We start from the raw sequence: 72,089 nt of genomic DNA, 5'->3' as shown, positions 1-72,089 counted from the left end.
TGTGTGTTTGTTTCTGATAATTCTTGTTTGATCGCATCCATGGGCGTTTTGCATTAAAATAGCGACATTAGCTCAAAGTGTAGATAGATCAGGCGTTAAAGATGTATGATCGCATACTTTGATTACTTTATAAATTCTTTAGCAAAAATGTCGCACTTTTAGAACTTTTTCTTATTCTTTTAGATGAGAGTGATAAAATAAGTTGTATTTCTACAAGTTATCACACTCCCAAATTTAAAATAATGCTTGTCCTCAAGCATATACCTAGGATTTCTTAAAGTCTCGATCGCCTTGATTAATCGCCTAGACCCTTGAAAGTGCTTAACCTAGTTTGCTAGACCAGAATCTTGTTGAGTTTTATTCCTTTTCCTTCTAAAATTATTTCTAAACTCGAGAAGCTGCAAGCTTAATCTTAAAAAATCCCCTACTAATTCCCAAAAAAATCTCATATTTCGTTTTTTTTTCTTTTTTCAGAAATTGGGTTTTGAATAATACAAAGTAAAATTTCTCCTTGTTATTTTTGCTGCGATCTTATGCTGATCCAAGTGTCTAGCCTTCGTTTTGGCTTGCCCCCACGGGTGTCATGCGGACATCCAACTACGAGCGAGACACTCTTTTTAGTCATAACTCATGCCTTATGACTTGTTATGGCAGTGGAGTTGCAATCAATTATTTCTTACGTTGATCATGATTCTTATCTTCATTTTAGCTTGCCCCCATGGGTGTCATGCAGACATCCAACTACGAGCAAGTTCTGATATCAACCATTTCTTCTTTTTTTTTTTATCTTTTTTTTTTTTTTAAAAAAAATATGTATTCAAGGAGATTAAAAGATTTTGAAAGCTTCTACGTTCACCCCCCCCCCCTCGCCACCACCCCTAAGTTTAAAGAGCAACAAGGTTCGAATTGTTGAGAAAGTGAATTATGCGATGGAATTAGAAAGTTATTGTTAAAGAGGTTTGAAGTAAAGCTTGCAGACTTGCCAAATCCTAGAAATATTTTCAAAGGCAAAAATCCTAATACTTAACATTGATGCTAGTCTCGACGATTAATGTTAGAACATAGTTTCATCATTGAGGTCATCACTGGCAAGCAACAAAGCAACAGATAATTAAGCAATCAAAAGTATAAGCGTGATCCAAACAAAAGATAGACAGAATCCCATCGAATTTATATTAAATCATTGAAGCAACGATACAAAAGAAGAAAAACGACATCTAACTGAAACAGTACAAGAAAAAGTGAAAACAAGGAACGACACCACCCCCAAATTTAGTTTTCTCTCGCATTGTTGTTGTTGCGTTCTTGTGGTGGATTTCGTTGGGGAATTGCAAGGGATTTTGGAGATGGGATTTTCACTGGGCTGACGTTCACTAGCCTTGCCAATGCTAGAGCCACCACCTATTTCAATCTTAGGCGATGGCAGGTTTGGGTCATCAACTGTGATGCATGAAGGACTTATTTTGGATTTAGGGGAGGGTGGTGAAGTTGGTAGTCTAGAAACAAGGGGAAGGATCAGAAGGGGTTTGTCTTCAGGAGCAGGTGGCGTTGGCTTTTCAAGCGATGGTGGGCGCATGTTAAGATCAACGTTTAGCCTAAAGGATTCAGGATCCGGGTGGGTTGGTGGAGATTTTTCTACTTGGGCTGAAGGTATCGCCCTTTCTTCAACCTCTTATGCAATGGTTACTTTCCTCTTCTTTCGCTATGAGGTTTCTTGGATCATCTGGTTTTGAGATTGTCGCTTTGTTTGTTGCTTTGGTTGGTTCTCGACTTGAGATGACAACCTTATTAGGTGGTGGAGGGAATTGCTCGTGAGCGTGCTTCTTACCACCACATCTTCCTCTTCCTCAAACCATCCTTATGCTGCACAGAGCTCGGTGATGAGCGATGGGAAGAATAACTGCCCCTTTGGCCTTGAGATGAATGACCAAATTTGGTCTGCGATCAAGCGACCAACATTTATAGGGATCAGCCGCATGATCCAGAAAATGGCCATTACTCCCTCTCTCGAGACTGAATGATCATGCATTGTAGGGAGCAGTTTTCTTTTGACAAAGTATCACCACATGTTGGATTCTGGCGTTAGATTGTGCAGAGATAACGTCTTGACCCCTTTGGCTGAGATGCTCCATTTTGTCCAAGGTAATGCTACCACCTTTAGCGTTTCTTTTTGTTCCTCAGATGTTGGGCTTTTGATTATCCTATTTTCTTCAATGTCAAGAATGTCTTCCAGATTTTACAAATGATTGGTTTTGTTGATGCCAAATCCTATGGCTTTCTTTCATAGAACACGGTCACCAAAGATGGTTTGACTGTCCTTGTCCCTTTGGAGAAATCTCTCCACCCCAATGCGTCAATCGTGCTTATGAAGAAAGGTAGAAGAGGCGTACTTTGCGGGAAGAAGCCATCTCAATCAGAGTAGTGGGCCTCTTCTTAGGAACTTTTTTTCCTCCGCTGTAGGTGCCTTGCCCTTATCTTCCTTTTTTACTGCCGCTTGCTTTGGCGCTTTTTCCTTCTTTGAGATGCTATTGAATGCGCCCTTCTTCTCCTCCTTCACCCAAGACTTATCTCCTTTCTTTTTCCTCTAATCTTCTTCCTAAGTAGTTGCTTTTCTTCCCTAATCTTTTACAAGTTGCGCTTGATGCGCTTAGCCCTTTTTTTGTTTGGCTCTTTTCTCTTCATCATTCTCATCGCGCATTTCCTTTTCAAATTCCAGCGTAGCGCACTCCATAATATCTAGAGATTTCTCAAGCTGTGGATGCGTTGGACTTCCTATGCATTCAAAATCTTCATCATGCATCTCATGATGGAGCTCAGTTACCGTAATTAGGGATTAAACTTCCTTTCTTATTTCTCATAGGCCTTTCTTAACCCTCCTAACCTTATTTTGGAATTCTTTTGCCATTGCCTCTGCAGAGAAGGTAGGGATACTGGCACCATCGCTTCTTTTTCTTCCCCCTTCCTATTTTTCCTTGAGAGAGGCTCCTCTTCAACGTCAATCAATTCAACGCCACCTTGTTTCCTCTTTTCCACCGCATGTCTAAACACATACAAAGATACTTCAGCGCCACCCTTCTCACTGCTTGGCTGATTTTCTACTCCATCCAAGAACTCAAGTGGTTTTAGGTTTTTGAGAATTTCCCCATAAACTTCTTGTTCATCTCATCGCCTAGCTTTGCTTGTGGTTGAAGTAGTTGGCTAGGCGATCTTGTGGTGATGAGGACTACGGTAGGGTTTGAACTGATGGGATGAGTGTCAGATTGAACGCAAGTGAAGCCACCGTGGGTGGAGGCGCATAGACTGGCGTAACGTCGCTTATGAAGGAAATAGGCTAAATAGAAATAGTTAGGGATATCACCTCATAGGAATAGGTGGGAGTAGAGGAACGAGTAGAGGAAGGGGTATTTTGGTGAGCCATTTGAAATGCGAATATGGTGGATGTGAAAGGAAGGTAGATCGGGGAGCTTGAAGCTTCCTTGGAGAATTTCCAGAATTCAAAGGGTTTAAGGTTTTGGTAAACTGTAAGAAGCTTGGGTTGTTTGAGAAGAAGGGTTTAAATAGGTGAAGTAAGAATGAGAGAGGAAAAATTGGGTTGCCTCGCAATTCAAGGTAATCATAACGCTTCACGCAATAATGGTGATCTAATGGAATACCAGGCAATGCGTCTTTTCACCGACCTATGGTAAGATGACGTATAGTTCCCTCACCTGTGATGACATATAGAAATGCATGTCATCTTAGGCCTTTTACTTAGAATTATGAAGGATGTTAGGCAAAATATGTGTCGATCATGATAGGAATTCACAAGAATATGAGTTTGTGTTGATCAACATGACGAATCTCAGCTAACCCGTTATTTTGCATTAATTATGCGTTCAATGTTCTATCTTTGTAGCCAATGCACGAAATGAATGCAAACGCGGAAACCGGACCACCGTATAGACAACCGCATGCGGAGAAACACTTCATCGCAAAGGCAAACACATCGATCAATGCATGGATGTTGCGGTAATCAGCCGTATGTGTCCATCACATGGGAGTTGTGCTCGTCAAGCGAATGTGGTCATCGTGTAGAGTTGCGGTATTAAGCGAACGCGGTCATTGAATGATTGCGGCTACGTGACAATGAAACTAATGGGATCAATGCAAGGTAGGTGGAATGAACGCATCAACGCATCTATCTCGAGAAAATCCAAAGATTGTGTTGACATTTCACCTACCACGCCGTTAGTGGCAGAGGTTCAGAAAGGACGAATGCGCCGAATGTCAGACTCAGAGCAGTCCAATTAATGCTGTCGGCAACCCAAGCTCTATAAATAGAAGCCGATGAGCTGAAATTCATTTTATCCAAGGTTTTCGCCTGAGGTTAGCTTATGGTGAATCCTTGCGATCCAGACAAACGCGTGAGAAGATGGCTGAAAGTTCTTCACCTCCTTCATCCATTTCGAGTGACGACCGGAGCCTTCGACCAGAGCTAAATCTCGAGAGGGTCAGTTCCTCCGCCCATCCATGGCACCAGCAGCAACCTTGACGCACATCCACTAGGAGCAAATCTTTGCTTCCAGCCAGTCATTTCTTTTCCTTTCTTTTTCTATATTGTATTGTATGATATTTGGAATTAAGGGATTAATACAATTGTTTTCAATGCACTTCTCTGTTCCTTCAACTCCATCTCCATCTTCTTGCTTAGCATCATTACTTTCATTGCAACACTTAGTGGGATTGTGTGGGTACTGCATACTTAGTCATGTGGATTAGGGATATGAAGCATGTAGGGACACACCGAGAGGTGTGCGTTGCGCAAGTGTGTGAGTAACCTTATTTGCTTAGTGTGAAGCTACTGCAACGCCTATCTATAGGCTAACGCATTGCTTGTCTATGAATAAAGTCAGCAACAATCAACTACCTAGGAGGGTAAGTGGTTGGACTCATTAAGCAAGGTATGCATTGTTCACTAGGGATAATAACAATCTTAGGTCAGCGAAGTTTATGCGGTTGTCTTGTATTTTGTATGCTTCATTCGTCCATTAGGGATGCTCGGGAAGGTAGTCTAAGGATAGGATCTAGGCTTGGGAAGGTCAGGTCAGAATCTAGGCTTGGGAGAGCCAGATTAGAACACATAATACAAGAGATAGGTGCTTAGGAATGAGCACTATTTGTTATTAATGCATCGCATGCATCCTAGAGATAGGATACGATTGTATACGGTCACCTTGCTTTCATGCATTTTGCATCATTGCATAGGACAAGAGTAGAGACTTAGGAATAAGTTCTATGAATACTTTGTGTTCAATACATGTGTCCTAGAATTAGAAGCACCGCATTTCCATTGGAAAATGACTTGCCGTGTATGCATGTAACATGATCGCATAGTCTGACGCTGACTAAGGTTGCCCTTGCGGTCACTCTTAAGGGTTGCAATGAAAACATCTCCGCATTTTATCTATTTTCCCATACATTTATTTCATGTCAAGGTTGTCGTATCTCTACCTTTCAAGCATATTCTCATTGCGTTGTCTGTTAGATAGGAGTAGAAGTATGATTAACTTAGCAATATCCCCTCCATTCTTTTATTCAACCGCCGCATGCATAATCACCACAAACATATAACTACAAGTCCCTGTGTTTGACCTCGGATTACCCGAGAAACTTGCGTCCATGTTATACTTGGCGTGAACGTAAGAAAACTTGTGGCAGGACGCATGGTCATCACATACATTTGTTAACGCATTTTTCTTTCCAACGCATGACCATCAACGCATGACTATCAACGCATATCTTAGGAACATGCATCGTATCCCGCGTCCAAGGGAAGTTGGTTGTCGAGTAAAATTGACTTTCAATTTCCTGCCATCAACCTACGATGAGCTTTTTAGGGATGCGTTGGGCTACAAATTTCCACGTATCGCCATGCTCATCGCATCACTCATTGCCTAAGAACCCCTAATTTCTCTTCCCAAAAATTTGTTCAAATTTGGCTAGTAGCCATTGATCACAAATTAAGAAAGAAAAAAAGCATAAACAAATGAGAAATTAATTAAAAATAAAAAAGAACAGGTAACAAAAGTATAAAAGGATACAATAAAGGATATCATGCACCTCTGAAAGAGATATTGCTTTATGGCGTAGGAACTCCTTCTATCGCATTACTCGAGTTTTCTCAAGTCTATGGAGGTTTTTTCGCGTTTGAAATCACCTCCATAGTAGGGCTTGATCTTTTGTCTGTTCACATTGAATACATTGGTCTCGTCTCCACTGATTAATTCTACCGCTCCATGTGGGTAGACTTCCTTGATAATGAAAGGTCCTGACCAACGTGATTTCAACTTCCTGGAAAAAGACGCGGTCGAGAGTTAAACAATAGTACTTTTTGGCCAATTTCAAAAGCTTTCTCACAAATGCATTGATCATGCCAACGCTTTATTCGTTCCTTGTAGATTTTGGCATTCTCATATGCTTGTAGCCTCAATTCATCTAGTTCCAATAGCTAGAGCTTCCTCGCCTCCCTTACAGCTTTCAAGTCAAAATTGAGTTTTTTTGTAGTCCAAAATGCTTTGTGTTCAAGCTCCAACGACAAGTGGCAAGTTTTACCGAAGACCAGAGCGTGTGGGACATTCCTATAGGAGTTTTATATGCAATGCGATATACCCATGACACTTCATCTAGTCTTTGTGTCGAATCTTTACGCGTTGGATTGACAACCTTCTCCAGTATTGTCTTAATTTCCCTGTTGGATATTTAAGCCTGACCATTTGTCTGGGGGTGGTAAGCTGTGGCTATTTTGTGATGAACGTTTTATTTTATCAGAAATTTTCCAATAATGCGATTGATGAAATGTGAGCCTTCATCGCTTATAATAGCACACGGAGTGCCAAAGCGAGTAAGATGTTTCTCTATAAAAATTTTGTGACAATGATCGCATCGTTTAATTCACATGAGATTGCCTCTACCCAATTAGATACATAGTCAACAACTAACAAGATGTAGTTGTGGCCATTGGATGGCAGAAATGGACCTATAAAATTAATCCCCCAAATATTAAATAATTCCACTTCCAGAATAACATTCATCGACATTTCATTCTTCTCTGAAATGTTCTCGATCTGGTAGCTATCACACTTCATGATATATTTGTATGCATCCTTGAATAAGGTGGGCCAATAATATCCGCTTTGTAGCACCTTTGCAGCTATGCATTGACTTTCGAAATGCCTACCGTAGGGCGATTCATGGCATTGATAGAGGATGCGTTTAAATGTTGTTTTGGGAATGCATGGCCTCAATATTTGGTCAGGTCTTCTTTTATACAGGTTAGGCTCATCCCAATAATAGAATTTGCAGTCATGCATGAGCCTTTTCTTTTTTTGTGATGTATATTCTTCGAGAAATTGTTTGCAAACTAAGAAATTGACAATGTCTGCAAACCAAGGCAAGTACTCATCAATCTTCAATAAGAGTTCATCAGGGAAAGAGGCGTTTACAATGGGTTGGATGCGATCATTTTCATGATTTTCAAATAACGATAGATGATCTGCGACTTTATTCTTTAACCCTTTTCTGTCTATTATTTATGTATCAAACTCTTAAAGCATTAGAACCTATCTGATTAGTCTTGGTTTCGCATCTTCCTTTGTCATCAAGTATTTGATAACTGAATGGTATGTGTGGATAATGACCCTTGATCCCAACAAATAAGGTCTGAAGTTTTCCATGGCAAAGACTACCGCCAGCAACATTTTTTCAGTAGAAGTGTAATTCTCCTAAGCGTTATTAAGAGTTTTACTTGTATATGTGATGGGATGAAGAACCTTTTCTACTCGTTGAGCCAAAACTGCCTGCATCGCATATCTACTGGCGTTGAACATTAGCTCGAATGGGTTTATCCAATGAGTGCAATCAGAACTGGAGCTAAGACTAGCACATTCTTTAATTTTTCGAATGCGTTAAGGCAACTAGCGTCAAAATTGAAACGTCTATCAGCTTCTAGCAATATGTTCGGTGGTCTGCCAATTTTTTAAAAATCTTTGATAGAACCCAGCATGTCCTAGGAAACTTCTCAGTCTTCACATTTGTAGGTGGTGGTGACTTTTCAATGGTCTCAATCTTTGCTCTATAAACTTCTAGGCCGGATTTGGAAACTTTGGGTCTGAGAAAAATTCCCTCAGTTACCATGAAATGCACGTCTCCCAATTAAGAACTAGATCCGTGTCCTCGCACCTCTTTAGGATCTTTTCTAGATTTTCTAGACATACTTTGTATGTCCTTCCATAGACTGAAAAATCATCCATGAATATTTCTACAGAGTCCTCAAGTTAATCTGAAAAGATAGCCATCATGCATTTTTGAAAGGTACTTGGGGCGTTGCATAGTCTGAAAGGCATGCATCGAAAGGCAAACGTCCTATACGGGCATGTGAAAGTTGTTCTTTCTTGATCCTCAGGTGCGATCATTATTTTATTGTACCTCGCGTACCCATCCAAAAAGCCAAAGTAGTCGTTCCTCGCTAGCCTGTCCAACATTTGGTTAATAAAGGGCAAGGGGAAATGATCTTTTTTGGTTGCGGCATTGAGTTTTCGATAATCCATGCAAATCCTCCAACTGGTTGACTGTGCACGTTAGTATTAATTCGCCGTTCTTATTGGGTACAACTGTCATTCCTCCTTTCTTTGGAACACATTGCACTGGGCTAACCCATGTGATATCTGAAATGGGAAAAATAATTCTTGCATCTAACCACCTAATGATTTCCTTTCTAACTACTTCTTTCATCGCAGGGTTCAACCTGCGTTGAGATTCAATAGAGCCTTTATGTCCTTCTTCAAGCCTGATTTTATGCATGCAATAGGATAAACTTATACCTTTAATGTTAGCAAGAATCCACCCTATTGCCTTAATGTATTTCTTCAATACTTCTAATAGGGCTACTTTTTTTTCTTTGGAAAGTGTGGCTGAAATAATAACTGGTAAGGTTTCATTCTGCCCAATGAATGCATACTTCAAATGGACAGACAACACTTTCAATTCCAAAACTGGAGGTTGTTCAAGTGAAGACTTGTTCATGCTTTTTCTCTCCTCTATATTCAATGATTCACATTTTTTTGGATTTTTGTCATTGCATAACATGATTCAACTAATGTGGTGGTTTCTTCCTTCGATCCTATTTCTTCATTAGTTCCCCAATCTAAGTTGCAGGGCCACTCTTCATTTGTATCACATGAACTTACTTCGTTTGGATAGTTCATCGCCTTAACGATGTTGAACTTCAGCTTTTGGCCATTGACATGCACTGCGATTTCTCCCTTATATACATCGATTTAAGCTCTTCCATTTTTATCTGCCTTGTAATCAAGTATAATGAAGTTGTAGGAAGGATAAATTTATCCATTTTAACTAACACATCTTCTAGCTTCCCCTCCAGGTGCACGAGGGATCAATCCGCTAACTAAAGGGTAACTATGGTACGAGTAAGTTTTCCAATCTCCAATCGTTTAAAATTTGACAAGGGCATTAGATTTATGCGTGCTCCAAAGTTGCATAAAGCGTGCCCAATATAAATTCCACCAATTGAACAAGGTATTGTAAAGCTCCCAGGGTCCCGCATCTTTGGAGGAATTATCATATTGCAGTTTATGTTAGGGTCACCATCTCGTATTTATCTATGCTCCTTTTCTTGAACATGATGTCCTTTAGGAACGTAATATAGGTAGGCATTTCTATTGCTTCGATGAAAGGGATGTTAATGTGCAGCTGTTTCAGTATTCCGAGGAAGCGTTGATATTGACTTTCATCATTTTTCTTCTTTTTCAATCTTTATGGAAATGGAGGCACTTGCACCTCTTGTGGTACTGTTGTCGTGGAAGTTGCAGAGTTACTCCTCCTGATCCTTGTACTTCCTTGGGAATATCTTCATTGGACGCACGTTCTTCATCTTTTTGAGTTTCAGATTCTTCATGTGATTTCCTTTTTATCGCCTCTTTTGTGATGCGTCCACTCCGTAAAGTCACTGCCTAACATTGTTCTTTTCCCTTGTCTCCCATGTTGCGAGGAATCTCTGTGGTGCTTAGGAGTATACCTAGTGGTATGTTTTTCAATTCGCCTGCAATCTGTCCCATTTGTACTTAAAGATTGCGAATTGATGTTGCTTGGTTTTGAAGAGCTGTTTCATTCTTTATTATGTATTCCTTCAATAAGTTTTCTAAGGAAGAGGAGGTTGATGGTTGAGGTGAGCTAGTTGTTTGATGGTGCCCATTTGGTCTTTAATGAAATCCTGGTGGTCCGTCTCTTTGGGTATTATGAGAGTTGGCTTGTGTTTGTTGTTAATTACCACCCCAAGAGAAATTGGAATGATTTCTCCAATCGGGATTGTAAGTTTTGGAAAAAGGGTTGTTTTTTTATGAAATAAACAGATTGTGAATTACGCGGGCACTCATCAAAGGAATGAGGTTCTTCACAAAGGACACAACTTCCATTATTCATCTGTGTGACTGTGTTCAATTGCCCACCTTTCACGACAGACTTGGCTATGGTCATCGCCTGTAGAAAATTAGTCATTATGTTCATCTGTGTTCGTAGTGATGTGATAGCATCATTACTCTGGCTTCTATTGTTCGTTCTTGATCCATATTCATTTTCTTGCCAATCTTCATGGTTCTACGAAATTTGATCAAGAATGTTTTTAGCCTCAATATATGTTTTGTCTAATAATCTACTTGTCACAACAGCGTTTGCTGTAGTTTGTGAGGTTGAGTTCAAACAATAATAAAAAAATTTCATCTGCAAACAATCAGGGAGTTCGTTATGTGGGAAATCTCTCATTAGTCTCTTGAATCTCGCTCATGCGTCGCTGGGCGTTTCATTTTCTTCTTGATAAAAGTTAGTGATTAACCTTCTTCTCTTTGCATTCTCTGTTGGTGGGAAGTACTTCTTCATGAACTTCTCTACTACTTGTTCCCAGGATGTTATTTCACTGGGTTCAAATGAATGTACCCATTTTCTAGCTTCGTCGCATAGTGAAAATAGGAATAATGTGAGCTATACTTCCTCTGTGATAATGTTTGGAAATGCAAATTTTAATAAAACTTCTCAGATGGGCATGGGGATCCTCGCCACGCCTTTCTCCAAACTAACCAGCTGTTTGAATCATTTGAAGCATTACAGGCTTCATTTCAAATCTGGTCCCATCCAAGGCTAGTCACATGATTCCTGATGAGAAATCATATAAATCTGGTGATGTGTAATCCCCAATCGGTCTGTTGCGATTGTTTGCCAATAGAATGGGATTGCCAAGTGCGTCGTCTTCATGATTATTCACTATTTGTGGCACTTTCGGATGATTTTGCTATTCTGCCATCCTTCAAGCTCTATTTTGTCGTCTTCTTCTATTAGTTCTCTGTCTTTTGCGAAAGTTCACTCATTTTTTGGGTCGTATGCAAGCCCAGGCGTGGACCCTTCATTCATAGAACATTTGTACCTTTCTTGTAGTCAAGGTACAATACACCAAAACAATCGAGGTCTGCAAAGATTAATAAGAATAGTCTTAGCACACTTAGTTACCGCAATCTCTAGCAACAACGCCAAAAAATTGATGCGTTCATACCATGAGATGAGATGAATAATGATTATGAGGTTATAATGCTTTGTTTTTCCTAGAGAACCTAAGTGTAAATTCAACCAGGGTCCTGGTAAGTCCAAGGTCAAACTCGAGAATTGTTTACAAGTGTGCGATGAAACTAATACTCTGATCTTAATGGAAATGAAATGTTCACTCAAATGTTCAATTTTTGGTATTATTCTAACTCTAAACTTTATGCGACGAAGGTTGTGCTTTAAGTGAAATAGTGTGAGCGGTGGTTGTTGGATACTGATATATGATGATAGAGTTGGGAAGAATTTTCACCAACATTTTCTAAGCAACTATATGAATCATGCGTTCAAGCAATGCATTTGATATTATGACCAACATTTCTTAGTGTATCTAGCCACACTATCCTATCTCTAAGATGCATGCGATGACTACAATATGTAAAAGATGTACTTATTTCTAAGGAGCATCTCCTCTTGTTTTATGAGTTCTAAATTTGAGTTCTTTCAAACCTAGATTCAATTTATTTAGAATAATCTTTCGATTCATTCAAGTGACGACAGTAGACATACATAAAACAAGTTGATCACACAATTTTTTTGTTGCTTAGTTCGTACTGGTTGTATGCTTATCAACCTATAAGGTAATTTAGCTACTCAAGATAATGATGGAGAAAATGAACAAAGGATGGAATAAATATGTATTCATATTGCAGACTTTGAACTTTTCAATGTTAACAATACAACACAAATACACTTTAAGATAAAGAAAGGAATAGAGAATCAAGTCGTGGTGTGTAATGTCTTGCTTCTTCTGGTTATAATGATGACTACTTCACTCAAATATTGAACAATGGAACTTCTCTTCTTTCACAAGAGATCCAAGCTCTCACTATGGTGTTTTTATGGTTGAACGAGAAGGATTTTTGACAGAATTTTTTTCTCAATCCAAACCAAACTAGTAGTTTAGTTTGATTTTTTTTCCATTTTTTTGTTGCATTACAACTATAGGTTGGGTTGAGTTGGTTTGTGGCGTTATTTTAAACCAACCCAAAAATTCGTGTTGGTCAAGTTGACAACACCCAAACATGGTCTCCAACCGAACCCAACCAAACCCTTAAATTTTGGTTTGGGTTGTTGGTTTATTATTATTTTCTTCTTAATTTAAAATACTTTAATTTATCTACATACATATCTAATAAAAAAATCTCATAAAACTAAATTCTTACATATCAAATATTTATAATATCTATTACAAACTTTATACAAAACTAAACATTCTTTAAAAGAAACATAAAGAATTTACAAATGCATCAATTCTAAAAGAAGTATATATATATATACTAATATATATGTAATTTGGGTTGGGTTGACTCAAAATTTTTTTATTCAACATTAGACCCAATCCAATCTAAGAGAAACAGAAAAAATCCAATCCAATTTAATCAAAAAATAAAACTAACCCAATCCATTTTTATAATTTGGGTTGAATACCCCAAATTGCTCGGGGCATTTGAACACTCCAACTACAACCACCTAGTGCTAGAAAATTTTTCTCCATTTCCAATGGCCACACAACGGTTCAATACTCGATCCGTTGGGCCATCTTCCGGTCCATCGGCAAGCCCAGAAGGTCGGATCCCCACGGAAGACGAGCTTCGTTCTCCAGCTCTACGCAATCATATAAATTCGCCGACTTTCGAACCAAAACGGCGGCCGATCACCTCGAGAGGAAAATGACTCCCCCTATGACCGGTGTCAACACTGCGAAAACCCCCGCCATCAAGATCCCTTTTTCCATTTCGTCTTTCACTTCAGCCTCTCTCAGCAAAGGGAAAACGAGGCTGAGGATGCTCTCTGCCGCCTCTTCTTCGTCTCCGGCGAAGGCGAGCCTGACCCACCGTCAAGACTCGCCGCGTAACGTATCCTTGGATGCTTTAATCAAAGGGGATCGCAGAGAGGAGGTTGTCGGCGCCATTGACAAATCTTTGTCCAACTGCCTATCTGAGACGAATCTCCACTTGACCGTTCCTGGGATTAAGTCCAAAACCAGGGGCAAGGTGATCTTTAGCTGAATCGAAATAAGGTTCCCTTTTTCATTTTTGAGTGTGTGATGTCTGTTTCCTTTTTAGTTGCTGGAGAAGAACTGATTAACCAAAAAAAGGCGAGATGGAAGAACTCTTTTGTAGTGACTGAAACATACCGATTTTACTAGTGTTTCCCACTGTGCAGGTGAGAGATATATATGACTATGGGGATTATCTTATTTTGGTTACAACTGATCGACAGAGTGCGTTCGATAGAGTTCTTGCTTCCATACCCTTTAAGTGTCAGGTATGGAGGTTCCTTACTGAATATGAGGCAAAACCATCGTTGGGATTGGGAATTCGTTGTATATGGTTAGATGGGTAACGATTAGTTCTTAGTATTTTAATTTTTGGGCCTCTGTTGTTTTTGGTTCTGCATCTTTCAGGTTCTAAATGAGACCAGCTTATGGTGGTTTGACAGAACACAGCACATCACTTCAAATGCAGTTGTGTCAGTCCCCGATAAAAATGTCACGATTGCAAAAAAGTGTTCAGTTTTTCCCGTTGAATTTGTTGGTGAGTCATTAAGGAATTCTTAGTATCCTTTCCATTGGACTGAATTGAGCATTAACAATTATAGAACTTCTGCAATGTGTATTAAAAGGAAAAAAAAAAAAAAACAGATGAAGAAATATAGGACAGAAAACCTTAAGGGAAGGATGTTTTGTTTGCTGACTATGGAATAAAACAGGGAAGCAACTGACAATGTTGCAACTCTTCCCAGTTACCAGGAGGAAAGATATTATGTGTTGAAGTTGTTTATATAATTAGTGATCTTCCGGGAAGCATATTATAGGATTCGACAATGAGATGTCTAATCTTCATGTTCCTTTTATATATTTGTAAATGGATGCGTTCCCATGGTTCCCTGATGTAATATGGTTAGTCTCAATTGGAAAATGAAGACATTTTGCCCTCTGTTTTGTTGACATCGTTGCCCACATATCCGTAAAAGTAAGCTCCATTTCTGGATTATAGTTAGAGGATTTGTCACTGGAAGCACTGATACATCATTATGGACGGTGTACAAGAACGGGGTGCGAAACTACTGTGGAAATGTTCTTCCAGATGGTATGTTTCTTCCCCTTTGAACTTTTTGCTAATTGATCCATGTAATAGGCTAATAGCCTCTAGACTATAACAGGCTTGGTTAAAAATCAAAAGCTCTCTTCCAATATACTTACTCCAACAACCAAGGCTGCTTCTCATGACGTTCCTGTGACACCAGATGAGGTATACTGTTATGAACTGATGAGCTTTTTTTTTTTAAAAAAAAAAAAAAATATATTTTTTTTAATTAGCTTATTTATATGTTATTTAATATATGGTTCCAGTCGGATTACTTTTGTAGTTTACTGACATGCTAGTTTGGCAGATCATTGACAGGGGGCTGATGAGTCAAGTTGATTATGATGAAGCAAGTAGGAAGGCTTTAAGCTTGTTCGATTATGGGCAGGTAATTTTGTTTTGTTATAGTTTCCATCTTTCTGCTTGAGACAAATTAATTGGAGTTGATGTTTTCGCAAGAATTCTGCCTGATACCTGTTTACAGTTTGGCCTTCATGATTCTGCATTTTGGTGCTCACTATTGTGCAGAAAGTTTGATTGAGCAATCTAATTGGCCCTTGAATTTATTTTTCAATATGCACATTATCTTTCGTAGAATAGGCACTATTTACATGTGGTCCCTCGTGATCTCGGAGATTTTTGTAACTACTCTATAGGCACTATTTTACGAAGCTAGAACCTCTTTCTTTACTTAAGTTCCTTTGTGTGGCCGTGATTTTTATTTTATGCTCTTTATTCTATCATTAAAGTTGTTATGAAAAAATGAAAAAGGAAAAAAATCCATATTGTCCAAAGAAGTAAGTTTAACATTCTTCAATCTGATATTTCAGAAAGTGGCTTTGGAGCATGGTATGATACTGGTTGACACAAAGTATGAGTTTGGAAAGGGAGAGGATGGATCCATTCTTTTAATTGATGAGGTTCAATAGTCTTAATATCATTTTTTAATTCTTTTTTAGACTTCACATATATTGTTAATCTGTGCAAATATTTAAGTTGTTACTACAAGGGATGATTCTTTCCCTACTTGCAATTGAAGGTGCATACACCTGATTCGAGCAGATACTGGATTGCACAGTCCTATGAGGAACGCTTTCAAAATGGCCTTGAACCTGAAAATGTTGACAAGGTGTGTTTTCTTTTGGTATTACTCAGATGTTATGAAACATGTCCTATTAGTGAACTGACCTATATTATCTGTATAGGAATTCTTGAGGCTGTGGTTCAAAGATAATTGCAACCCATATGAAGATGAGGTATAGTCTTGATATTTTCTCTTCTACTATTCAAGTTAAATTATCAATTATTAATAGTTTGCCATTGTGGGGAGTTCAGGTTCTCCCTGATGCTCCTGAAGAGCTTGTCCGTGAACTGTCATGGCGGTATGTATTTTATTCTGCTTGACCTTACTTGATCTTTTCATTTATACAAATATAATTAATAGCAAGGAGAACAAGCTACATTCTGTAATATTCTCAGACTTTGGGGACTGAGTTGCAAAAGACTTCTCTGTTTCTTGGACTTTTATGACTTGTCAACTGTAGTTTGTGATCCATTCCTCACAAATGACTCGACATTATTGTTCATGATGGCAGATATATCTTCTTGTACGAGACGATAACCAAATCCAAATTTGAGGTGCCATTGTCAGAGGTAGATAGATTTCATAATAAAATTGGTCTGTTAGTATTAATTGTATCTCAACTATTTGGTTGATTATATAACTATTTTCCGGTTTTCTGCAGGAACCGGTGCATGATCGGATATCACGAAACGTTAAAACGGCACTGGCAGCACTAAAATGATCATAGAGATTATTGGTACGTAGTCACTAAAGCTAAGTTATCAACATTAATAAACTTGACAAAATTTGGTTACAGTGTGGTGTATGCTGTGTTCCATGTGGCAAGGATGTAACTTTCAGAGATTGAATAATGAAACATGTGAAATATGTGATGTGAATCCTGATTGAGGCAATGCTATATCGACATAATTGTTTCTTATGTTACAGACATTTTAGACCATGAATGGAAGATTTTGAATTTGAGAAATTTCAGGTGCATGTATTCTCAAATTGTTGAGGTTTTTTTTTTTTTTTTTTTTCATTCTTAAATAAATGTTCAAAAAAGAAGATGGCCGCGATGAATTTCAGGTAGTTTTCCGTACAGTAAAATAAGCAGGGACTCTGAAGATACTTGAAATGCCCAGTAAATTAATTCTCAGCTGTTCAACATATTTTGCAGCTGCACTTGGGGTAATGTAAAAACCATAACGAAGAGGCAGGCTTTTCATACCAAACTATGCTTATCAGTAATATAAACTTTACCAACAGATTGACGGCACATGAAGACACTCTACCGGATACATACGTAGTAATTGATTTGTATTCGTATCAATCGCATCCCCGACTGCCGTTTAGCACAGCTATCTAATCTTCATGATATCCATTCTTGTTTCGAAGTTAAACTCAACTTAACATGATGTCGAGCCGGTAGAAATCGGTAATAATAACTCAATTTACAACATTCAACAACCAACTGTGAAAAACAAAATTTCAAAATATACCGAGATTTTCAAAACCAATTGCAACACATGTTATAGGGTGAGTTCCGTGATTCCCATCTCCATGACAAAATGAAAAAGATTGCATAGATCGTCCCATAGAAAGTGCTAGCTCATTAATTGTATCGATAGAGTTTCCAACTTTAGTGAAACCGTAGATTGGTTGATTTGGTCCACAATCCCTTTTGTGTTGGATTCAACCAAGATGGAAAGGAGAATATCACAATTAAGTACAGGAGACTTATGAGGTCTTTATTTGCCCGATTTTCAGCATCTGAGTTGGCAACATTTTTGAAGGATGCTAGAAGCCTCCCCGTTAATGTACAAGCACAAAATCAGAAAGGTCGATGACTCATAATTTTGAGATTCCCACACTAGATGATTCTCAAAATAATGTCGGTCATTATAGAAGTTAAACTTTTTGAGTTGAAGAATTGTAGAACGAGACATCAAACCATCAACATTTAAGATAGTGATTAATGCTTTATCCATGGTGATTGGATGGACAATAAAAGGGAGTGACAGACTTAAACAGTGACAGTTCAACCAAGCAAAATCTTTCTCAAAAAACTAATAGCTCTGTCCACGTTTTGTTGGTTTCTCGCCCACCCCTCCATGAGAATCTCCCATGTCTTATAATTTGGACTACCACCTCTTCCCAGTGTGTGCATATGCAATGACTCGGCCTTCTCTAACAATCCATTTCTCACATATGCACCCAAAAGAACATTGGAAACTCTAATGTCATAGTTACGACAATTCAACTCCCATTCCTTAAATACTTTCTCTGCCTCATCGATGTCTCCTACCTTCACCAAACACAGCAATATACACATGTAATTAGCACAAGTGGGTCTGCCACTTACAGCTTTACTAGCTCTCCAAACTCGAGAAACTCCCTTCTTATCCTTCAAAGAGGCGTATAATGTGATTAAGAAGAAATATCCAAGCCTATTACATGGGGATAGCTTCTTCTCTGCATCTTTTAAGGCTGCAAACGCTTTGTCAACAAGGTCTTCCTGTATATAAACTTTAGCCAGAGTAGACAGAGTGCTCCATCCCACTTGAACATTCTTATCAGTCAGCATTTCTTCAAACACTAACTCCACGGACCCAACCCCATATACCTCACTGCAAGCATTCATCCAAAGGTTGTAAGAGAGAACATTTCTCTGTATTTGATTTTGCTTCATATCCCTTATAACAAGAGGAACTTTCTCATTTTGAGATGTGGCCACATACAGTTTCATCATCTCATTGTAAAGATGATGGTTCACAACCAGTCCCAAGTCCCTTAGCTTCACCATGAAAGCTTCCGCTTTTTCAGTGTTTCTCCCTTTGACATAACCATGAAGAAGAGGCAGAGATGAAGCTTTCTGAGAGGCTATGGTGGGCAATTGATTGAAGTACTCTTCAGCTTTCAGTACACCGTGCACTTTGATTGTCAATTCCAATCTGAGAGCATGTTCAGCCGGGGACATACGCAAATTATCTCGAGTTTCCATCAACATTAGTACCTGAATGTAAGAATATATTGCATAATGCATTTCTACATGTAACAGGAATCTATGAATTAAATAGTGAGATGCAATACTTTTTTTTATCTTGATTCTATTCTTCAAATGGCATACAAAAGGAAGTAAGAAATTTCAATTTCCAAATTGTTAGTTGCCAACCTCTAGCGCACGCTCAAAGCGCTTCGATGTGTAGAGCTTCTTGACAACACGCCGGAGCTTAGTGATTGAGGTCCTTTGAGCTTCACATTTCCCACTCTGAAGCACGGTGCTCACACTACTCCGAGGTAACTTGAGCTTCATAAATTCCTGCTTGGAGTTTCCATCGTCGACACTGTTTTGTAGGGTTTTGGGAGATACAGCAGAAATGTTGCTCAAAGAGTCGACTGGCGAAGTAAGTGACGATATAGGCTTCCATGCTTGGAAAAGGAAGTGAATTCTATATTTATAGAATCAACAATTCTTTGTTTCAGACCAAAAGAGGACAATGAAAGGATGAAACTCGGAGTTCTTGTAATGATAGCAAGGAAAACAGAGAGGTAAAAGTACAAAACATACCGTTCGGTGCCGGAGCGGAGAGGCGCCTTCATCACCGATTCTGTTCGAGCAGCTACCTCCGATGCGCGGAGCCACCGCGTCATTGATTGCTTTGCTTGCGCATTGGCGCGAAGCAATATCATGGTCGTCCCTTTTGTGGGTCCAGAAAAACCGACGGTATAAATTTTGCCCTAAACCAGCGGCTTAACACCTTGTTAATCAGCGCCGTTCGATATTTCTTCTTTATGACTTGAACCCCAAAAACCCGATCCCCATACAATTATTGAGCGAGAAGATGCAAAGGCCCGGTCCGTGGGAGTACTGAGCATCGTGCTTTGCCGGCGACCGGCAACCGGCGAATTAGTTTCATTTCCGTCGTTCGAGTTTATTCAATTAGTCTTCTCTCACATTAGCATCTAATTATTTATACGGTGATGCAGTTCTGATTGCTCAATACATTGAAGTTTTGGTGATTAGTTATTGCATTTCTGCGCGTTTCCTGCGATTTTGCTTCGTTATGAAACGCCTCGGCTGGCTAGGGCTGGTGAGTTTATACGTATTAGTATTTGTGATCAATTGTCTTCATCGGTTCTCTTTATCAACGCTGTCTAATACTATTAAGTATAGTGCCGGCGGCAATTACTTTCATCTGTAGGCGTAGAGTCGTCCATTGATCCACGACTCCCGCTCGGAAAAGTTTCATCGTTACGTCAGCTTTTTTCATGTACCCGAGGTAATTCCTTGGTCTCCATCTTCAGCTGAACGATTGATGAGCTCACTATTTCGCAGTTACTAACACTCTTTGAAGCAACTCATTTTCTTTCTCTTCCATTCCTTTTTGTCCTGAACATCTGAACTTTATTTTCTGTTTTGTTGCTTTGCTTTTTCGGGTTCTAAATGTGAATCAGCGTTGCAAGCATTTCCTTCTGCCGTCGGGAAATCTACTGATTTTGCCACAGCATTACCAGCGAGTAGATGTTTCATACACGCCACAGGTGTTTCCTTCTCTTCCTTCACCTCGAGCCCCGAAAACTGTACAATCCGGATATGTACTGTAATATTGAAGACTTGCTCATTTGGACCTTATCATTGTATACATGTCTCTAGGCTCATGTCACTCTATCGAACGAGATTACTATGAAATTCTGGGGGTTCAACACAATGCCAGTCGAGAAGAGATTAAAAAGGCATACCATGCGGTGAGTGGATTAATGAAATCGGATATGAGGGGGATGTGATTGCAACTTCTTGTAATTTTTCCTTTTTTTTTCTTCCTTACATAAGTTTTCTCCTCTACATATATGTGTGTTTTTGTCAAAGTTGCTACTCTATTAGCTTATGTTCTCTATAATTTCAAACGTCCCTCGCAACTATGCCATTGCCTTCAATGTGAGAAGCAAATGTCTTGTATTATTGTGTTTTATGCATTATATTCATCAATAGCTGATTTCTATGGGTTTGTAAACTTTTATACATGCTTTGTTTTAGTCTTGATCTTTATTCAAAGTTCAAAAAATACTCGTTTGAGTTCTAGTTTTAACTAACCATCATGGGTTGATCTAGTGGTAAATTAGAGAATATCTCCTTGATCAAGAGCTAAAAGGTCCATGGTGGCCACCTACCTAAGATTTAATATTCTACGAGTTTCTTTGACACCCAAATGTTGTAAGGTTAAGTAAGTTGTCCTATGAGATTAGTCGAGGTGTGCATAAGTTGGCCTGGACACTTACGGATATTAAAAAAAAAAAAAGTTTTAGTTTTAAAATATTTTATATTGTATTTTATAGAAAATTTATTTAGTCATATCCAAATTTAGTCTTGATAGCATGCAAAATTTATACTAAAATTCTATAAATAATTTCAATGAAGAAAACTTAACAAATTTTTATGAAAATGTTATGTACTAAAAACGGACACTTCTCACTTATTCTTATTTGCCTATACCTTCGTTACACTATATGTGTAATGGTGATGCATTGGCATGATCACTTGAATTGAGTATTCTTACACTGTGCAAAACTATCTCATCTTTCTTTCTTCCAGGCTCACTCGAGAATCTATGTGTTCTTGCAGCCTTCTTATGCCTTCCCTTCTTTATGAATAACTTCTTTATTTGGTACATAGTTCTTGGTTCGATCAGTAAGCTTTGGAATAGCTTGCTTAAGTCATATGAAAAAGAAACACTATCAGTTTAGGATATAATGCTCCAAGACATGTGAAAAAGGAAGAAATATAGTTTCAGAAAGATTTCTGGTTGAAAATACCTAATAAGATTGATGTGAATTCTCCGTGTTGTTGGCTACATTTTTTGTCACCTATTATATGCGCTTTCTTTTCAAGAGATGCTTCATTCTTCATGTTCACTTTCTAAAAGTTATCGATTATCTTCTGCAGTTGGCGAAAAAGTATCATCCGGATGCAAATAAGAACAATCCTTCTGCCAAGAGGAAATTTCAGGAGATAAGAGAAGCCTATGAGGTTTGTAGGTGTCACTGGTTTTGAGTCTTCCAAATCTGTTGTTTGTATAATACCTACAGCGGATTCATTTATCCTCTTTTTGGGAATTTCAGACTCTGCAGGATTCTGAGAAGAGATCCCAATATGACCAGGTGGCAACCCCTAAATTACTAGAGAAATATTTCGCTTCTGCTGCTTGTGCTATATTTTTTTCTTTCTCATTGGTTTCTTTTTTTGTTAACCATGACTGAGATAAGTGCAGATAGCTGTTTTCTTTTTACTGACATGTTTATACTGTGTATCTATGTGGCTGAAGAGACGTGGTGGAGAATTTGAAAATGTAGGGTTTGGTGCTGGTGGCACAGAGGGGTTTAGCTATACTTATCGAACCCATTTTTCTGACTCATTTCAAAAGATTTTCTCTGAGGTACTTTGCTTTTAATCTCCTTTTCTTACTCATCAATTGATTTGGAAGTTCTAAAGTAATTTGATGCTTCACAGATCTTTGAACATGAGACCAGCCGTTTTGCCTCAGATATTCAGGTTCTTAGTTTATCCCCAATTTTTATTTTACTCAATTCTCCAAAATTTCTAATGCAAACCATGTAAATGTTTGATATTTTGTAGGTTGACCTGTCATTATCTTTTACGGAAGCTGCAAAAGGATGCACAAAGCATTTGTCCTTTGATGCTTTTGTTCCCTGTGATTCTTGCTGTGAGTATGGCTAGTTGTCTGCAAATGTCAAGTCGTGTTATATAGATACACACACACACACACAAGATAACTTTTATTGCATCTTAATGATACCGAGAATTTTATGGAGAGCCTATTAATTGGATGGCTGTTGTTAATTGGATGGCTGTTGGAAGCCATAAAGCAATCTCTGTTATCATACTAAACATAGAAATTGAAGTATCGAAATTCTTCTATATTTAGACTCCGGATACATTAGTGTTTCTTACTTGTGCAAAGGAAGAATACACACACACACACACACATTTTTTTTCCTTCCCCTGTAATCTTCTTTTGCAAATGACCAGTTTTAATTTTGAATTGATGAATAAAAAACTATGAGTTCTCAGATGGAGCGAATATCAGTTTGATGTGATAGTCATGTCCTGAAGAATCTGTTCTGACATTAACTAAATATCGTGATGATTGCTGATTGCTTGAATTGTAATTTTTATCTTATTGCCTTGTGCTTGCCCTCAGTTTATTCATTCCAAGAAATAGAAGAGTTTTAGCATTTTTTTTCCTCTTTTAAGTATATGGCCTTTTTCCTTTGTTTTAGATGGGCGTGGCTATCCAGTAAATGCAACAAAAAGAAGTTGCCCCACTTGCAGAGGTTTAGGTAGAGTAAGTGTCTTCAAATAATAAATTACCTGCAAATCTGGAACCGTTCAGTGTCAATTGTCCTGCTATTTTCTTTTAGATTTGATTACTTTAATCATCAGGTTACTATACCTCCGTTTACATCAACGTGCACCACTTGCAAAGGATCGGGTCAAATCATTAAGGTTTGGTGTATGCTTAAAAAATTTTAGTTCTTTGAACCTTCTTCCTTGCTAATCCTTTTTCAGTGATTTATTTCTTCATTTTTTGGTATGCTTCAGGAATTGTGTGTGCAATGCAGGGGAATGGGGGTTGTAGAGGGTGTCAAGGAGGTTACAGTTACTATACCTGCTGGTTGGTCTTCACCACTTGATTTTGTTTATCATGTTGAATTTTGACTGAAATAAAACATGATCGATATATTATGTAGAATAACTGCAACACTTTAGATAAAGCTTACTTGAATTAATATTAATTAGATTGCATTAGAATTTATTTCTCTCACTTTTCAGTTGTCAATTTAGAATGCACGGCCATTTAGTGAAAAAGAAAACGAGAGAAAACAAGAAGAAATAGCTCAATTTTGTAAATGTTCTTTTTTCTATTTCTTTTTCTGATAAGAGTATTTTATATATTTCAAAAGGTTGAGTTGTTAGATCGGATTTAAATTTTTTTATTAGAATTTATTTTTATAATTCTGTAAAGTGGAAACTTTGTTTGTTTGTTTGTTTTTGGTTTTGGTTTTTTCCCCTCTTAATTGAAACAGGCTTGTACAGTTATTATATTTGAACCGAAGAGAAAATGAGATACTACAACGACTTAAACTTGAATTTGGTGCCCAAAAACTTGAGGAGATAGGTTACATTGGAATTGTTCCCAAGAATTTTATTCCTCAGTGTTCTCCAATTGTATTATTACAAGAACAACTTTTAACTCAAAAGAACATTTGAAACTTCGCATTGATTTTTTTCCCTATAGTTTTTTTTTTAAATATATTTTGTTTGTAATTTTTGGAATGCGTTAGGGGTTGATTCTGGAGATACCATTCGTGTGCCCGAAGCTGGTAATAGTGGTGGACGAGAAAGTCATCCTGGCAACTTGATCATTAAATTGAAGGCAAAAAACCACTTACATTTTTCTTCAGCTTACTTTAGCAATGTCCGTCCTTGTAAAAGCAATTGCACATGACTTGCTAACTCATGCTCAATGTGACCACCCATTCCTCCTCCCTGTTTCAAGAGAACTCAGCACTCCTTGAAGGGATGAAAGAATGTTGCGGTCTATTAACTTATATTTGATCCCACATTGGTTTTGTTTTTGTTTTTTGTTTTTCGTTTGGTTTTTTTTAAACTAGAATAAAACTTTTCAAATTGATGAAATGAAAAGAGATCAATACTCAAAGGAAAGATACAAACCCCATAAGGGAGTGAAATTGAAATCAATAAATAAAGAGAATTACAATAGAAAGATAAAGACATTCTAGTTTTATAAAGAGAAATCAACAAGAGACTTTGAAAGAGAACACCATGAAAAAACCTTGGGACCATTTGAAGTAAAGCGATCTATTGGATTGAGGAGCTTGATATGAAAGATCCTCTGGTTTGAAAACCATAACCCAAAAGGAAAAGCTTAGTTACTTGTAAAATAAAAAGCACCAAAAGATTTGAATTAGAAGAAAGCTCATATCTTTTGTTTTTCTGTTTTTTTTTTCTTTTGTTTTTTTTTTAAATAAGAAATAGAAACATATATTCAAAGAAGAACAAAAGAGAACAACCTAAGGGCAGGGGTTGAGACGACCCCCTCCTTGAATAAGAGCCTTTCAATTGTTAAAAATCATAGAAAGGTTGTAATTATAAAAGACTTTGGTGTAATTTGTGCACCACCAAGAAGCTGTATGCTGAACAACAGTCCAAAAAGAAAAAAAAGAAACGAACTTATCTTCAAAAGTTCTCCTATTCCTTTATTTCCAAATGCACCACAAAAGGGATCTAGAAGTGCCTCTCCAAAGGACCTTCCCTCTAGCACCCAAGGCTCTACTATCGAGCCCATCAATTATCCAATTGTCATTGTTTGGAAGGCAGCAATCACGACCAAAGGTTCTAAACAGGAGGGACCACCCCTTAGAGGTAAAGTCACAATGCAAAAACAAGTGATTAAGGAACTCTTCACTTTTCATACAGAGGCAGTAGATAGAAGGATTGAGGGAGGATTGTTGGAGCTTCCTTTGAAGTTTGTCATGAGTATTAAGGCTTCTATAAGCAAGGGACCAAAGGAAGAACTTCACCTTATTTGGACTTTTAAGCTTCCAAACAATTCTCACCAAAGGAAAAGTGAAGGAGGATGTGCTTTTCACGATGTTTGGAAAGGTGGCCTTGGTAGTAAACTTTCCAAAGGCCTCTAAGTTCCACTTGAGGCTATCACGACCACTCTGAGGAGCCTAAAAGTTTAGAATTTCCAAAATAGCAATCAAATCACCCATCTCTCTATCGAGGATGCTCCTTCTAAGGCCCAAAGTCCAAGGCTGACTGGTAGAATCCAACAATCTGCCACAACGACATCCTTTCTCAGGGAGAGGGAAAAGATGTTAAGAAATTTCTGTACTAGGGGCTGATCATCACACCAACTGTCCTTCCTGAACCGAATAGCTCTCCCATCACCCATAAAGAAGTATGTAAATTTGAAAAACAAATCTTTATGTTTAAGAATTCCCGCCCACAGCCTCGAATTTCTTCCCCTTTTAGGCATGTTTGTAAACCAACCAGAAGGATCCAAGCCATAAATAGCCACAATAATTCGCTTCCAGAGAGCATTCTCTTCATGACAAAAGCGCCAGGGCCATTTCATGAGAAGAGCAGTGATCTTTTTTTTTTTTTTGACGAGGAGACCCGATACCAAAGCCACCATAAATAGTAGGGAGGGAGGTAGAGTTCCAGTTGACAAGGTGGGATGTCTGGCTACAAGGACCTCCATTCCAAACAAAGTCTCTAATGATCTTTTCTAGACTATTTATAACTTTGACCGGGGCTTGCATAAGAGAGAAAAAATAACAAGGGAGACTATTGAGAACCGATTGAGCAAGACTCAACCTGCCACCTTTGAGATAGAGATTCTTCTCCATTTGTCCACTTTCGATTTAAATTGCTCCCCACTGTGAGTCCACCAATAGGGAAGTCCAAATAAGTGAAAGGGAAAGTATCAACTTTGCAACTAAATTTTGTAGCGTATCGATTCACTTCCTCCCTATCAAGGTTAATTCCGGTTATGGAGGTTTTAGCAACATTAAGTGGCAGCCTTGAACCCAATAGAAACAAGTTCACAACAATCCACCATGCCTCAAGGTTGCCATCTTCCCACGAGCAAAAGAGAAGAGTGTCGTCTGCATATTGGAGACGCGTTATCTCAATATTCAAGTTACTAAAAGAAAAGCCTTTTATATTCCTCTCATTGCAATATTGAATAAGACAGCTCAAGGCATCCCCCACAACCGTGAAAAGAAAAGGAGCGAGAGGGTCTCTCTGACGCAAACCCCTTTTAGCAAAGATTTTACCTCAAGGTCTTCCATTAATAATAATGGAGAAATTGGTCGTAGAAAGACAACCCCAAATCCACCTCCTCCATCTACTACCAAACCCCTTGAGTTTCAAGATCGTGTCAAGGAAAGCCCAATAAACTTTATCATAACCCTTCTCAAGGTCAAGTTTCAAAAGGGCACTTTTGTTCTCAATCACTTGCCACTCCTCTAAGGACTCAAAAGCTGTCAAAATAGCATCGAGAATCTGCCTCCCCTCCACAAAGGCCACTTGAGACTCAATACACAATGGAGGGGAGCACTTTCTGAAGCCTTGTAGCAAACACCTTAGAAATGATATTATAGAGGGAGGTAACCAAACTGATTGGTCTGAAGTCACGTACTCGAGAAGTCTTTTTTCATTGGAATAAGACGTGTGTTTCGTTGCAACACTTGTTAATAGTACCATTTTTAAAAAAAATCTTGGAACACGCCTACTAAGTTGGATTTTAAAATGTTCCAAGATTTTTTCTATAAAATTCCTCTGTCATACTGTATGGGCCTAGAGACTTGAGATTCCCCAAATTGAAAACAGCATCGCAAATCTCTTTTTCGGTAACAAAATCTCTCACCCTTTCACCTTTGATGACCCCACTTGGAAGACTCTAAACAATCAGGATTCTTTGTCCTTGGAAGTCACGTTTGCCAAATTAGAAGAAAGCTCATACCAATTGTAGTTTTGTTTCCTTGTGGCGGTATTTCTAGTTCTAAATTGTATTGGTTTCTTAATAATAGACTTCGGTTGTTTTAAAAAAAAATGTATTTATCAATTGTTCTGTTCTCATTATTTCCGCGATCAAGTTTCTACTTATGCCATGTACAAAAGATCTCAATTTAGTATTGAGTTCAATTTAAATCAAGTGCAATGTCTTACTGTTTACTCTTTGCATAATAACTCTTTACTTTTAATGGAATTGTTTTCTTAAGTGTTTTTAGTCATAAATGTTAAATCGCTAGAGCAATATAGGAATAACGATTTTTCCTATTAGTCTAATATTCTTTTTTCAATGTTTTAGGTTGCTGAAGATCGTATCTTTAAGAGGGATGGTGTGGATATTTATGTGGATTCTAATATCTGCTTCACTCAAGTGAGAAATTTAACCCATATCAGGGTTTGAATTGATATTTCTTCATGAGTGGATATGCTTTTTATTAGTTGTGGAAGTTTTCCTCCGGTCAACATAATCTGCTCACTTGTCATGCATTTTCTGAATGAATATTTTCTCACTATTCAAACCTTATACATTTGACCCTTATGCTGGTTAGAAATTCGAAATGATCTTCCTCCACCGACTTTTAAGTTATTGCACTTTATTAATTAAGAGTTTCCAAGTAAACATCTCTCTTATATTGTCTAAAGGTAGTAAGCCATATTTACTATCCATCGTGCCCATTCTCAATTATTAAAAGAAATAGGAGTTATTTTGTGAGATTTTGGAATGTTTGTCTCTTTGCAGCAATTGTTTGTTTTTTTGAGTTCTGTAAATATAGTGGCCAGTGACTCAGTAATATTGCCCTTGTAATTCATGTCTTTCTAGATTTTGTTTTACTTTCTTTGTACAATATTTAGTTACTTATTGTTTTCAGTGTGTTATTCATTAAAAACTATTGCCTTTTTGCATATTTATGTAAATTTTATATTCATCAAATTTGTTCCAAATTGCTCTTTCAGGCTATTCTTGGGGGCAAGGTTGAGGTTCCAACATTGTCAGGCAGGATACAAATAAATGTAATTGCTTAAAATCAATGTTCATCAATTCTTTTTCTTCCATGAAGTTGTTTTCCTTTATTCTGAAATAGCTTGCAACTACAAGGAATCTAAATTCAGAGTGTAGAGGAAAAACTGGTATATTTAGAATTTACAAGAGACTATTATTGCACTAAAGAGAAGTAAAGGGAATTACAAAATGACATTCCAATTGTACCGTATAGAGTAAGGAGAGAAATTGAAAATCCTTTTAGAAACAGAACTCCAAATTGTAAGAAAAACAAAACAATTGGACTCCCGTATTGCACTGGGATCTTTACTTACAGTCAGTTGTTGCGAGTAAGTTTGGGTTAGACAGACCCTGTTGGAGTATGATAAGCTCATTTAAAGCCTCTAATTACAGTCCCGCTTCTCCACAGCCAACGTCTTTTGGTTGGACCTGTGGAGAATGGATACACATATGGCTTATAGTTCAACTTGCCTTTCTAGAGTCCGTAAACTTCTTGTTACGGTAATATTAAGTGTTCTTCACAGAGTGATGGGATTTGACTTCCAATAGGATTTCTATGATCTGGAGGAGAATGGCTTTGTTTAAAGTTTAATGTCTAAGTTGGAAGGATTTACTTTATCTAATGCCATGGATAAGAAATTGTTAGGTACTTACTCATCTTGGAGAACCACACCCCAAAAGCTAGCTATTGGGGCGGGAGAGCCAAGCCACTGAAGTACCAAATTCGTCATCCCGTTCTAACCAAAGTGGGACAAGTGGGACAAAGACATCTCATACTATCTTGGTTCCTAACAGATTGTGGTGTGCTGACTTAATCATTTTCAATTCTTGCAAATCATTTTTGGTTAATTCTGACAAATGCAGTCAATGCAGCACTTGCAAAGTGAATTGGTTAAAGACAATGCTAAAGTTCTCTGCAGGTGTAGAGTTCGATCTTTCTTTGAACTCTTTGGCTAGAAATAAGCCATATTGCATCACTTTGGGTACTTGTCCTGTATACAGCCTGGGGTGGCCTTCACAAGAAGTTATTTTGTAATCATAATATTTCTTTTTCTTTATTAATTTGGATATGAGATACGATTTGTAATATTTTTTTCCCACCAGGGTTTGTTTTTCCTCAACCATTAGTTATTACCTCTTTCTTTCTCTTCTTAATAATATACTACATCTCTCATCAAAAAAAAAAAATAATAAAAAAGAGTCATAGAAACAAGGGCAGGAAGTTGTTTCTTAGGTCGGTGTCTCATGATGGCATTAGTACTATTCGCAAAGTTCAAGGAAAAAATCATATTAGTTTTCTTCTCTCCAATTTAATTGATACTCATAGAACTCAGTCAGTTGTGAGGCACATATTCCTTATTGGTTTCAATTGCAACAACTCCTTAAAGTTTCCGTTTTCAAAATCCAGATGGTTTCTCCAGGATGTTGGTAGATGGCCTTCCATCTTGCTTGGGGTTCTTAAAAAAGGAAAAATCTAGGTTCCTCTTGTGACATTGTGGGGCTCTTTCTTGGAACATTTGGCTTGAGCATTAACAGAAAGATACATTCGTGAAGAGCTGCATGAATCTATATTTCATTCACAAGGGGCAAATTCAGTCCTAAATTCGGAATCTCTAAGACATCTAAAATGCAAGTATACGTTCCTGTTTCTTAAGTTGCCTAGACAGCAAGCAGCTAATACTTCTAGGTTTTTTTTTTTTTTTTTTTTTTTTTTTTTTTTTTTGGGTATCAATTTACTTGTATAGGATGTATTGTATTATCAAAATATACCTTAAATTGAAAATGTTGTAAGTTGAAGATCAATCTATTTCGAAGTTATTATTATACATTTAATTTTCATCCAAAAAAATAGTGAGCATGACAAATGCAATTTAAAGCTTTAAACTTGCTTGATGTTGCTTTTATTCTTAAATCAGATACCAAAAGGCGTTCAGCCAGGACATCTCCTAATACTGAGAGGGAAAGGTATGCCTTTTCACCCATCTTTTCATAGCACTTTAAGCCAAAATACCTAACTGTGGAACTTGTCCAGGATTGCCAAAACATGGACTTTTTGTTGATCGTGGAGATCAATATGTGCGATTCCGTATTAAATTTCCCACGTAGGTTATGGCTTATCTTCTACTTTTCATCGTACTAACTCTGGTATTTTGACAATCTTTGTCTGTGTCCACAAATTTTACTAGAAGCTTTTTTTTGGCAAAAGTCTTGTTCTTCCCTCGTTAACTATAAACTTTAATTCCAGTGGTTATTAATTATTGAGGTGTCCAGAATCATGCACAAGAGAATATTATTTTAAGTATCAGATTTTGTGACAGTTTTATATTTTCAAAAAAAGTATCAGATTTTGTGACATGAAAATATATGTGGCCACTTGAAGTGAGCTCTTACTAGATGGATGGAGTTGCATACTTCAAATTGGTTGGTGCGACAATTCCTTGAGATCCAGTACCATGTCCTCTTCTTTAGAGTAGCGTGTCTTATTTGCAATTGAAGGAATGAAGTTTTATTTTTTCAAATTCTTAATTGATAATAATACCCTTAAGTGATGAATTTGATCAGTCTCCTAGTTACTACTCTTAATTGTCTATGTATCAAAATATTTTGATTCAGTAACACTTAGCTTCTGATTGTACTTAGGTTATTGATACATGGAATCAGGGCCTTTTATCAGAACTTTTCTATCTTATCCTTTCACATTTCCTTTTAATTTTTTCCCTTATTATAGTTAAGGTAGGCTGAATATTTGTCGTTTAGGCTTTTACTGTTAGCATGACCAGAGCAACTCTCTTTTGTGATAGTCTTAGGACCTTGGTGCCATCGGCTTTGAAGGTCTCTCTGAGACTTGATTTAGATTCTAACCTTGGGATTCTTTTTCTCATCACTTATTTAAAATGTTCATGCTTCTTTTGATTGTATATCCACCGACGTTGTAGGCATGAGAGGCATATTTTTTCTTCGATTTTCTTATGCTCCATTTTGTTTTCCATTCCATGCATTTCACTGTAAAGAGTTTTGGACCAGTATGCTGCAGGGTCTCTACGAACTGATTCATGTTTTCTTTCATTGATTTTTAGTGAAATAAGTGAACGCCAACGTGCCATTTTAGAAGAATTTGCTGAAGAAGAAATAAAGAATGGGATTGACGACTCAAATAAAGCAAGTTGGTCAGTTTTCTCCTTATGTACCCTGCATGGCCGATGTTTTCTTTTTTTGAATTTCCCCCTCCAGCTGTTAAGCTAGATTTATTAATCATTTGATGAAAGGTACGTAGTTGTAGGTAGATCTGTTTCTATCTCTATTCCTTATTCCAAGTCCTAAAATCTTGTGATAGAAATCTTCTAAAACAAAGAACTAATGACATTTTAAAAAATGATCTTAATTTGTGCGTTGACTTGGCAACTACCTAGAAGCACACTAAAGGTAGCTCTAACCTGGACAAGGGAGAGCGAACTATAAATTGAATAGGCCAGACATCTTATCTTACTATTTAAGTGTGATGAGAACACTAAAAAAAGTTATGGATATTTCATTCTTCATTTTGGTCACACAAAACCTATAAATTAGGAGTGAGAATGGTCTTTTTTCTCTTTTTAACATCATTTATAGACTCCTCCATGCATAACATCCAATGAAACATTTGGCATTTGTTAGGAGGCTTCACTCTCCCAATCATTTTACACAAAGTACTCTTTAGACCTACCTCTCGTCCTTGATGAAATTAAAAAAAAAAAAAGGGAGAAAAAAAAGACCATAAAGCTGTCAAAAGCATCATGAAGCCACAGGCTATGAGGCTAATATTCTTAGTGGAAGAAGGATGGATACTATTAATGCAAATGCAGTACTCAGGCCTCCCTTATGATATCAGTACGTAAGGAGTGATAGTAAGAGCTAGGTGAAGTAAATTAAAAGCGAGTTGTATTAGTATATCAAATTGTTTACTAGCAGTATGTGTACTCTACCAATTGTCAATTTATTGCCGTGGCTATTTCCCATGGCCATTGTGGATAAGAATGATTAGAAAAGAGACCTGGTAAATGTGGAGAGAGTGCAAGCTTCTGTAAGCGTGGAGAAATTGTATAGTCTATGTTTGATAATAAAAATACCAAAGGGATCTACACTTTTATTGTTAGAATACACATTGGTGGGAATGCTGAAGCGTCATAATGTGGATATGAAGATTGATTTGCTAGAGGGTCTGAACTCTGTAGCAGAGAGAATGAAGAGAGATTCTGAAATGGTACAAGAGGGAGAAGGCGAAGCTACTAAGGGTGTGCAAGACCGATTACCTTTTTTTTCTCCCCATAAACAAAATGCCAATGAAAAAGCATTCGGATGTCTCAGGAGAATAGTGGGAAGTAGTCCAACAGGGGAGGTGAGATCAGGTAGGCAGGAAATAGCAATTTTCAAAGGTGAAGATCTGTATGGGTAAGCGTTTAAGGAAAAGTGTGATAGGCCTTGAATTACTAGGGCGGTAACACGTGTGAGGAAAATATGTAGATTGTGTGGGTCCAATGGAATATTGTTAGTTAGAGGGGGCTCGGGAAGGGGTGAGGTATGTAAACGGTTTTCGGTAGTGAGGGGGGATTATCTTTTTTGCTGAATTACTTGTAATTATTCTCTGTATGAGATCTTGGAGAGGAAGGGAAGCTCTCAAATTCTCCCACTGCTTGTTGATAAATAAATTGAGGCTAAGGCCTATCAGAGTGCTAGGAAAGCTGATGGATGAAGAAAAATTGGGAAGGGCTGCAGCTGTGATGGATTGGGAGGCTTTGACATGGTTTCATTGGTAGGATAGCCACAGACCAATAAGCAGTTGGGAGAGAGTCATTAATGTTGGCTTGACCTCGACTACCATAAAAGGAGATGCAATATGAAAATTTTCTAACATTAATATAATATGTCAAGATAGCAGCATACAAGGACATCGTGACACTGACAATTCAAGTCATTGGTAGATGTCATGGATAAAGTCTTGGGTGGAAACTCTATATATGGCCTCGAAAAAGAGATCAATTTATGTTGGGTCACTATCCTCACTCAACCTAAACCACAAAGTATAATGGGCAGAGAATAAAATCCTAGATGAACAAGAAATGTTTTCAAGCTAAAAAATAGCTTGCACTGGTACAGGGTTAGCATCAGATGCTAACTACTGAAGAATTGAAGTGGTGGAGGGGAAAGGTTATATCTTCGATGTGAAGGCCTTATAAAGCATTGACACTCCTAAAATGGTCAAGAGTCAGTATCGGACATGTATGTCATGCTCCCAACATGTGTCCGACACGCAAAATAGTGTTTATCTTTTCTTTTTTAGTTTTCCAACACACGAAGAATTGAAGTAGTTTTCCAGCACTCACTCATTGATTGTTCCATCCTAAAAACCCATGGTCACTTATTATTCCATCCTCAAAAGTTCAAAATCCCCGATATTCTATTGTCTTTTTAATGAAATCTATGGTTGTTCTTTTGATGTAAGGTAATATTCACAGTATGTCAAAATATGCACAAATATTTATTTTTGTAAGGAAAAAAAATAACATGTTCTATTATAAAAAAATAACGTGTTCTATTATTTGTTAATAAAGAAACTATGGGTTTGTATCCATAAAGGAGGTCCCTTCCCAAGCCCCCAATCCACACTTTGTTTTGCCAGTTCTAATTCGATATATTTTTTCAGATCCAATTGTTTTCTTACTCAGTGGCTTCTTTATCTGCTCTTCTGTTCTGATTGTAATGAAGATCCTGAAATGAAAACAGGCTTTATCAGCAGCTCTCTACTGGTTGAACTTTCAGGTGGCAACGAATTCTTAACCGTGTCGGGGAACCTATGTTTGTTCTTGAATTGTCCCTATTAATCTTGTTCATTGTGCTCCTTACGTCAAGGGGCTGAACGAGGTCCAGAGGTTTCAGTGGGAGATATTTTGGCAAGTAACTATTGAAGTGGGGAGGCAATCTATTCATTCAATAAATTAATGTAGATAGATACAAGGTATTCTTTTTTCTCTGGTATTCCTTCCAGTTTATTTGGTCGTTTTAATTAATAACTGGTTTTGGTAACCAATCTTAAATACTTTATTTGAACTTGAACAAGTTTTCAGGCATTAAGCTCACGGACTATCTTCAGTTCTACATATGGCCAATTATTCGTCTTGAAGTCTAAACTCATAAAAAAGTCATATGGCATGATTTACTCAATTTATAGTTATTATGCCTTTTGTGCCAGTGATAACATTTATGAATTAGTCAACATGAACATAGCCCAAAAAGTTAAAATATATGTTCTTTTGTTGTTGGTGAAAGTTAAAAAATACAACAATTTTCTATTAACAATATCCTGAACTGTTTTTTAATCCGCTCTACTTTGAGCAGTGTCCCCCTCAATGCCTATCGTTATGTTATCTTGATTCCCCATTGCTAATTTTTGCAGGTCAATTTTTCAGTACCTGAGTTGCAGTTTCAAATTCGTAAAGATTACTCGAGTTAACTTACACTTGTTCAGAAAAATTTACATAGATACTACAATGAGTAGTTGGAAGATCTTTGAATCTCTTCTCTGGAAGGAAGTTCTTTCTTTTCTTCGTTCCTCCACAAGCTTTCCTGTAGGTTTGATCCTTTATTTTTGACAACCACTCGCCACAGTTGAGCAATGTAGCCATTTTGAGATTCTCAGCGGCTCAGGCTTTTGCTATGAATTTTTAAAATTGACCCACATTATTTTGTACTGATGATGCACTATTGAATATTACGTCTATGATGATTAGTCTAATCTTTCCTTCTGCATTGTATCTGCTTTTATTTGAATGCTATCTATATATCGTGGATACCCACCGCCGCCGCCGCCCCCGTGATTTCCTCCTTTATTTTCTTTCAGGACTTTAATTAACCTGAACTTGTAAGTTTATCTAAGTTTGTATTTGTACTTATAGGCATGTTTATTTCGTTAAACTTTTGATTAGTCATACTATTAAGGATTTAAAATGTTTCAACAATAGTGTATTAGACCACAACAAAGTTTAAAAATGTTGATATGAAAATCTCGATTTTACTAAAATGTTGAAGTAAATATTGATAAAATATTCATGTTAGGTGGATATTTCTAAAAAGATTATAAAGAAAAATTAATAAATAAAGCTTTTACACCCTTTTAACACTTTAATATGTTTATTATTTATATTATAGTTATACAATTTTTTAAAATGTCACATTTTGTTACTTTTTATGTTTTATGATTGTTATATGAACATAATGAAAAGGTTGATTTATCCTTTGATGTTGAACCCACAGACATTACAATATGGATGTATATTCTTGATAAAAAAAAAAAAAGTGAATAAATATTTCAAACAAAAAGTAAGCATCTAGCATGAGTGGCTTTTTTTCCCCCTTTTTTGTTTCATTTTTGATCACTTATAACCGAAAACAATTATAAAAATTAAAAAACCAATAAATAAAAAAAATATTTGCACCCCAAACTAGAGGCCGTACGAGTTTTAATTTTAAACTTCCAATTCATCAATTCAAACTTTAAATTTGGTCAAGTACATCAATTTTGACCCTTAAATTTCATTTCATCAATTAAACTTCAAATTTAAGTAACTGCATCAATTTACATATTTCTTAGGTTTTCATTTTAATCAAACTTCAAATTTAAGTAACTGCATCAATTTACATCATTTCTTAGGTTTTCATTTTAATCACAATTAGAACATTTTTCAATCCATATCCAAAATCACACATTGTCATGTGATATGTATTTATGTCCATTTTAGAAGGGTGATTAAAAAAGAAACTTAATCAAAAATTTAAATTGATACACTTATTTAAGTTTGGGGTTTAAATGGATGAACTTAAAAAGTTAGGATTAAATTTTATACAAACTCCTACGTTTGAAGTTTATAGTTGAAACTTTAGGATTAAAATTAATAAACCTATATGATTTATCATAAAAATCAAAATATACCTAAATAACACTATTTCCAAAAAGAAAAATATGAAAATAACTTTTTGTTTCTAAAAAAAATAAATATTAGCAAAAAAATTGATTCATGAAGACAATTTTACACAACACAAATTCATTGGCTTCTGTCAACCTCAATCAAAATCCATCACCAAACCTTTACAGGCAGCACAAAATTATTATAGTTCCCTTCCAACTTGTAATTCACTTATTCTTAACTATTTAAAAGAAAATTGTTTGAATTAAATTCACATTTCTAGTTAATATAATACCCTTTTAAAAAATTATTATAAAAGATCAGAAGAAAAAGGAAACCATACTTTAAAATATAAAATTGGTGCCACATCAGAGTTCGTATTTTCTAAAATATTTTTTAAATGTTAATATGTTAAAAATTATAATCACTGGTTAAAAATTTCAATTTCTTTTTATAGTTGAACAAGCTTATAATATAGATAGATATATATATATTTTTAATATTGGCTGTCCTATTTTCTATGTATCTATTTATTTATATTAATTTTTAACTGTCTACCACAATATCATTCAATAAACACAATGTGAACTTTTTGAATGTATATGTAAGTGGACAAACAAACTTTATCGCAATAGTCAGCTATCACATAATTATTGAAGGTAGACAACTAATATGGATATATAACATCACAAATTTAGCTTTGACATGCTTCAATCCAATTGGTGAAGTTACTCTTTCCAAAAAAAGAAAAAAAAAGTGAAGTTACTGATTACCATTTCAAAATCAATTATTTCAACTATCATTCTAAACTAAAAACATAATAATAAACTTTAAATATTATTATGAATATTAAAATAATAAATAGATGCTCATTGCTTAGTATCCCAAAGTCGTGTCACTCTTTATGTTGTCCATGTGCTTTGTAATTATTTATGTTTAGTATCTATGTAAGTCCACATCTTACTTGCCACTTTGTCTATCTGGCATTTGGTGGATCTTAAAATTACACATACATTGGTGAGAATTCCACTTCAAAATTTCACTAATTTACCTACTATCCAATTTTATAATTTTAGTTATTTTATGGTTTTAATTATTTTATTTTATATATTTAATATTATTATATAAAAATATTATTATATTATATTTTCTTTATATCCGTATTATCGTTGTGCTCCTCAATTTCACAACACGTTATCAGCACAAGCTCCTATCGTTTTTTTCGCTAAAGGTAAGTCCTAAAAGTATGTCGGTTTTTTCCTCTTCGTTATAATTAATAAATTTAATGTTATTTTGCATATTCAATATCTATTAAATTTCTAACATAAGTACAATATTTTATGATAGTGTTGCCATGACAAATCTCACAAAATTAGAAGTTTCCGCATTTGATATTAACGACAATAATTATTTGTCATGGGTACTTAATGCTGAAATTCACTTGGATGCTATGAACTTGGGAGAAACAATTAAAGAAGAAAATATAACATCCAGTTAAGACAAAACAAAAACTATGATTTTCTTTCGTCATCATATTCACAAGGGATTGAAAATGGAGTATCTGACAATAAAAGATCTCCGTATCCTGTGGAAAAATTTGAAAGAGAGGTATGATAATAAAAAAAACTGTTATTCTTCCTAAAGTTCGTTATGAGTGGATTCACTTGAAGCTACAAGATTTCAAATCAGTAAGTGATTATAACTCTGCATTATTTAAAATCAGTTCAAAATTGTTGTTATGTGGAGGAAAAATTACCGATGCTGATAAGTTAGAGAACACATTTTCTACATTTCATGTCTCAAATATGCTTCTGTAGCAATATCGAGAGAAAGGTTTTTAACAGTATACTGAATTAATTTCATGTCTTCTCGTAGTCGAACAAAATAACGAGTTATTGATGAAAAATTATGAATCTCGACCAACCAGAATGACACTATTCCCTGAAGTGAATGCTGTGAATTTTAATAATAATCGTGGTCGAGGTCATGGTCGCAGTTGAGGTCATGACATTGGCAAAGGAAGAAATAATTATTATTTTCGTGGTAGTTATTTTAATCATTCAAATTCCAAAAGAAGAACGCAAAATGATGATCACAAAGGAAAAACTCCACAAGATAAGAGTTCAAAAAGTGTTGAAAATAAATGCTTCTGATGCGGAATGACTGGGCTTTGATCATGTACCTGCCGTACATCAAAACACTTAGTTGACCTTTATCAAGTCTTCCTGAAGGGAAAAGGAAAAAATGTGGAAGCAAATTTTGTATACCAGGATAATGATATATTTGACCCATCTCATATGAAAAATTTGGATGTGGTGGACTTCTTTGAATCTCCTGAAGAGATGATTGGCGCAGTCGATGGAACATCAAGTATATTTTTTATTTTGAGAATATCTGGACTTAATGTTATTGTTTTCTTTTACCTATCTTCATGTTTTCTTAGTAACTTTTGTAGTGTTGTTTTTCTTATTGTAATTATTTTCTTTTAATGAAGAAACATGGATCCTTTTTATATGTTGAGTGATTAAAAAATGAGCAAAACAGATCTATGTCTGGTAGAAAATGCAACTACACACACAATATTTATAATAAAAATACTTTTCCATATTAACAATGCTGAAAGCAAAAGTAAATCTAATGTCAGGTTCTGTAAATTTGATCGAAGGTTTTGGAAAAACAAATATTATTTTGCCTAGAGGAATAAAATTTATAATTGAGAATGCATTGTTCTCTGGTCAATCAAAGAGAAATCTTCTAAGTTTTAAAAATATACGTTGCAATGGTTATCATATTGACACGAATAATGTGGAATATCTATATATCATATCCACTGCCTCAAATGAAAAACGTATATTGGAAGAGTTGTCTGCTTTATCTTCTGGATTATATTATACTCATATATGAGTAATTGAAACATATGCAACAACGAACCTGAAGTTTATGAATCTAGACATATTTACAATTTGGTATGAGCGATTGGGTTATCCAGGATCTATAATGATGAGGAGAATTATTGAGAATTAAAATGAACATCCATTAAAGAGCTAGAAGATTTTTCAATCTAATGAATTATCATGTGATGCTTGCTCTCAAGAAAAATTGATAATTAGATCATCACCAGCTAAAGTAGGGACTGAATCACCTACATTTTTAGAACGAATTCATGGTGATATATGTGGACCTATTAACTCAACAAGTAGACCATTTAGATATTTTATGATATTAATAGATGCATCCAGTAGATGGTCACACGTGTACTTATTATCAAAACGAAATCTTACATTTGTAAGATTACTTGCTCAAATAATTAAGTTAAGAGCACAATTTCTTGATTATACAATTAAGACCATTCGTCTTGATAATGCTGGTGAATTTACATCCCAAGCTTTTGATAATTATTGTATGTCAATTGGGATAAGTGTTGAACATTTTGTAGCTCAAGTTCATACACAAAATGGTTTAGCATAATCATTTATAAAACGTTTGCAATTAATTGCAAGACCATTACTTATGAGAGCTAAACTTTCGATCCTCTCTTAGATGAATCTATATAGCCTGGAAGGGCTATAAGACAACTTACCTTTTGACGAGAACCAGACAGGTCAAATTTTGGTTTTTTAAACTTTGGCAAAAAAGAGAAAAATAAAGAATCGAAATACTCAAGTGACCCAAAAGAGTCGAAAGAAAAAAAAGACTCAACAACAGATTCTGACTTGTAAGGATAATATGAGCAATAATCAAAGATGCAAGAAATACCAGGAGAAAGTACGTTCTAGGCTTGGAAGTCTCTAATTGTTTCACTTGAGATTCCTTGAGGTGTGGGACGAGCTCATACTTATCCTTACTTACTTGTTCTGAACATGGCGTGGGATAAACATCATCTTCATCGTCGATCAAGGGAAACTCCTAAATTAGATCGGCTTCAGTGCCACAAACGACGAGAAGCTTTGAATGGTTATCCAATGTCAGCATGGAGTGTGCAAGCTCAGGGGTTTGATGGACCTCAACTGGCATGGGGGCTTAAGTCTCCAGGTGAAACTCAATAGAATCCTGCTCACAATGAGAAAAGCCATTAGCAAGTTCACACATTATTAAATCCAACGTCTTACCTTGATCGAAATTTCAAAAAACCGGCTACTCAATGGGATCATCAATGTGAATCCCTTCACCACTTAACTCAGTACTCTTAGAAAATGTATCTTCCTAAGACTCCTCAACTCTCCTAACCAAATTAGTAATCTAAGCAACAAGGTCATACAGATTCTGAAAGTCAGCTCTAACTTCATATCCTGAATAGAAGTTATCCTTCTGGAAACTTGATGGTTCTTGAGAAAGATAGGAATGTTACTGCACAAACTCACAAGAGCATTTAGAAAGTTCATCAACTAAATTTTCTGAAGAATACCTATATTGGTAGAAGGAGACAACATCGATGATAGAGTTCGGTTGGGCTTCTTGGTAGTATTTGCGTTCAGGACCGCGTGAAACCTGTATCTGTTCAGTAACCATAACTCGAACAAGAGAGGTTAGTTCATTTATTTCACTCTTAAGGTTATTAAATTCACTTACCTCTTGTGTTCTCTGATGGGTCGCATACTTCTCTTGAAGCACGTAGTAGATGTTTATATCCTCCATCTTAAAGGAAGTAGACACAAAGAAGAAGAAAATATTTTTGGTGTTTTAAAGTTTTCTAGTCAAATTTAGCTAAGAATGAGATTTAAATAGTTTAGCCTTCCCCGACAACGGCGCCATTTTGTTCAGAAGCTAAATAGATGTCGTTAATTCTACCTAACCCAAAACAAACAAAATTTATAAATCTCAAACAACAACGAAAACTAATTCGTAGTTAAAGCGGAAGTAAGAGGTTTATCCTCATAGAAGGCTTAATTCTAATCTTTTCTTAAACTAACTTTGACTATAAAAGCGATAAAATGGGGGGTTCTCATGAAACTAGAAACATACTAAAAATCAAGAGACAAAGGATAAATATAAACAAGTATAAATCAATCTTGCTCCTAATTTAAGTTAAATGTTCAATTCAATTCCTACCATCGAATTCTACAAATTAAATTCACAATCGAATTATGCTCGCAACTACTTACTTATCTTGATTAAGCTAGTCTCTACAAAGGCAGAAACTAACAATAACCTAGTCAAGACAGTGTCCTAAACATTGAGTAAGGTTGGATAGGCCTAACCTTAATCAACCTATATGTTTCTACCTCTATTGGGTTCAATAGTGACCATATAGAATAGAAAACACACGCATTAAGTTCTGGGATTCAATTGTGCCAATTAATTGTCAACATTGCTTACTCAATAAACCAAATTTTCTCCAAATCTAGTAATTAATGCATCCTAGAAGTAGCCATCAAACATACAATTACTATTGTTTCTTGTAGATCTTGGCTAGACATTATATCGAACACATGAAAGCAACATATTCAATCATGATTGTGACAAAACCAAGCATCTAGGTTATACATGTTCAAGATATAGATCATTCAATGTTTCAAGAACTAAAAAAACAGATTTAAGAATGTTCAATTCATATTGTAAATGATAAAGAAAAAGAGAAAACTCAAAAGAATTACAAGAACCCTTGAAACTAGAAACAAGATTCAATAACTACTTCACAAACTCATAGACAAATTCATGAAAAATTACAAAAATGTTGCTTACAATCCAAAAAGGAAATCAAAATCTAAACTAAATTGGGAAATAAATTTACCAAAGAGACGAAATGATACAGAGAGAAATCCCAGCCTCCATGAGAATTGTGCTTCCTCCTTTGCAAAAATGAAAGAAAAAGTGTTTATATTCGTAGGGTAGTGTCACGATGCTGGGATAGTATTGCAACGCTAAATCGTAAAAAAACAAAGAAGCATTGGGCTTGAGTCGTGACACTGGATTGCGCAAGGCGCGGGCGCGTGGACAATCCTGTCAAACTCCGGAGCGTTGCAACGCTGCCCTATTTTGCAGTAGATGGATACTTGCTGTCTTTAAGCATTGCTCGATGCTTCTGGGAGGGTCGTGACGCTGGGTCGATGGAATTTTGGTAATTACTTTGATTCTCTTCAACTTTGTTGACTTTTTGATCATTTTTTATCCTTTTTAGTCCAATTTCTCGAAATGGTTCCTAATCGCTACCGGGACTGTTTTACCTACAAAATGAGCATTAAAAGGAAAAAAAACATAATTTTGAGGGACTTAACATAGAAAATATATCTCTTATAAAGATCTATCACTCATGTTCATACACAAAATGGTTTAGCATAATCATTTACAAAACGTTTGCAATTAATTGCAAGACCATTACTTATGAGAGTTAAGCTTCCTTCATCTGTATGGGGACATGCTATTTTGCATGCAACATTACTTGTACGCATTAGGCTAGTAGTTTATGATAAGTACTCGCCATTACAATGAGCTTATGGTCATGAGCCAAATATTTCTTAGGTGTGCAATATATATTCCAATTGCTCCACCACAATGCATTAAGATGGGTCCTCAACGAAGGTTAGAAATATATGTTGGATATGATTCTCCATCAATTATTAAATATCTTGAACCCCGACTGGTGATGTATTTACTACATGATTTGCTGATTGTCATTTTAATGAGACAAATTTTCCAATATTAGGGAGAAGAATTAAGAAGTTGGAAAAAGAAATTACATGAAATGCATTGTTATTATCTCATTTAGGTTCCCATACAGATCAATGTGAACTTGAAGTTAAAAAAATAATTCATTTGCAAAATATAGCAAATCAATTACCAGATGCATTTATAGATGGAAAGAAAGTAACTAGGTCACATATGCCAGCTGCAAATGTTCCATAAAAAATTGATATCTCAACACAAAGTTGTCACTAATGAGTCTGGAACACGCCAGAAACGTGGTAGACCAGTGGGTTCTAGAGATAAAAATCCTTGAAAAACGAAAAATAATTAATAGTGAAAAAGACTTAGTTGGGGATATATATACGCATGAAGAAATCCTCGACATAACTAGTAAGGAAGATAAAATACCTAAAGATAATAATGGGATTTCAATTAACTATGTCATGTCAGGTAAAAGATGGAATCACACTAATGTAATTATTGACAACATTTTTGCGTATAATATTGCTCTTGATATTATATCTGAAACTGAGGATCCTGAACCAAAGTCTGTTGAAGAATGTCGTATAGAAAAGATTGGCTTCAGTGGAAAGAAGAAATCGAGGCAAAATTAAACTCACTTTCAAAATGACAGGTTTTTGGACCAGTAGTCTGAACACCAGAAGGTGTTAAACCCGTGGGATACAAATGGGTATTTTTGAGGAAAGGAAATGAAAATAATGAGGTCACAAGATATAAAGCAAGAATAGTTGCACAAGGTTTTTCACAAAGACCTGGTATTGATTATGAAGAGACATATTCTCCAGTGGTGGATGCAATTACACTAAGATATTTAATTGGCTTGACCGTGTATAAAAGTTTAGATATGCATCTTATGGATGTAGTCACAGTATATTTATATGGATCTCTTGATAATGATATTTATATGAGATTTCCAGAAGGATTTAAGGTACCTAAAACATATACATCAAATTCCCAGGAACGGTATTCAATAAAATTACAGAGATCACTATATAGATTGAAACAATCAGAACAGATGTGGTACAATCACTTGAGTGAATATTTATTGAAAGAAGGATATCAAAATAATCCAATGTGTCCGTGTGTTTATATAAAGAAATCACAATCAGGATTTGCTATTATAATCGTATATGTTGATGACTTGAATATAATTGAAACTCCTGAATAGCTTTTAAAGGCAATAGAATATCTTAAAAAAGAATTTGAGATGAAAGATCTCAGAAGAACAAAATTTTACCTTGGTTTGTAAATTGAGCATTTAGCAGATGGAATATTTATTCATTAGTCAACTTATACAAGAAAAATTTTGAAAAGATTTTATATGGACAAAGCACATCCATTAGATATTCCAATGGAAGTCCATTCATTGGATATAAATAAAGATATATTTCAACCTCGACAAGATAATGAAGAATTTTTTAGTCCTGAAGTACCATATCTTAGTGCAATTGGTGCACTTATGTATCTTGCTAATAATATAAGACCAAATATTGCATTTTCAGTAAATTTGTTAGCTATATAGAGTTACTCTCCTACAAAAAGACATTGGAACAAATTTAAACGTATACTCTGTTATCTACGAGGAACAAGCGATATGGGTTTGTTTTATTTAAATAAATCAAATTTTGATCTAGTTGATTATGTAGATTCTAGATGTTTATCTAATTCACACAAAGTTAGATCTCAAACAGGTTATCTGTTCACATGTGGAGGAACTTATATATCATGGCAATTGGTGAAACAAACTATCACGACACTTCCTCAATTCATGCTAAAATTCTTGCAATTCATGAGGCTAGTCGAGAATGTGTATGGCTAATGTCAATAACTCAGCACATTCGTGAAACGTGTGGCTTGTCTTATAATAAAAATCTTCCAACAATATTATATGAAGACAACACAACTTGCATAGCCCAAATCAATGGAGGATATATTAAAGGAGATAGAATAAAGTATATTTCACCGAAGCTTTTCTACACTCATGATCTTGAAGAAAATGGCGACATTACTGTACAATAAATTTGTTCGAAGGATAACTTGGCAGACTTATTTATAAGACATTACCAACCGCAATGTTTGAAAAATTGGTGCACACAATTGGAATGCGGCGACTCAGAGATTTTAAGTGATGTTTTCGTGAGAGGGAGTAAATATATTGTATTCTTTTAGGAGTATGTATTATATTAAATATATACTCTTTTTCCTTCACTAAGGTTTTTTTCCCATTGGGTTTTTCCTAGTAAAGTTTTAACGAGACATATTTCTCATACACACACACACGCACACACACACACACACACACACATATATATATATATATATATGAGCATCTAAGGGGGAGTATTATGAATATTATAATAATAAATAGATGTCCATTGCTTAGTGTCCCAAAGCCATGTGTCACACTTCATGTTGTCCATGTGCCTTGTAATTATTCATGCTTGGTGTTCATGTAAGTCCACATCCTACTTGTCACTTTGTCTATAAATAGTGACATTTGGTGGATCTTAAAATTACACATATATTGGTGAGAATTCCACTAACTTACCTATTATCCAATTTTATAATTTTAGTTATTTTACATTTTTAGTTATTTTATTTTATATTATATTTAATATGTTTAATATTATTATATAAATATATTATTATATTATATTTTCTCCATATTTGTGTTTATGTTGTGCTCCTCAATTTCATAACAAATATTACAATGAAATGTTAAAAATATTTATAATATATTAGAAAGCTATTGAAAAACTATTTTTTTCTTTTTTCTTTTTTTACTAGTTTGTTTATCTATAACATTTAAATTTAGGGATAGTTGCAAATATATCAATCATACTAAAAGTATTTACATATGTAGCACAATGCAAAAAGAATTGTAAATATAGCAAAATTTAGATCCAACTCTCAAAGTCTATCAGTGATAGACCATATCGCTAATAAGAGTCTACCACTGATAGATTTTGCTATATTTGCAACTCATTTAAAGTGTTTGCTATATACTTTATTATTAGCTGTAAAAGTGCTACTCATTGTAATTACTCTTAAATTTATAAGCATAACAATTACAAGTAACAAATAATGTTAATATATGTATAGGGGGTCAAGTGAGATAATTAGAAGTCCCACATTATACTATTTTCAAACGAAACATAATGGGAATCGATATAATTACAATAGTTTAGAGTTTAAGTTGAGATAATCAAATTTTATTTTCATTACTATTGAAAATAAATGTAATGAAGGAGGATACATGACCTTTAAGGGGCGTTTGTTTTTTTGTAAACGTAGATAACATGAACCTGTTGATGCCTGAAATTATAGATGTTCAATATTTTTAGATAATAATGTATTTTTTTTGTAGAAACATTTTTTTAGATATCTGAGATACTTAGATAGTAGTGTTTGTTTTGTAGGAACTTGCATTTGTCTTAAATTTACATAAAATTTCAAGAATGCCCTTACAGTTATACATTAATTGAATATAATTTAAACTTATATAATAAATTTTTATTAATTTGAATTTAATTTTAAATTAATATAGTTTATATTTTTTATATATTACTTTTCTAAACAAAATAATATATATTAATTTAATATTAGTTATAAAATAAATATTACTTTGGATTTAAATTTGAGTATTTTTCTAAAAATAAAAAATAAAAGCAATTAGATTTTTTTTAGAATAGTGATATATATGATTGACGATATTTATTTTAATTATAGAATATATATATATATATATATATATATATATGTATATATATATATATATTTATGTTTCAGGAGGGCATCCACCACTTTTATATCCTTTTGAGATGTCCTCCATAAAGGCATCTTAGGTTTCTTGAGCATCCGGACATTACCACAAAATAAACACAGTATCTAGATGCCCACCAAACAAACGACCCCTTAATATTATGTTTTTTCTTTCTAAAATAGATATAAACGACCCCTTAATATTATGTTTTTTCTTTCTAAAATAGATATAACTCAACTATCCTATAATAAGTGTTAGCAACCAAAAAGGTTGTAATTTGATTCCCACCCCTTTTATACTAAAAAAGCATGTCTTTTATTTATTTCTTATTTATTTTTTTAATTTATGGAGTGAGAGAATCAAATCATGAGATTGATAGTACATATTCTATACTAGTTGAGTTATACTTACTGTGAGCACCTTTAATACCATGTTAAATCGCTAATAAAATAAAAAATTATTATTATTATTTTTTTAAAATATACGATATGAGAAAATCAAACATCTAATCTCGAGGATGATAGTGAAGCTTTATGCCAGTTAAGTTGGGCTTAAGTTTGTTTTAAAAATATTACTGTTTTAAGATAAATTTAATTATTGGTGTAAATACTATTTTGGTTTCATTATTTTTGGTTTTGGTTCATTTTGACTCCTATACTTTTACAATTCTTACTTTGATCCTTTGTAACTTCAATTTTTGTTATTTTAGCTATTTCACTTTAAAAATGTCCATTTTGATCCTCACACTTTTTGACTAACAAATGGAGTTGACTACGTTGCGTTAGTAAAGGAATGAATCCTTCCATCGAAACTCCAGAAAAGAGAAAAATTTAAATCACATACCTCATAATTGATATTATATGCCAATTGTATTATAATGGTTTGGTATATTTGTCCAACTTTTGGAATGAATTTCCTTTGTTTAGCGGTGGATTTAGTTTAATTAAAAAATCCATATCCGTCCACGTGCTAATACAGTGATGATTATAAAAAGCAAAGACAGGAAAAAAGATACGTCCTTGTTGTATTTTAGTGAACTTTTTTTCTTTTGGATTTTTTCTTCAGAACATATTTTAGTGGAAAGTTCAAATCAAAGCTCTTGTAATAATAATAATAATAGTATCTGACATTGACAGAAATGTAATGACTAGAATGACCTCAACTGAGGGAATAAGAATCTTCAAACATTTTGAATGGTGGTTGTTATTTCTTGAGTTTTTTGTAGCTCTATTAACTTCATCTTCTTGCTTTGCTTAATCTCCCCATAAAAATATGACACAAATCCCCATAGGTTTAAAGCCAAAGACACTCCTTTTTCCGCCTGAAACTTCTCCCGGAAAAAGATGACGGCCAGAATTTCCACCGCCGGCAATAACAGTGCAATTACTATACCTGAAAATAGCGACGACGAGTAGAAAATAACTCCCACCGCTCCCACGAAGAAACATTGCCATATTATGGCGCTCATCACTAATACCACGTAGTATTTTGTATTTCCAAGTCCAAATTCTCTTCCCTCTCTTTGTATTGCCTGTTTCAATTATTATAATTAGTTTGTTAAAAACCAACATTCAAATATAAACACAAAACACAAAACGTAAAGTACAGACGTTTAATACAGATTATAGAATTGAGACATCTCTAGAATTAGAGAATTTATATAATGTGCACCCGTCTAAACCTTACGTAAAAATGATAAATATGTAAATAACTTATTTAATCATACAAAACGCTACCTACTATATTCAAGACATTTTAACATAGTTTCATTTTAAAATTAATTTACGATAAAAAGAATAATTTACATAGATTAAATTCAATCACCAATATTTGCAAATCTACATTTTTTTTTATTGGGCATGTTTTTTTTTTTGTTGGTTAAAAAGTAATTAAGTTGTTCTTGATCAACTGAAGAACGTTTTATTTCGAGTTTTTTTTTAAGGGAAACATTAATAACACAAACCAACCTAACAACGACAGGGTAAACATTAATAACACAAACCAAGCTAAGAATGACTATTTAAGAGAAGGTCCAATAGAAAATTGACATGTGTAAGAAGAATCACGGCTGATTTATGAGGTGATATAATTTTGGGACATTGGAATTAATTTTGGCAAAATAATAATAATAAGAAAGAAGAAAGATTGGAGTATATAGTAGGCCCCTCTTAACCATTGGATGAAATCCCCAACTTTTAAGAAGATAAGGTATAGTTGGGGTTGGAGATTTGAAACTCCTACCTTACGCGTTATAAAGTCTCTACAATCATATGCCCCTTTTTTCTTTATAAAATATATTTTCAGTTTTGACTAACACTGTCCTTTCCTCTTCTCAATTGGAAAAAAAAAAAAAAAAATTGTAATTTAAACAAATTATTCATCTTTAAATCAATCAAATTTAATTTAATCCTATCAATATTTTAATATTCTTTATAAAAATATAATAATAGTGAAGGAGGATACATAACTTGACCGTTTATTTTTTAGATGTAGATAACTATAATCTTTGGATGCATAGAATTACAATATTCAATATCTTTAGAAAACTATACGTTGTTTTGTAGGAATATTTTTTTTTTATATATATCTTAAAGTATTTAGATAATAGTGTTTATTTTATAGGACTTTTAATTGAAAATATCATAAATTGATATAAAATTTTGAAAATGCCCTTGCGGTTATTCTTTAATTTACAATAAATTTAATATAGTTTGTACTAATGTAATTTATTTTATTAATTTGATTCTTTTATAAAATAAATAGTTATTTTAAAATATAGAAAAATGAACCAAAATATTTACAAATATAGTAAATATTACTGTCTATCAGTGATAGATACTGATGGATATTGATAGATGTCTATTAGTATTTATCGGTGTCTACCACTGATAGGTTGTGATATTTTATTATATTTGTAAATATTTTAAATAATTTTGTCATTTAAAACAATTACTACTTAGATATAAATTTGAATATATTTTTTTTAAAATTACGATATAACAAAAAAAAAATAGTGATATAGATGATTGGTGGTATTTATTTTAATTTAAAATACAAATAAAGAAGAGTGACATATATACACACATAAAACACACCAAGGGATGCCCTTGACATGAGAGTTTGGAGAACCCATATCTCAGGGGTATCCAAAATTCTTGAAATGACCTCCAAAAGGACATCTTAAGTTGTTCAAGAATCTCGAAATGTTAGGACATTTAATAGTATTGTAGGATAAAGTGGTAATTCAGATGCTTATTTCATGAAAATCTTGAATGCCCACGAATCAAACAACCCCTTAAAACTATGTTTTTTTTTTTTTTTTTCAAAATAGATATAGCTCAACTGTCATATAATAAGTGTTAACAACCAAAAGATTTGTGATTCGATTCTCACCCCTGTTATATTAAAAAAATATTTTTTTTCTTACAATAATTCATGGAATAAGAGAATCAAACTTTAAGGTCGATATTATATATTTTATGCTATAAGTTATACTCATTTTAAGCACCTTTATTATCATGTTAAATTAGTACTAATAAAACAAAAAACATTAATTTTATTTGACAATATGCGATGTGGAAAAATTGAACATTTGATTTCGAAGACGATAGTTAAAGTTTTATGCTAGTTAGGTTGTACTTATGTTGGCTCAAAATATGTTATTGTGTTAAAAGGTCTAAAATACTCTTTTGATATTTAGTTTCCTTATTTTTTTTCTTTGGTTCATCTTTATTCCTATACTTTTACAATTTTTATTTTGATCATTTGTAGCTTCAAATTTGGTTCATTTTAGTCTTTGCACTTAAAAAAAATATCCATTCTAGTGTTTATCTTTTTTCAATAAATTTCATACATGTAGGAGACTCTTGACCACAAATTTATTGCTATAGTTTAATAAATTCATTTTGAAATAAAAATAAAGATATGACAAAATAGTTACTTTACAAAAATACAGAACTCAAAACGAATATAACTTTGTAGTCCATTACAACCACACAAAGCAGGAAAAACTCAAAAAAATTCTTAAAAAAAGAAAAATATTTGCGCAACCAAGTTACGGTTTATCTTTTTTTTAAAAAAATATTTTAAATATTTTTTTAGTGTAGCTACAACCAAATATTGCTCTTAGAAACTAGAAAAAAGAGTTTAACCATGAGAATCCATAGTTAAAAAAGAGGGTGAGCTTAAAAAACATAGATGAAACTACCAATTAATTGTTTTTCCTTTTTTCTTTTGAAATAAAAAATGAATGGAAAATGAAGAAAAATTATGAATATAAAAACAAAAATGAAGCAAATCGAAAACAGAAATGAAGTTATTTATGATTGTGATTATTATTTTTGACTTGATTAAGTAGTAGCTAAAGGAATAGAGATGTAACCTGGAAATCATTGTCGATTATCATTCCAATGGTGCAAAGAATCGTCCCAAATAAAGCCATCACCAACTGAATTTCCAATATCAAAGTATATGTAAGACTCTGTTTCGTTTTCTTGTACATCAATTCGATCAGCGGCAATATAAATCCATACAGCACCGCCGCCCCCAACGTCATCAAGAATCCTGCTATATACTCTTTATTCGATTCTCCCGCCGGCCGGTCTCCACTCGAGTGCAATGCCAAAATTGCCCCTCCAATCGTCAATAAAACCACCGCGTTTACTGTGTAGCTCGTGAACCTCTGTTTCACCAGCAAAAACGCGAACCCCGCCGTGAACGCCAACTGCGACGCAATTATCAACGAAGACGTTGAAACTGGCAGCCGGGCCATGCCGTAAGAGAACAGGTAATTGTCAAGTCCCGTGAGAAGGCCGATTACGGCGGAACCAAAGAACAAAAGCGGCTCTCTCATGAAAATCAACTTTGTTCTGTTTCCGGCGGGGGTGCTGCGGCAGCGATGGATGTAACCGATGGCCAATGGGAGGAGGATGATGGGAAAACCGGCGGTGAAGAGACAACTGGAGAGCCAGACGCGGTTGCCGCCGTGGATGAAGTAGAGGCGGAGTATCAGAGGGCCGCCGCAGTTGCCGATGGACATCAAGATGGAATTGAAGGCGAGGAGGGCCGTTTTAACGGCGGTCTTCCGGCGGTTTGTTGGTTGGTGATCATGTTTTGTTGGAGATTGTGAGGTTTGGGAATGCATTTTTGGAAAAGATTGATTGAAAAAATTGTGGAATGGGTGAAGAAAATGAGAAGGGGAGGTGATATTTATCAACAAAGAATTGAAGGAATTGAAGTGGAGAGGGAAATGGTGGGGACGAATAATTATTGAGACATTCAAGTTCAGACACATGCATGTTTAGTGCGTGCTACTCTTTTCATCACCATTATTTTTGGAGTTTACCCGGTTAAAACTTTTGATTTCTAACATTGATTGATATAATTTAGGTAATTGATAATTGTTATCTTTATACATATGATTAATGTAATTTTGAAGAAATAATTATTGGGTATAAATCTCTCCGTCCCATACCATAGAAAATTACAAGTTGAATAGTGTTATGTGAAGTTGGAAAAATTGAGGGGTCTTTCTGTTATTTTGTGAAATTTTTAACTAACCTAATGTGATACAATTCTTCTCTCTCTTCATCTTTATCTCTATGTGTTTTGTTGACAAAAAAAAAAAAGGGAATAGCATGTTGAATATATATATATAATGAAAGAAAGTGAAACAATTGAATATTGAAACATAAAATTGGATTTAATTGTGTAGATTAAATTCATTGTTTAGAAACTTTCAAATTGGATTGAAACTTCCAATTAAAATGATGTTTCATGTATGAAAGTTAAATTTGTAGTTTCTTCATTTGAATGAGTTATGTTTGATTTTTGTCAAGTAACAACTCAATTAAGTTGAATTTGACAAATGTTTCAATTTTTATATTTATTTAATTTTATTTTGTATTTTGGGAGTTACTAAGTTGCTAGCTTATAAATAACAACTCAGTTCTTCATTTATAGCATCCAATTCCAAACTGAATAGTTTTCTCATTTCTTTCTTTCTTTCTTTTGTTCTTGAGTTGAGTTGAGTTAAGAATAAGTATCCAAGAATTCTACCAAATCCGAGTACTTTGAGGTTGCAGGTTTACTGGAGTTAGTCGTTGTATCCTAGAGACGATCGTTGTATCTGCTTGCAGCCCATGCAAAGTGAATACTTGTCTTCAGAACAACACTTATCAAAAGCGTGCCTCGACTACGGTTTGAGTCTCCAAAGGTTTTGAAGTTCTTTCAAGTTTCTTGTTATTTTCATATCTAAGCATTGTCATACCATCTAGCTTTTATTTGAGTTTAAATATTTAGTGGTCTTGATGAAACTTTGTATAATATCTATTGTAATGCTTACAATATATAAAAACTATTGTGGGAGGCATTAGACAATAAGTACAAGTTGGAAATGTAGGTACTAAGAAATTCTTAGTCGAAAAATTCTTAAATTATAAGACACACCAAGTTGGTCGTCAATCAGATAGAAGAATTGCAAATTATCATAATTGATTTGCAAAGTGGAGGATTGGACATTAGTGAGCCACTCTAAGTTGCTGCTGTAATTGAGAAGTTGCCTCCTTCCTAGAAGGACTTCAAATGTTATCTCAAGCACAAATGAAAGGAATTATCCACGGAGAAGCTTGTGGTGAAACTCCGAATAGAAAAGGATAATAGAAAAGGAGATAAAACTCCACTGAAAGGTGAAGCCAAAGCTCATGTTGTTGAAGCTTCAAAGTATAAACCCAAGAAGTAGAATTTCAAGAAGAAAAATGAAAATCAAGGGTCAAGGAATGATGCTAGCAAGTGCATTCGAGGAAATTGCTGGGTTTGTGGTAAGAGTGGCCATACTGTTGCAATGTGCAGACACAAGAAGGGACAAAGTTCCAACAATCAAGCCAACGTCGTGGAAAATGACGATTTGGTTGCCGTCATTTATGAGGTAAATATGGCTTCAGACACCAAAGGTTGGTGGATTGATACTGGTGCTACTAAGCACATTTGTAAAGACAAGTCGTTGTTCATTACATATGAGAAACTAAATGGTAGCAATTATTGGGTTTTATGTCCTAAAAATCATGGTTTGTAAACAATAAAATTAATTTTGAAAAATTCACTAAGTTGTTATTGAATATATGAAATTGCTTATTTCGTTTTAGAAATAAATCAAATAAACTAAAAGATCCATGACTATTACATGAATACTTGAACTTTATGTGGAGACATAAAAGTGGATCAGGTTCGAGTAAATAGTCAAAATGGTTTATAGTATATAAATAAGGTTAGGTGCCTTATTTTGGTAACACTATCAGATGCGGCCCACTCTGTAGTTGTTACAAGGAGTTGCAAAGTGCTACAGACGAAGTGATCCTAATTTGTACATGTCATGACATGAGGAGTGAGGGCGTTCTATGTAATGAGTTTGCACAAGATCGGGCCACAAAATAAATCACTTACTTTATAACACTGTTTACTGTTTAAGACTGACTATTTCAAAGTGATGACCTAGGTAATGTGACCTTAATCCTGAGGTAACTATGAACTCCTGTTTATTCGGGATTATCCTTAGATTTTCATAAGTGATGGTTGGCTCAACAGCACTGGCTCAATAAACCTCCATTTCAGGGGTAAGACCAGGTAGATAGCTGGGGACACAGGGTGCAAGATGAAATTCACTCCTACCCACATTTAGGAATAGTAGAGAGTTTTTCTCTTAAGTGCTGAGTCCGAGTCTTGAACAAGGGCCTCACCCTCTCATTGGCTCGAGAGGGACTCGGTTTGATAATTAGATCGCAATCCAATTGTTCATCAAAGGATCAACGGGACTTAAGGAATAAGAGGTAATCTCGGGGTTAAAATAGCCATTTGGCCCAGCCGTTATTTTGAACAACCTGTGAATGTTAACTTACTAATCATAGTTATATCAAATGGACATAATATATCTATAGTGAGGGGAGTGCAACTCTGGACTTTTGTGGAGTGACCCAATAGTTAATGAATGGGGGTTAATTCGTTGTAAAGAGTTTAGCTAATTAATCTCGAATCGTTGGATCTTATAATCAGTAGTTCCGCGAGGTCCCCCTACTACCTCACAAATGGATTAGCCTTAGAGTAGAGTGATAAGTTAATTTGAAATGTTCAAATTCGAATTAAGAGAATTAGTAATTATATGTGATATAATTACATGTTTAATTTTGGAATTAAATGAAAGTGGAGAATCAATTAATATTTAAATATGATTTAAATATTAAATTAATGAATAGGGATTCGTGATGGTGGAATTAGTGTTAAATTTATTTAATATTTGATATTGAATTAATTAGAATTAATTAAATTATTTATTATGAATTTATTAGAAAATTAATTAATTAGTGTAAAATTAATAAAGGTTTCATTTTTTAAAAATTGTTTTTAGAAATCAATTACAAAATCAAAATTGAAAAAGATAGAAAATGGAAAATCCCAAAAGTGGGATTTCTTCTCTTCCTGTTCAACTAGCTCATACATATTCCACCATAATCTTAAGTCAATCTTCCAAGCATGAGGTACAATTCATGCAGCAATTCCTTTGCATGAAAGTCATGCAATAAATAAAAAAGATTGAAGTGGAAATTAGGCTTGCACTTGGGTTGATTTAAGTAGAAAATCTCCCTAAGTTGAAGAAGAGCCTTCAGCTGAAAAACCAGAACTTCTTCTCCATTTTCTCTTAATCCAAACTTATTTTGAGTCCCACAACTCAATCTAAGGTACCAAGAGGATAGTAGAGAAGGCCTTGAGGTGGTTCACAAGCTGATTTGGAGAAGATTTGCAGCTGGATTTGAGAATCAAGTGTTTCTTCAAAGGTATGTCATGAAATCCTCTTATTAGTTTATGAGCATGCTTAATCTAAAGCAAAAATTAATGAATTAGAATTCTTAATGATCCGTTATTCTTCCGCTGCATGTTTTCTTACTCTAATAGCAATAAGTTGTACATGGGAAGTGCTTCAACCGCCTCTGTGGCAGGCAAAGGGAGGATCCTGCTGAACTGGACTTCTGGAAAAATACTTACCCTTAATGATGTGTGGCATGTGCCTAAGATTCAAAAGAATCTTGTGTTAGGAACTTTACTTAATAAAATCGAATTCAAGCTTGTATTTAAGTTAGATAAATTTATTTTGACAAAGAGGGGTATGTATGTGAGAAAGGTCTATCTAAATGATGGCATGTTCAAACTAATTATATTGACAAAAATGCCAAAAAATGATAATAATATCAACTTTTCTGCTTATAATATTGAGTTGTGTGATGTTTGACATTCTAGATTAGGACATGTCAATTATAGTTCTTTAAATAGAATGGGAAAATTAGGGCTATTGCCGAGTTTTAACATTGATAATAGACATAAATGTGAATTTTGTGTTGAATCAAAGTTTAATAGAAAGTCATTTTCATTTATGGAAAGAAATCATTAGTTACTTGATTTAATCCACAGTGATGTATGCGACATGAAAAGTATTCCCACAAGAGGTGATAAGAGATATTTGATCACATTCATTGATGATTGTAGTAAATATTGCTATGTATATTTATTACACAGTAAGGATGAAACCTTTAATGTTTTTAAAACATCAGAAGTTGAAGATCAACTTGAAAAGAAAGTAAAGATGCTTAGATCAGATAGAAGTGGTAAATATGAATCATCATCACTTTATCAATTATGTGAAGTTAATGGTATCTATCAAACTACAACACCTTATACACCACAACAAAATGGTGTAGCTAAAAAAGAGAACTGAACTTTAAAGGACATGGTTAATTGCATGTGAAATGGTTCAGGTTTACCTCACAATTTGTAAGGGGAAGCTTTGCTGACAGCAAATTTTATACTAAATAGAATTCCACATAAGAGGACTAATAAGTTCTTATGAATTGTGGAATGGGAAATTACCCTCATATAAAATGCTAAAAGTGTGGGGGTGTTTGAAAAAGTACAAGTTCTTTTACCAAAAAAAACCAAACTTGGGTCCAGGAAAATTGATTGTGTATTTATAGGCTATGCAATGCATGTCGCTGCTTGTAGATTTATGGTGATTAAATCAGAAATAATTGATATCAATAATAATATCATAATGGAATCTATTGAAGCTAAATTCTTTGAGGATATTTTCCTTTAAGGGAGGAAGGACATAAAGTGATTGGTGCCAAAAGAATTAATGAGGCTAGCTCTTCAAAAGGTCAAAACGATCAGAATACTGAGTCTGAACCTAAAAGAAGAAAAAGAGCTAAAAAAGCTACTTCTTTTGGACCTGATTTCATAATGTATGTGATAGAAGGTGAGCCTCAGACTTTTCAAGAAGCTGTATAATCTTCGGATACATCTTATTAGAAAGAAACTATATCAATAGTGAGTTAGAATCTATTTTTACAGAACAATACTTGGGTTTGGGTTGATTTACCTCTTCAAAGTAACCCAATTGCGAGTAAATGGATTTTTAAGAGAAACTTAAAGGCTGGCGGCACTATTCAAAAGTACAAAGTCCGTTTGGTAGCTAAAGGCTTTCACCAAAAAGAATGGGCTAGATTTCTTTGATACCTATTCTCCATTGACGAGTATTACATCTATAAGGATGTTAATTGTAATAGCAACTTTACAAAATTTGGAAACAAACCAAATGGATGCAAAAACTACATTTTAAAATGGAGATTTATATGAAGAAATTCATACAGAATAACTTGAAGGGTTTGTTGTTAAAAGACTTGAAGACAAAGTTCGTAAACTTGTTAAGTCTCTTTATGGGTTAAAACAAGCACATAAACAATGACTTGAAAAGTTTGATCACACTATGTTATCAAATGGATTTAAGATAAATGAGTGTGATAAATGTGTCTATGTTAAAACCATAGATCAAGAGTATGTCAATGTTTGCTTATATGTAGATGATATGTTAATAATGAGCACAAATAGAAGTGTCATTGATTCCACTAAAAGGATGCTAAAATCCAACTTTGATATGAAAGATCTTTGTCTTGCTGATGTTATCCTTGGAATTTGAATAATAAGAAATCCAAGTGGATACATACTTTCTCAATCTCACTATATAGAGAAGTGTTGAGAAAATTTGATCATTTTGAGAGAGCCAATTGTTACCCCATTTCATCCAAATTGTAAGTTGAAGAAAAATAATGATGAAAGTGTATTTGAATAATAACATTCTAGAGTTATTGGTAGCTTAACGTACATAATGAATTGTACAAGACCTGATATTGCCTATTCAGTAGGAAGGTTAACAAGATACACCGAAAATCCTGGGCATGATCATTAGAATGCGTTAGTCAGAGTTTTAAGGTATTTGAAATCCACTTTAGACTATGAATTGCATTATACGAGGTGTCCACATATACTGGAAGGATTTAGTGATGCTAATTGCCTTTTTAATAGTATGAAGACTAAATCAACAAGTGGGTATATTTTTATCTTAGGTGGAGCAGCTATATCATGGAAATATTCAAAATAGACATGTATAGCACTTTCTACTATGGAATCAGAGTTTATAGCTCTTGATAAAGCAGAAGAAGAAGCCGTGATAAAGCAGAAGAATAAGCTAAATGACTCTAAAATTTTCTTGAAGATATTCTATTATGGCCAAATCCTGTAAGTGCAATATGTATTTATTGTGACAATTTAATAACTTCTATAATGGAAAGTCACGACATATTAGACACATACATAATTCGATAAGGAAATTTCTTTATAATGGAATAATTTCCATTAACTACGTGAAATCAAAATAGATTATTGCAGATCCTTTGACGAAAGGATTGTTAAGAGAGCAAGTTGTCACACCCCCTCCCAGATTATCCACCTAATCTAGAAAGAGGTGTGAAGATGCTAAACATCACCTCCCCTGATGACATTTAGCATCTTACCAACCAACTTAACCTGTGCTTAAATCTGAATAGTTACACAATAATCCTTTAGTACATTTAATTTTTATTCAACATATTCCATATTATGGTATCCACAAACAAGATTCATAAACTTTCCATCTCCTGTTATATACAACCATGAACAAAGTTTAGACACAACAAAAACACTTTTAAACATTACACAACCAAACAACTCCTCTTGTCCCATACTCCAAAACCATGACAATAAGGTTCGTGATAGGCAATCTATCTACAATAGTGCAGAGCCTACAGTGTAGCAGAAGACTCTTGTCGTGTGGCAGTAAATAGCTCAGCTTGTTTCCGGAACTTTAACGCTACCTGGGGGGGGCATAAAACATCGAAAACATGAGTTAATGCCCAGTGAGTGATAATTTAATATAAACATAAGTTATCGCTTTCTAAATCATCAATAAAAGTAAATAAATCATTCAATAAAATATTGGCCAAGTACAAAAGATTCAACAACATCTCGAACACGTGCTAGTAAAACAGTGGCATGATCAACTCTCATAAGCACATTATAAAGCATTCAGTCGTTATCAGAAAACCATACCAACTTTGTACCCAATTACTCGTTTACAACGACGGGTTACTCTGGACAAAGAATGCCCCCCGCAGTGTAAACTAAATCACCAGGTCATGCATGCATGCAGAAATGTCTCAAGGCTAAGCATAGATACACACCACAGGCCCAGGTTACTCTGGACTCCTCGGTATACTCTGGCCATATCTGACCCCTGTGGTAGCCCCCTGATAGCCTGAGTGGCGCTACACGCGCAGGTTCCTCTGGACTTCCCGGTATATTCTAGCCATATCTGACCTCGGTAGTCCCCTAATCGCCTAAGCAATGCTACTGAAACACATTCAAGTAGGACGAGAAAAAAACCATCTCTCGGGTACAAGAATCAGTAGTTTGAAACCATTTCCGCAACCATTCAACAATCTTGATTCCACCATCAAGAGGGTTTTCATAAAAACCGTACAAATCACAAGTATGTAAACTCTGATTTCAAACTACATTTTGATAAATTAAGATCATGTAAAACCATCGAGAGTTTAGAAATCATGATTTAAACATTTTTGAAATATTAGACAAGTAAAATAGATCATGCCATCACATTTCATAAATCATAGCATACTATAATATATAATTAGTTCTATATCAAAACATTCGAAAGTAAACCTTCACTATCTCTGACACGAGCTCCATGGGTTTTAAGCCTTTCCTTGGGTTGTAAGCCTTTCCAATCTTAGTTTGGCTTGACATAAAGTTCCAAGGTTACTAGACACACACAAGAGGTCAAATCAACCATAAACAACCCGTAGTGATTCAATGTGACCACTTGAACTCATTTTAACACCTAAACATTCATATTTTGCTCCTTAAGTCCATTTTCCTCACATTACCCAAAATGGCCCAAAAAATCAGTTTTTTGAAGTACTAAGACTATTCAAATTACAACAGAATTCCATACTCGATCTCATAGATACATATAGAATTCTGTGGAAAGCCGTACATAATCCAAAAGTATTCATTCCAGGGTCAAAATATCAAGAAAATCTTAATTAGGATTCAAAAATGCCCACCAACACCCAAAATGCTAAAAAACAAGCAATTGGGCACTAAAAATGGGCATAGGCGTAGGCTGTGGGCGTGGGTGGGCGAGGCTGGCCGTGGGTGGGTAGGGCTGGACAGGCTGAGGCGTGTTGAGGGGCGCTGGCACGGTAGGAGGCATGCTGGTGGGGCTGGCAGCCTTAGGGGGGTGGCTGGCCTGCTGCTACCCTGTTCGAGAAAACATTGATTCACTTTAACCAACTTTTAACCCAACTTAAAGCGACAATTTGCACATACTTCCTTCATGAAATATGTTTAAAAACCTTTAATATAACTAACCGAAAAATTACAGCTCTTAACTCATATTCTAGAGCTCATAATTTCTCTTGGACTACACCTTACTCGGATTTTCCAATTTTCTGGGCAACCTTCACTATCTTCACGATTTCTCTAGTTTTCTGATCCCAAATCATTGAGCACCCTAGAATATACTCACAGCTCAATAAGATTTAATTTGGTTTAAATATGGAAGCTTTTGCATGAGTATTTTGGGAGAACCATCGTATTCTTCAAACCCTAAGTTTTTGGCCGAAGCTGCACACTTTTTCCTCCAATCAAAGTCCTCCACCCAGCTGCTTGTTTTCCCTACTACGTGGTTTTTTATTCATTTTCATTATCCTTTGTAGCCTTACAATAATTATCAAGTTAAATTAATTTTAGATTTTAGCAAATTAATCCAAAAATGTTTTGTTTTTTTTAAAAAAACAAACAACTCCAACACTCCTCTCGACCAACTTGCATTTCCTACAAATTTTGTTCTTTCTTTCCTTGTAACCTGACACACATATATTGAATCTATAAACTACAAGTCCATGTTCCCATTACCAGTTCCACGGCAATGGCGCCATAAACTTGAAACGCAAATTTTAAGTCTTTATCATCATATAAGCTTCTAATCTTATGCCATACGACGCATGGATGAATGATGAGTTTATTTTCTTTATGCGATAATACTTCTAGATATGTGTTATAAATGAGAATCTTGTAGTATACTATACGTTGTCACAAGTTTCCTTGTGTTGGAATCAAGTATAATTCCACCACAAATTTCTCGGTGTGATCCGAGGTCGAACACAGGGATTGTTTTAAGTTATTACGTTACATTTGTGATATATGCGACCAGGGGTTTTTCAATTTATAAAAAGATTGTGTACAGGTATTTAAAAATATGATAAAGTAAAGGTAAGCGATAAAAATGTGATAATAAAGTAAATTACGACAAAAGTAAAGTGTGATAAAATAAACCTAAGCTATGATGATACAAGATACTGAGGGTGAGACTGACTGTGAAGATTATACAAAGATTGTGTTATGCGGTGGCAAGTCTTATGTGTGAAATAGAAAGAGAAAAGATAATTAGTACAAACATCGCAAGTTCGTTAATTGCATTAAAGGCATAAGTACTGTTCTGCTTTTCCCTTGGCGTACACCTCTCGGTGATCGGCCACGTTTCCCGCATCTCTGTGGTGAAACAGGGACGAACGTAATGAACAAAAGTTGCTTCCATCTCTGGAGGTAATTTTTGCTTTATTTAACGTATTCTTTTAACCTTCTCTTGATAGATCAGAATGGCATCTTCACTTCTGCTCTCACAGGTGAAGATGCCGTCTAACATGCTTTAGCTAAACATCTTTATTTCTTTAGCACATGTTAAGTTACTTGTTTAATTCATATTAATCACCAAGGGATTAAGAAAACATCATGGAGAACATGATTTATGGAGGAACGGAAATAGACAGAGAAGTAGAAATGGAAATGATCAAGACATTCAATAATACTATTTAGCGTCTGATACATGTTTGTGAATGAAGAGATTAAGAATATGAAATACAATTGATGAATAAGGGTTAGAAACAAATACAAATAAGCGCCAACATCTTGGCACAGATCTGGAATAGAGAATCGCTTTCCGCGTTGATGGAGTGAATGGAAGGATGAGCTTCCCTCTTAGGCTTGCTCAACCGGTAGAAGAGATCTAAGTACAGAGCTTCTCGGCGGGGATTTAGCAGAATTGCACTAAGACTCACCTCTCGACCTTGTCTCTTCTCTTCCCAGATTTCCTTCGATCAGCACTCAGATCAGCTCTCTCTCACTAGCCTCGTATGAATTATCCCCCGTATCAAGTATATCTTTCAGTGAATTCTTTGAGGGTATTTATAGGCTAAAGGCTTTGACTCTCTGACTTGTGGTCCACACTTTATTGTTATGGAAAGTCTGAAAATGGTGGAATAAATATTCCTTCTGTTATGCAATCAGTCCGTCGAATATGTACAACGGTTAGTTGTACACGTATCACAATTCTCCCCGTTTGCAGTTCTCATTTGCATCTTTCGATCGTGTGTTCGCATGCGGTGTTGTTTTTATTACTGCATGCAATTGAAGTTCAGCTCTGGATCGACTGTCGCATTGCGCCTTCATTGCGTTGATCATCTCTTTAGTATTGATTTGACAGGCGCAATGCGACAGAGATGCGTTGTTCAATTTCTCTCTGAGCCTTGATCACAAACGGTGACTTTGTTTCCTGCAAAACAGACTTGAAATATCCTTTCCTACTATCTTAATGGTCTTAGTGGGTGTATTTGCAATAATTTATAATTATTGTATTTCTTAGCTAATTTTCATATAATCAACGCATATTTTCTCTCTTTTGGCCGCAATATCTGAATAGGACAGCATAAATAACTTGTATTTCAACAAGTTATCATAACCCTTAGCCAATAACAAATCATGTTCACTATACAAGTGCCCAATCATGAAAGATTGCTCCAATAACATGTATTAATACATTTCTAAAAGAACTTGCATTTGTTAAGTAATTTCCAACTTTAATTCCAACACTTAGAATTAGAACTTTCTTAGGTCATACAATCCAAGTTATTTATTTAGATACATACTAAGCTCACTTATCTAGGTTGAAGCTAAGCATAAACAAAGGAAAAAGGGACAAGGTTTACAAGTCAATACCATCTTTTTGTGAATTTCGTCCTCGAAATTCAGCGAAAAGTCATCAGGAGAAAAAATGAGGATATTTGGCTCTCATTAGTTGTTCGCTTTCCCAAGTTGCTTTTTCCACTGCATGGTTTCTCCACAACACTTTAACTAGTGGAATCGTCTTGTTCCTCAATACCTGCTCCCTCCTATCTATGATTTGTATAGGTTCTTCCTCGTAGGAAAAATTTTCCTGAAGTTGCAATGGTTGTGATTCTAGAACATGAGATGGGTCCGAAATATATTTACGCAACATTGACACATGGAAGACATCATGTATCCTGGAAAGCTCCATTGGCAATGCCAAACGGTAGGCTGATGGGCCTATGCGTTCCAAAATTTCATATGGTCCTATATACCTTAGACTCAGTTTTCCTTTCTTACCAAAGCGTAACACTCCTTTCCAAGGAGAAAGCTTCAGGAAAACTCTATCTCCCACCCCGAATTCCAAATCTCGACGACGTTTGTCAGCATAACTTTTCTGGGCGATTCTGAGCTGTCTTAAGTTTCTCCCTAATGATTCTAATAGTATCAGTAATGATTTGCACCAGTTCTGATCCGAACAACTCTCACCAGTAGAACTGTTTCAAAGTCCGATACATTTTACTTGACTAATATTTCAAAAATGTTTAAATCATGATTTTTGAACTCTCATTGGTTTATATGAGCTTGATTTATGACAATGTAGTTTGGAACCAGAGTTTACACAATTGTGACTTGTATGGTTTTATATGAAAACCTCTTGATGTTGAATTTAAGAATCCTGAATGTTTGTGAAAGTGGTTTCAAACTACTAATTCTTGTACCCGAGAGATGGTTATTTTTCCGTGCTACTTGAATGTGTTTCAGTAGCATTGCTTAGGCGATCAGGGGGCTACCGGGGTCAGATATGGCCAGAGTATATCGGGAAGTTCAGAGGAACCTACGCCTGTAGCGCCACCCAGGCTATCAAGGGGCTACCACTGGGTTCAGATGTGGCCAGAGTATACCAGGGAGTCCAGAGTAGCCTGGGATTGTGGTGTGTATTTATGCTTAGCCTTGAGGTAGCTCTGCTTGCACGTATGACCTTGTGATTTGGTTTACACTGCGGGGGCATTCTTTGTCCAGAGTAACCCGCCATTGTAAACGAGTATTTGGGTACAGAGTTGGTGTGGTTTTCTGATAACGACCAAATGCTTTATAATGTGCTTATGAGAGTTGATCATGCCACTTTTTTTTTACTAGCACGTGTTTGAGATGATGTTGAATCTTTTATACTTTGCCAATGTTTTATTGAATGATTTGATAAACTTTATTGATGGTTTAGAAAGCGATAGCTTATCTTTATATTAAACTACCACTCACTGGGCTTTAGCTCATGCTTTCCATGTTTTATGTTTTTCTCCATCCCGTGGTAGTGACACGTTCATGGTGCTTACTAAGCCGTCAAACGCCACTAGTGTTGTTAAACATCTGTTGTATTGTCTGTGCATGTATTTGAGAGTATTCCAGAACAGCTAGAACTTGTGAGTTACATGTCATGGGAGGTTTTGTTCAAAATAATCCTTATTGTTGGTCTGTAAATCTATTTAGTATTGTGATTTAAACTGAATCAAATTCCTAAACTCTGTCAATGAACATAGATTATTTTTGAAAATGGGTTTGGAAGTATGGGTTTGATCTTGAGTACAGGATATGTTAAGAGTTGGGACGTTAGATGTCATAGAGAGAAGTGATGTTTAACGTCTTCACGCTTCGTTCTAGGTTAGAAGGGAAATCTGGAATGGGGTGTGACAAAGTCACATATACATTGAGGGAAATGGGGCTAAAGCCTATGCAATAAGTTATCTGGTGGTAACCTAACCTAGTTGATCGAAAGATCTAGGTTCAATAGGAAAACTAATTGGATAATTCATAGTTAACACAGAAAGAAACTTATAGTTTCTTCCTGTTTCTATGATGTTCTAGAGTGTGTGATCTGTTGATGTTAAGGTTATATATCTTGTTTTACAAGAGGAGTAGTGATAGGATGATCTTAATCAATATTACCTATATGAGAGTAGAAGTGGGGTCGCTTTTATGAGAACTTTTCAAATGGCTTATATTCTCTAAAGCTCTCATGAATTTTGGATTTTATCTAGGACCAAAATGGACACAAACATATAGAACTCAAAGATTCAAGACGAGTTGTGTATCATATCTTTTGTTTTAATTCCCCAACGAGAAGGATATTTTTAGAGCTTAGTCTCACTATTTCTTTAGTAGATTCGATGAATATTCACTAAGGAAGGTTCAAGTCCAGAAGACACATCTCCTGATGCAAAACTTGGTCTGTTTGCTCTCAACAATTTTTGTTTGATTTTTTACACTTTCTTTTATGTAGAAGATTGTTGGATATATAAATAGTGAAAGAAAGTGAAATATTGAATATTGAAACATAAAATTGGATTTAATTGTGTAGATTAAATTCATTGTTTAAAAACTTTAAAATTGGATAGAAACTTCCAATTAAAATGATGTCTCATATATAAATTTAACATGTTTAAAAGTTAAATTTGTAGTTTCTTCAATTTGAATGAGTTATGTTTGTTTTTTTGTCAAGTAACAACTCAATTTAGTTAAAATTGACAAATGTTTCAATTTTTGTATTTATTTGATTTTATTTTGGATTTAGAGAGTTACTAAGTTGCTAGCCTATAAATAGCAACTTGGTTCTTCATTTGTAGTATCCCATTCCAAAGTGAAGAGTTCTCTCCTTTTTTTCTTTCTTTTGTTCTTGAGTTGAGTTGAGTTGAAAGCAAGTATCAAAGAGTTCTGCCAGATTTGAGCAGTTTGAGGTTGTTGTTCTACTGTAGTTCGTCGTTGTATCCTGTTGAGATGATTGTTGTAGTCTACTTATAGCCCGTGTAGAGCGAATAATTGTCTTCAAGATAACGCTTATCAGAAGAGTGTTTCAACTACATTTGGATCTCTAAATGTTTTGAGGTTCTTTCAAGTTTTTGGTTATTTTCATATGTAAGCATTGTCACACCATCTGACTTTGGTTTGAGTTTGAATATTATACATTGAGTGTATTGTTTCTAGTAATTGAGGTATAATCAATTTGCTAGTGTATACCATTTTTCCTCAACATAACACATTCTCTATTTAGGTTTTAATTCTTTTAATTAAGCAAGTCCTTGTATCATGAAAGGAGAATTAATGAATCTACGCTAATTACTTATCCAAGTTTTTGCATGGGTGACCAAATCCCAAAGGAGTTAATGTGGAATAACCCAATCTTAAAAAAAAAAAAAAATGGAAACTAACCTTTTGCTAATATTATGGAGCAAGATCGTGTCAGGGATGTCTCCTATTGCAAAATAATTGAGCCCTAATGTGATATTCATCTTATTTGTGATTTTTTTTTATCAATCATCAATATGAAACACTCAACCAGCTGGTGATTAAAAATTAAAATCGCATTAGGGCTCAGACTATTTCATGATGAGTGAGACATCCTAACACAATAATGGGGTGGTGAAGTGATCTATAACATAACAGAAGGTTAGTTTAATTAATATTTGGCTAAATTATACAAAATACTCCTGAACTTTGTACTTTATATAAAAAATATCCTTGAACTTTCAAAGGTTTCAAAAATATCCTTAAACTTTAAAAATTTGTTTAAAAGTACCCTTACCATTAGCTTTGGATGGATACTTGTTCATGGTTTCGTGATGTATGCTAGGAGTGTATTTTAAGTGGAGATGGAAGATAAGATTGATGTAAATGAAGATGAATGGTAAATGACTTCTCTAGGTGAGAAGAATGGGTGATGTGTTAAACTCTCTCGCTAATGCGTACAAGCTTTACCTGAGCAAGGTCCAAGTATAAATCTAATTCAGGTTCTTAGTAAGTCTAGGGTCGAACACAGGGATTTAGGTTAGTCTAATGCAAGCCTTGCATTGCATTGATGTAGAAGGGTTCTAAATAATGCTGGAAAAGTTATCTACACTATTTTAACTGCATATGTACAAGAAGAAACAAGAGTTCAAGTGAAATATAGGGTTGAATGAAGGAATGGTGCTAAGTGATAGGTGAATGCATTGATCCAATTAAGGTGCACACGAAAGAGTATGTGTAGGAATGAAGATGGAAGGTGTGTGTTTACTATCAAATGTATGTCAATATGTTGGGTTTTTGTCTATCTAATTATTCAACATTTCTCAGTGCAAATGCCACATGTTCCTATCTCTAAGGTGCATGCGTTGGATACAGAAAACAGTAAAACACAAGTATCTATATCTCTAAAGCTACTGTTCATTCTGACTTGATGTGTTTCTAGCTATCCTATTCTCTCAAATGGTTTAGCTGAGATAACTTCAATCAAATGATCAAAATGATAAAGCTTTTAGAATTTTAGCATGCAAAAAGTCACAAACGCATTTAGCACGGTAAATTGTAAGCAGAGACAAATGTGAATGGATAAAATGCATGATTTTATAAAGATCGAAATTGTCTTTTACAATGATACACTTAATTGCAATGGAATAATGAATGGAAATAAAGTAAAAAGAAAAGAGTCAAGCCGTAGAGTTCAATTTCTTGTCCTCTTTGGTTTGATCTTAGTATGTGTATAACCGACTTGTTAAAGAAATGAAGAAAAGGTCTCTCTCGAGCTTGGTTCTCTTCAATTCTCCTTGATCAACAATGGTGATGGTTTTTTCCTCCTGTGATCTTCTTGCAGCATCAAAACTGCTATAATCTAAGCTCTAAGATGCTCTCTCGAGATGGCTCAATATGATTGCCATTTCAGGGGTAGGACCGGACAGATAGCTGGGGACATAGGGTGCAAGAGGGAATTCACTCCTACCTGCTTTAGGGATAGTAGAGAGGTTGTTCCCTTAAGCGTTGATTCTTGGGCTTGAACAAGGGATCCCGCCCTCTCATTTGGCATGAGAGGGACTTAGTTTTGTGATTGGATCACAAAAAAATTGTTCATTAGGGGATCAGTGGAGACTTAAGGAACAAGAGGTAATTCCGGGGGTAAAACAGAGATTGACCTAACCGTTATTACGAACAACCTGTGAAGGGTTAACTTACTAATCATGGTTATATCGAGTGGACATAATATATCTACAGTGAGGGGAGTTCAACTATGGGCTTTAGTGGAGTGACCCATTAGTTAACAAATGAGAGTTAGATCGGTCTAATGAGTTTAGCTGATTAATCTCGAATCATTAGAGCCCATGATCTGTAGGTCCATGAGGTCCCTCTACTAGCTCGTAAATGGATTAGCTTTAGAGTAGCGTGATAAGTTAATTTGAATCGTTCAAATTAGAATCAAACAGAATTGGAGAAAATATATTTAAATATTATTTAAATATATGAAGATGAATTTATGTAAAAATTATTTAATATTGGATATTAAATTAACTAGAACTATTTAAATCGTTTAAATATTTATTTATTAATTTTATTAGAAAATTAATTTATGAAATGAATTTGTNATATTGGATATTAAATTAATTAGAATTATTTAAATTATTTAAATAATTATTTATTAATTTTATTAGAAAATTAATTTTTGAAATTAATTTTTAAAATTAATAGATTTTGAATTTAGAAATAAAATATGATTTTAAAATCAATTTTTGGATTTTTGAAAATTGAAAAATCACACAAACTTGAAAAAATGGGGTTTTCAAGTCATCTTCAAAGTTGCTTACAAAGAACCCACCATTTCCTCCTTTGGTTTACTCCAAGCATGAGCTGCATCCCATGCAGCAGATCTCTTTCCATGATAGTCTGCAATATATTGAAGAGATTGAAGTGAAGAATGAGTGAAGAACCGACTGAATTTTTGCTGAAAAATTTGGATGAAGAAGGTGTTCTTCAATGGGTTCTGTTCAGTGAGCTTTCTTCATATTCCCTTTGATTCCAGCTTATTTTGAGTCCCACAACTCAATCTAGAGTGCCAAGAGGATAGTAGAGAAGATTTTATGGTGGTCTACACAAGGATTCAGAGGATTTTGCAGCTGGAAATAGAGATTTCGTTGGTTCGGCCAAGATATGTTCTTGAAACTCATTAAACTCAATTTTTAGCAAGTTTCTTTTCAACCAAAATTAATGAATTAAAATGCTTATGGATCCTATTCCCTTCCGCTGCGTGATGGTGTCGATCCAACATCATGCGAACATGCAAGAACGGGTGAGTGCCTTTCATAACTGAACTCATATCTTAGCATTTGTGTTTCAAAATAGTTTTTCTTAAGCTAGATAGTGGAGTTAGGATGCATTGGTCTTGGATACTTAACTTCGTTTTGGCTTGCGCCCACGGGTGTCATGTGAGCATCCAACTACGGCTAAGTGCCATTCCCAATCTTAACTCTTGTCAACTTGAAGGTTTCTTTTATGAAGTGTTGACAAAGGAGTTTGCTTATTACATCCAAGCCTCTTTTTTTGTGGAAACACATCAACTCGGACCTCCCTCACCCCTAAATTTTGGAGATCAACAAGGTTCTCATTGCTAAAAGAGAATTATAAAAAATATGCTTTGAGAATTTCAAAAGGAGGTTTGAGTTGAGGCTTGCATGCGTCAAAGATAAAACATATGCTTGATTTTTTTAGATAAGTTCAGACTTGATTTTTCTTAATGCTAACTCTAGACTTAGAAGTTTTACATTGGTAATATCATCGAGGTATTCAGAGCACAAGATAAGAAAGCAATTAAAGAATTAAGAAAGGTATACACAGAACAAATGCAAAGGTGAAAAATGAAATATCTCATTCAATACTTAAAAGAATGCATTGGGATAACTTCATACAAAACTAACTTCTACAAAAGATTAACTAAAATTCATAAAACAAAAACAAAACCCCCAAATTCCTTATTGTGCTGGCGCATCATCCTTGCAATCAAGTGTCGGGTATTCATCCATGAAGCGTAAAAGGTTGATCAGGTGGGCAGGAAGAGGGAATAAGGCAAACATCCCCATCAGGACTTGGTTAATGTATTGCATCGTGACATTGAATTGGTCCTGCATTCTCCATGCTTGCTTCCGTATATAATCCCTTAGTACCACATATTGGCATTGCAAGGTTTCCATCTACATGTGGAGTGCTTCCATGGACACGGCCAATGGTCTGATTTGTTCCTAGATGAACTCTTTCAACTCATCCATGTTCGTCTACGTTGAAGGTAGGGCTTGGGTTTCATGCGTCTTTTTAACTGGGTCTTCTGAATGTTGTGCGTTACTTGTTCCTAACCCAGTTGGTTCATAGACGATGGATGGAGAGATGAAGGAGGGCAAAATAGGAGATTGTAAAGGAAAAGGGTAGAGGCTAAAGGTCTCGCCAATTTAATCTTCATTTGTATCAGCTTGATGCGTTAGATCAATTGGTTCATTGACTGGTGATGGAAAGTTAGCGTAGAGAGAGGCAAGTTAAATCGAGGCATGCTTCTTTGTGCTCCAACACTAGCTCTGCTTTAGATTCTTCATTTATGGAAGCATCATCACTGTGTTCCACTTCCTAGACGTTTCTTTTCTTTGTCGCGTGTTTAGAAGGTCGAGGTTTTGCTGCCATGGTTCTAGGTGGTGAGGCAGGTTGGTTAGGTGAACCACGGAGCAAACGCCTGATTAACATGACCTCTTTATGGTCATCCCCTAGAGGGATGCCCGTGTTTTCACATAACGCACAAATAAGCCATGGGAAATACAGTTGGCCGCAGAGGGATGCCTGTGTTTGATCTGATCTACTATAATTTTTCCAATGTCAAGGGAGATGCGTTGCATAATACAGTAAATGGCCAAGACGTGTTCTTTGGAGACCATCTCATTATGCATTGTTGGCATGATGCGGTTCTTCATCAAGTAAATCCAAAGGTTTGCGTCTGGTGTAAGGGTCCTGGAAGCCAAGATCATAACTCCCATTCTTGAAATCTGCCATTGGCTTCCAAGTTTGGCCACTACTCTTAACGCATCCTTTAAATGATCTGGAGTTGGTTGTTCCAGGATGCGGTTTTCTTCTGCATCTGGGTTATTGTTTACGTCGAGCAGTTCGTTAATCATTCTAAAAGAGAAGCGTACCAAAGTGTCGTCTACAAGGGTCTTATCTTTCTTCTCATCGAACCCACTCCTATAAAAGCAACAGACGAGATCAGGCCAAATCCTTGTAGGACCAATACATAGCTGACGTCAGTCCAATGCATCTACTGTGTTCGTTATATATGCAGGCAATGGGTTATGTTCGGGGAAGAACCCTTTCTCTATCAACATGTCATTAAATTGGTGTTTTCTTCCCTTCACTTGCCTTGGTGACGCAGTTGTCACCTTGCTTTTCCCAACATCAAACTATCTCGCCTCACATGCTAGTCCCCTTAACTCTTTTTCTAATTTCTTTTCAGTGCTATTTTTCTTTATCCTTGACGCGCAGGCCTATACTTCTTGAGCCCGTGTTCTGTCATACTTGATTCGGAGCAATGTTCATGTGTTACACCTATAGGGCCAGGTGTAATATGCTCTTCATCCTCCTCATCATCATCGACTTCATCCATAATTTATATTCTTTTTCTTTTCGATTGTCCATCATTCGCATTAGATTGTCGAGGATGCGATGTATCACGACTAACTTCTCTCTTTATTTCTTCATTTTCTTCTTCTTCCAATAAAATTGTATACTGCTCAGCCTTATCCATTACCTCGGTGATGCCTTGGTTGGTTCTGGATGCATCATCTGATTCATCTTTGCCTAGGGTCTAAACTGGCTAATATGAGTCTGAAAACCTCTTGCTCATCTCTTCAGAGCTAGAAGGGTTGCTGGTGGGTTCAAGTGGGGTGATAG

The 72,089-nt window shown here is 35.2% G+C and overlaps 4 protein-coding genes across 9 annotated transcripts; 2 read left to right on the top strand and 2 right to left on the bottom strand.

The window, feature by feature from the left end:
* Nucleotides 1-13,131: 13,131 nt before the first annotated feature.
* On the top strand, nt 13,132-16,786 carry LOC120075606 (phosphoribosylaminoimidazole-succinocarboxamide synthase, chloroplastic). Its single transcript, XM_039029154.1, is given in 13 exon segments — nt 13,132-13,291; nt 13,294-13,640; nt 13,813-13,914; nt 14,054-14,183; nt 14,646-14,738; nt 14,812-14,900; nt 15,043-15,123; nt 15,566-15,655; nt 15,775-15,864; nt 15,941-15,991; nt 16,071-16,117; nt 16,331-16,388; nt 16,481-16,786. Coding segments are annotated over 13 exon segments (1,383 nt in total). The 5' UTR covers nt 13,132-13,146; the 3' UTR covers nt 16,541-16,786.
* Nucleotides 16,787-17,275: 489 nt separating this feature from the next.
* LOC120075607 (pentatricopeptide repeat-containing protein At5g27460) lies at nt 17,276-19,519 on the bottom strand. Its single transcript, XM_039029155.1, has 3 exons — nt 19,370-19,519; nt 18,974-19,250; nt 17,276-18,814 (listed from the first exon to the last, which is right to left on the bottom strand). Exons 1-3 carry the CDS (start codon nt 19,489-19,491, stop codon nt 17,840-17,842), a joined length of 1,374 nt encoding a protein of 457 aa, XP_038885083.1. The 5' UTR covers nt 19,492-19,519; the 3' UTR covers nt 17,276-17,839.
* LOC120075604 (chaperone protein dnaJ 1, mitochondrial) lies at nt 19,384-35,207 on the top strand. 6 transcript variants are annotated; one of them, XR_005481368.1, is made up of 21 exons: nt 19,384-19,525; nt 19,789-19,892; nt 19,976-20,081; nt 20,257-20,343; nt 20,456-20,547; nt 21,743-21,826; nt 21,919-21,957; nt 22,122-22,232; nt 22,307-22,348; nt 22,433-22,520; nt 23,098-23,162; nt 23,261-23,323; nt 23,420-23,492; nt 24,163-24,254; nt 27,723-27,794; nt 28,379-28,435; nt 30,341-30,389; nt 30,457-30,526; nt 31,502-31,591; nt 34,221-34,416; nt 34,855-35,207. XR_005481368.1 is itself a non-coding variant. In XM_039029152.1 (19 exons), exons 1-19 carry the CDS (start codon nt 19,866-19,868, stop codon nt 34,210-34,212), a joined length of 1,335 nt encoding a protein of 444 aa, XP_038885080.1. In that variant the 5' UTR covers nt 19,757-19,865; the 3' UTR covers nt 34,213-34,362. The 6 variants fall into 6 exon arrangements, 3 of the variants coding, with proteins under 3 accessions (XP_038885080.1, XP_038885081.1, XP_038885079.1); XM_039029152.1 differs by lacking the exons at nt 19,384-19,525; nt 34,855-35,207 and having other exon boundaries at nt 19,757-19,892; nt 34,185-34,362; XM_039029153.1 differs by lacking the exons at nt 19,384-19,525; nt 34,855-35,207 and having other exon boundaries at nt 19,757-19,892; nt 34,105-34,362.
* A 12,564-nt stretch (nt 35,208-47,771) lies between these two features.
* On the bottom strand, nt 47,772-52,024 carry LOC120075951 (purine permease 3-like). The gene is made up of 2 exons (XM_039029709.1): nt 51,151-52,024; nt 47,772-48,300 (listed from the first exon to the last, which is right to left on the bottom strand). The coding sequence occupies exons 1-2, from the start codon at nt 51,910-51,912 to the stop codon at nt 47,950-47,952; spliced, it is 1,113 nt and encodes a 370-aa protein (XP_038885637.1). The 5' UTR covers nt 51,913-52,024; the 3' UTR covers nt 47,772-47,949.
* Nucleotides 52,025-72,089: the final 20,065 nt, after the last annotated feature.

This window comes from Benincasa hispida, chromosome 4, assembly GCF_009727055.1.
Source record: "Benincasa hispida cultivar B227 chromosome 4, ASM972705v1, whole genome shotgun sequence".
NCBI classification, from domain to species: Eukaryota; Viridiplantae; Streptophyta; class Magnoliopsida; order Cucurbitales; family Cucurbitaceae; genus Benincasa; species Benincasa hispida.
This window is presented reverse-complemented; position numbering and strand designations above follow the sequence as displayed.

Coding starts and splice junctions, on each gene's coding strand:
- LOC120075607 (XM_039029155.1), bottom strand. CDS start 19,491: ATGATATTGCTTCGCGCCAATGCGCAAGCAAAGCAATCAATGACGCGG. Junction 19,251..19,369: donor CTCCGCTCCGGCACCGAACG/GTATGTTTTGTA, acceptor CTATAAATATAG/AATTCACTTCCTTTTCCAAG. Junction 18,815..18,973: donor GCTTTGAGCGTGCGCTAGAG/GTTGGCAACTAA, acceptor TCTTACATTCAG/GTACTAATGTTGATGGAAAC.
- LOC120075951 (XM_039029709.1), bottom strand. CDS start 51,912: ATGCATTCCCAAACCTCACAATCTCCAACAAAACATGATCACCAACCA. Junction 48,301..51,150: donor TAATCGACAATGATTTCCAG/GTTACATCTCTA, acceptor TAATTGAAACAG/GCAATACAAAGAGAGGGAAG.
- LOC120075604 (XM_039029151.1), top strand. CDS start 19,866: ATGAAACGCCTCGGCTGGCTAGGGCTG. Junction 23,163..23,260: donor CTTGCAGAGGTTTAGGTAGA/GTAAGTGTCTTC, acceptor TTTAATCATCAG/GTTACTATACCTCCGTTTAC. Junction 24,255..27,722: donor ACTTGATCATTAAATTGAAG/GCAAAAAACCAC, acceptor TCAATGTTTTAG/GTTGCTGAAGATCGTATCTT.